The sequence below is a fragment of the Glandiceps talaboti genome, chromosome 21 (genome assembly GCF_964340395.1).
Source record: "Glandiceps talaboti chromosome 21, keGlaTala1.1, whole genome shotgun sequence".
In the NCBI taxonomy this organism is placed as follows: domain Eukaryota; kingdom Metazoa; phylum Hemichordata; class Enteropneusta; family Spengelidae; genus Glandiceps; species Glandiceps talaboti.
Genome location: NC_135569.1, coordinates 5,528,014 through 5,586,539, shown reverse-complemented (window position 1 = coordinate 5,586,539; position 58,526 = coordinate 5,528,014). Strand labels below are relative to the sequence as shown.

Here is a 58,526-nt window from a genome sequence, read left to right as displayed (position 1 = left end):
GTTGAGCTGGACGATTAAATGTAGCAGGTAAGATTTTCGTTGAGCCAGACGATAAAATGTAGCACTGTCGGCAAAACTTGTTTTGAGCCAGATTGTAAAATGTAACATTTTTTAGTAAGATTTAGTTCAACTAGAGGACGTTTTGTTTCAGGTTTCGTGTTTTTATTTGTAACACTACTACGCATGCGTTTTCTGTATTTGATCTTCAGTTTTTGCGCAGTTTCACACAACTTAGTGCTGTTTAATATGTAGTATTTCCGAATGACTAACAATGTCGTTGCTAAAATGTTGTGTTCCTACAAATTCATCTATAGGGAAACGAACTTTGATGAATTTTGATCGGACTGTTTTTTGGAGTGGGGGTTGGAATCCCGCCAAACTCCTACGCAGCATTGGCGACGAAGCGACACATATTTTTGTCCGAGTCGGCAAACCCTGGTTGATCAAAGAGACCGAATGCAAGACATCGCTATGTAGAAGATAAAGAATAAATATTATTGTAATTATTATACGTACGTCAACCTATAAATCAATACGACAACGTGACCTTCTTTACACTTTTGTGGTTAAGGTGGCGCAAACTGATTTTGTTAACTGTTTACTCAAGTGAAAATACTTGCAAAAAAACCCTCCATTAACTATCCTAGTATAGTGTTAGTATAGATGCATGCCTTCTATGACAGCACAATTGTCTTCTGGCATAATTAGAAGTTGATTGCATAGAATGGATTTTCTCGACAATTTTGTACGTAAAAATATATTAACGTTAAATTGATCACATGACTACAAACTGATCACAAATTGATCACATACCATGCAGTATCTGGATAACACCTGAACGATAATTACACCAAATCATAACAAGGTGGCGCTATTCAGCTTTCTACCGAGTGAACGAAAAGAAAAATTGACGACAGTAGTAATTTAAAGCAATCTACCCTATGGCCTTTACCCACAAAATGGCAAATTACGATACACTGGTAAATCGGTTATCTCGACTGAAAATCGCAAAATTCAGCGTTTCAGTATTTAAGTGAGTAGAATTAGTTTTTTTACGAATTGTTTTGTAATGTAGGTTGATACACATTGTATCGTCAACAGCTCATGATTTGACAAGTGTATATCACGCCCTCACAGTACGTATATGTGCGAATACGTTCTGATAAACTAAAAGCCGCGAAAAAAACACCATGTGCGTTTCCCTCAATGAAGGGAACCAAGAAAATCTTCAAGCAAAGACAAATAAAATTGGGTAAAAAAAATACAACTTATACAAAAACAACAGGGATGCCTAATTTGGTGTAGGTTCACACAGTGCTGTTTGCCATGTATGTGAAAGTTATACTGTAGTAATAGTCTAGTCAATGTTATATATGTAGTGTTCTATCACCAAACAGAGTCACGGGCTTCTGTGGTGTTATGCTTTGATAAGATACTTGCACCAATTGCATTTTATGTTTCAGAATAAATCTTGTCCCATTCTTACTCACAACAAGCAAACGCACCAGTGTTTTTCGCGGGTTGTAGTATCATCACGCACAGGCATACATCTTCAGTGAAAGGCTCGCCAATGAAACTTTCTCTGCTGTTCTTCGTAATTTGTCTTTCTCTTCAGACACCAGTGTTTACTTCATCATTGTCGCCTTCCTCACTCATATTTCCCCAGGAAATGCGCGTACAGTACGTTTGCGAGGGGAGGGCACCTACTTGAAAGTTTGTGAATCGGGAAGTAAACATATATATGAAAAATTGTCCCGTTGCTTTTTACGTTTTATGTGGCAAAATGGTATCTATTTTATTTGCTCGGCCTTTGAAAATTTTAACAGCAATTGAATTTAGAAATTGGTTAAACATCGTGAATGCCTGTGAATGCTCAGGTCGGCAGAAATTAGAATTTGCGCGTGCACACAACCCACCTTGTGGAAATGGAACTCCAAGGACGTACGCGCAACCGGAGTGCGGTGTAATTTTGCGCGTGTGAAACTGTTGCGTTCTAGAACAACTCGCGCTGCCTACTTTAAGTTTGGTCACAACGTTAACGGTATCGCCACAACTGTGTACACATACGCCTCGCCCTCCATCCTCCTACGCCTCAATGGTCTGAGTTCAGTATCGGCTACATTGTACAACGCAGTCACGACGCCATGTAACTGCACTGATGCCCTCCAGTAATGCAGGACTTCACCTTAGCTTTTTTTATCCTCCTAGTTACAGTTCTTCAAATTACTAACGGTGGAAGTAAGTCAATACCTTAACATTTAGATTAACGGTGTATTTTGCTCATACTCAAAGCTACCCAGTTTATGTCGTTATTTTCACAAAACCATTTATTTATATACCATACAATCCATTGATCAATAACATGACAGGAGGAGTGTTCAGTGTTAGTGCAGGAGGAAACCGGAATACCCAGGAAAAATTCCCTTTGTTCGGTAGAGTCAAACTGAACCCTAAATGTTTGTAGGAAGGTATGCTTTTCACAAGTTGAAAAATGAAGTCAGTTAACGTGACTGCCAAATATCCATCATGCCTAATAGATCTAGACCAACGTGCTAGACCTATATACTAGTACGTGGTACAAACTTACAACTTTAAAAGTGAATCTGAGATGATAAAAGTTTTCGTCGTTGATCGATCACCGTAACCTTAATTACATGCAATCGTTCTCAGTCAACAAACTTTCCCAGCTGAATTCTACCAAGATAACGTTAAATGTACCATGCCTTGAAAAAAATGCACGCACATGTATAAATTATTATACAAGTATGTATACATACATGCAATTCGATACATGACTCGATCGGTCGCGAGGGAGGTGTACTTATCACGAATTCACAGTGGAAAGCCGAAGTCACCGCAGTCCAACCAGATTGTGCAATAATATTTATTTATGTGTGTGTGTGTGTGTGTCTGTTTGTCTGTCTGTCTGTCTGTCTGTCTGTATGTCTGTCTGTCTGTCTGTCTGTCTGTCTGTCTGTGCTTTAAGTCGTGCGACGACGTTTCCAAATAAAAACACTAAAAATCGTTTTTCATTTTTGATGCGCTTTCATGTGTTTACACGATAGGCAAACACACCGTTGTACCTGTTTACACAAATCGATAAGTTGGTTGACAAATTGAAAACAAGGAAAACGACGATGTTGCACATGCGCACACATAGCACAGCGGGACGTTATTATTGGAGGTCATTACCAATACCGACATCAAATTTAAATAAGTACAGTTTTGACTTGTAATATAACAGACTCCGTGTTCGAAGAAAAACGGACCGTTTTGAAATCAGTCTACTTTCGGTTTTCAAATTGTTGTATTTTCATGTACGTTTTGAGGTAGGTAAGCGCAAACGTAACTAATAGATGCGTTGGCATTTGAATTGTGACATTGTGTAACCGAGACAAGTTCACAATAGCTGGCTTTAATTTATTTTGTTTCTACAGGAAATTGGGGTTCGTGGGGAGCTTGTTCGGCTACATGTGGAACCATTGCACAGGTAACTAAAGCGGTCCAAAAACGTGCTTGTATCGTGGATACATCATCTCGCCACGCCTGCCCTGCGAAAGGCAAAGTAGAGGTTAGAAAGTGTTTGGCAACGGCGGACAAAGTGTGCCCAGGCGGTGAGTATATTCACTGACATACCTATTGTTGATGGTGATGACATTCTTGTTGAGAGAGAGAGAGAGAGAGAGAGAGAGAGAGAGAGAGAGAGAGAGAGAGAGAGAGAGAGAGAGAGAGAGAGAGAGAGAGAGAGAGAGAGAGAGAGAGAGAGAGAGGGAGGGAGAGAGGGAGGGAGGGAGAGAGAGAAAGAGAGAGAAAGAGAGAGGGAGAGAGAGAGAGGTGGAAGTCGAGGGGAGGGGGAGGGAGAGAGAGAACCCTTTGTAGATGGAGTTTTTCTGACTACTGTACAATTTAACACACCTTATCATTTGTCGTTCACCTGTGTAGAGTGGCTTAACTGGTCCCCGTGTTCAGTTACTTGTAACACCGGAAAAAGAAATCGGCGTAGGGATTGTTCGACGGCAAAAGCAAAAGCGAAACCAGTATGCAAATCATCGAACCCTGACACGTTGAAACAAACCACGAATTGTAAAAATCAAGACTGCCCAGGTATGTATATTATAACTACCAACCCCAAATTGACAATAAGAACAATAATCAAATATATCACTGACAATATTGTGCAACTGAAATGACACCAACTATTTACAGCCCTTCCACGATGAGCATGCAGTTTCGATGAGATATCACGTTCAGTGAGACTGGCCACGAGGTTTCTTATATGGTAAAAGTGTTTCATTGTGCACAAGTGGTGAAAAATTGGCATGGACATTTGGAATGTTTACAAAAGTAAACATGTACTATCTACCACTGTCAGTCTCTTATCCGTTTATTGTAACTAGTTACTGTAGTATGAACTCTGCTACTGTTGACATTAACCAAACACGTTGCAGACACGGTGTAAGGGATGCTTGTGTGTTTACCTTTAGTATATTCATGAAATCTTATGGCCAGACTCACTTTATCGCGACTTCTCAAAACTACAATATATGCCCATTCTGTAAAGGCTGTGAAATATGATTCAGCGATATCTGTTCGTCCTATTTACAACTGGTTATTGACGACTGTACTTGTAAAATACCCATTTAGAATGAAATGTTCGTTCTTTTTTCTTCTTTTTTATTGGCGTTGACACACTGTTTCACTTTACTAACAAGCGTGGACGGATTGGCGTTTTGGTGATTGTTCCGTGACCTGTTCTAAAGGGATTAAGCAGGGAACCAGAGCATGTCTAGATCCCAAGACACAAAAAAATGTCACAAGTTGCACGGGGATTTTCTACCAAACTAAAGAGTGTCTGTTGCCATATTGCGAGGGTAAGTATTACAGTAACTGTTCTTACTCGCAATTCAAAAAACAGTTTTAGTGATGGTCACATTTTTCATGATTTGTCTAAAGTAGAACGAGTACGTCTATGTATATCTACTCATTGACAAACATTTATGTCTACGCTGACTTCGCGCATGACAAGAAACCGTCAGGTGTTCTCTCAAGTATCTTTCCTTAACATCACATTACATCTAACTTTGTAGCAGGTATCTTCGATTCTTGGACTTTGACATCACATATTCATATAATGGTGTTAAAGTTCATATTACAAGACATAAAAACACAATACCCTCTCATGGTGTGTTGTGAAAACGCTACATGGGGAATATATCATAAAATCATATATATAAGACATAAAGTACAGTAAACATTATGTTACTTCAAATAGCGAAAAAAATGTTGTCCCTGAAACTTGTGAAAGGGAATAAATATTAACCAAATAATACAACATGATGAAATTTATTAATAATTTACATTTCACACTGAGTCTCGTAAAATGCAATGAAAATACAACAACCCGTTGATCATCGTCTAAAGGGACATTGTTTTTCTTCAGATTTGTGAGAGTGAGTATAGGGATGGGTGAAGACACTCATTCCGACGTTTTTCTTTACATAAAAAAATGTCTGAAATTTTTTTATCGGGGTAGGTAAACAAGGACATACATCCAGTCAAGTATACACACTGATCATGAGACAGACAGACAGACAGACAGACAGACAGACAGACAGACAGACAGACTGACAGACAGACAGGTGGTTATCTCCATAGTTTCTCGTAGGCTGTTATGGTGTTTTAAAAAGTGTACAGAGACACAAAGAATGGAAAACAATAATTTCCTTTGACTTGCTGTTTTCAGATTGGACATCTTGGAGCAAATGGGATGCATGTACTTACCTTTGTGGTTCAGGCACCAGGAGTCGACAGAGGGCGTGTGTTTCAACCATCGGAGAGCCGGGAGACAGCTGTCCGGGAAGAACTTCACTATCAGAACCTTGCAATGAATTTCCCTGCCCAGGTAATTGAGAAAAAATCTCTGATTAACTTCCCCTTTTCAGGGAATTATGCGCTGACTACAAATTATATTCATTATTCGACTGGCTACAACTATTGTCTGTTTGAAATAACTACACTTTGAGAGAAATGTTCATGAACAGTAATTGGTAGTATGACCATATGGATGACAAATTGGTTTATATTTTGGATTTTTATTCTTAATTGGGGAATTTCATAAAACACTATATTTATTTACTTAATAAAACAATGAGAGACAACATATGCAATGTCTTTGTTTGTAACTCAATAAATTGCAAAAAGTTAAAATTTGTTAAATATATGTTATTGTAAGTACAATAACAAACGTTTCACATACTTTTTAGCCTTTTGTGATTTACTTGGCGCTGTTTACCATTGTTTTTTCTTCCAAACAGAGAAACATGATTGTAGCGTTGTCTTAGGAATTAAAAATACAAAAAAAATTACCAAATTCCCATCCATATGACCACTTTAAAATTCTTCTGAAGAGAGACAACTTACTACGACGGAATCAAGCTATAGATGGCTAAACTATTCTTGCAACATGTTCATTTAAGCAAGCTGTTGGTGGATGTCTTTGGAGTAAATAGAGAAAAACAAAGAAATAGCATTAGACTTTGTCAAATTAAGTGTAAAATTATAATTTGATACAAATGAAAGTCAACACATGAAATGTTTTGTTCATAAAATGTGTATATGACTTACATTGCTAGAATTTACAAAGACATTACAAACACCTTATAATACACACTTATACCTTCCTAAAATTCTACAAAGTTTGACGCCCTTTCAAATAATACATGGTACTACATGACTGTTTACATTCCGAATTTCTCGTCAGTCGGCCGGGGGACTTCATTTGGTAACTTGAAAGTTCAAGGACAGCTCGCGAGAAGAATTCAAATACGTGTACGTGTGGTCGCGTTGATTGCTATGCTGTCTGTCTGCCTGTCTCAGAATATATATTTGCCTAATTCAAGACAGAGATGTACGTTTGCAAGCGAGATCCTCATTTCAGACATTAAAGCATTCTAACTCCTGAGCAAGTAAGCCAAATTGTGAATGTGCACAAGCTTCATACCTTCATTCCAAGGAGTTTGTTTCAAAAGTTATTAGTAATAGCAGTATACTGTACACAGATGCATAGCCGTACATCCTCAAACTGTTCCAATTTTCGCGTAGACAACGTTTGATAGTACAAATTTTGCGGCCGTCAGTTTGAATTCACTCCAGAAACATTTGTGGTTGATTCTGCTCCAACTTTGAGCGAAATTTTCTCTTCAATCGAGACTTTCTATCCACACGCGCGCACGGACGTACATGGACGTGGGAGAGTCAAACATGGCGGCCGTACTAACTTTTTTTCTATGAAGCTAGGGAGTTACTCGCACTAAAGCGCATGCGCAGATACCATACATTCTTACATTCTCCAGTTCCGTTCTACATTCTTCAATTCTTCAAAATAAAGACGCACCCTCTCTCTCTCTAACGCCTATTGCTATAGCAACTGTTCTCGAAGGCATACTAAATCCTACAACCACTCTTTCAATTATAAATTGAATCATTTTCGATGTTTAAAAAAACCCTGAAAAGGTGAAGAAAAACGTGAACACATCTGTAATGAGTACTTTTTTTCTCAGTGACGTAAATCTCTGACCGTCACAGTATTTCTTTGTACATCTAACAAGGGATGTCAAACATTTTTAGACAAAGTAAACAATGTTAAGTTATTAATTGTCATTGTTGTTTTTAAAAAGTAAAATAGGCAGTCCACCATACAAGTGATGTAACAGGTTGATGTGTGCCGTTTGCATTGAGAAAACTATTTCCCACTCACAGAATAGAACTAAATCGATCAGTCTGCATATCTGAATAAAGTAGATTATGATTTTACTGTATTGTTTTGTCAAAGAACTCGACGTGTTTCAATACACACATTAAGTACAAACAATAATAATCAAATAGAAAACTTATGGTATCATTATGTTCTTGGGGCGCATTATCACTTTAGGAAACATTTTGGTTTCATCATTTTCAGCCGAGGATTTTAACATTCATTGTCATGCATTAGCCAGATTTCTTTTAACTGTGTGATTTTTATTATTATATAATATTGAACCCCTTCACTTGTAATAATAATAATAATTAGAGTAATAATAAAGAGATTTATATAGCACCTGGTATCCATCAGTGATGCTCACTTAGCCCTTCACAATAGATACAAATAAGCTCTCTCGAAAAGGTGTGTCTTTAGTCTTGATTTGAAAGTCTCAATACTCGGAAAGTGTTCAGCAGTTGGTTCCACAGAATTGCGGCGGTATAACTGTAACAGTAACAATTAAAACTAGTTTTTAATAGAAATCTTTGTAAAAACCCATAGGGAGTTTATTTTTTTATTTCTCACCCATGTACATGTAGATGGCACCTGGTCAAAGTGGTCATTTTGGTCACCATGTTCAACCGTGAGCATGTCCGAGTGTGTGGAAGGAAAACGTACAAAAATTCGAAGCTGTCTTGCTGACTTGGATGGTACTAAAGTGACTGTTCGGAACTGTCAGGGAATTACCAATGTTTCCAAAGACTGTTTCCCAAAGAATGAAGCTTGCGAAGGTATGAGTCATCCATTTATACCGTCTATTCATGCTATTAGTGAGACCAAACAATTTCTTAAGATGTGCCATGTAGTTGAGGCGTAATATATGTTGATTTTTTTTTAAAACAATTCTTTTTGTAGTTGTATGGACACCTTGGTCACAATGGTCCACGTGTTTCTGTGCGAGTTCTACCCGATTCCGTGAACGAAGTTGCAATAAAGCCGAAGATTTACGATGCAGTGAAGAGATGTTTCAAACCGAAGATTGTACAGCGTTTGGCTGCAGTGGTTCGGAGGATGTTGAGTTAGGTCCCCATGGTAAGAAACCTGTATGTGATATAACAACCCCACCACCACCACCACCACCACCACCACCACAACCACAACCACAACCACAACCACCACCACACCACCACCACCCAATCATCCAAATTGACAGTCACTGAAGACACATTCACGTAGTTACTGCCTCGGAGATAGAAAATCAAATCTTCTTTGTTTTAACCTGTTCATATTTTAAGCAAAAAACCCACAGGGAGCAGGGGTCACCGCGCAAATTATTTAGACGGAGTTAAACAATACCAAATATGTAAATTCCAATATGGCCTGCAAATACTATCCAACTCTATGCATGAAGATAGGAAGGACCGTGTTTCTACTTCCATGCTCGATGGAAAATTTAGGATTGTTGATTTCCTTGAAAAGCGGACAGTGAAACACTATATTTCTCTATGCAAAACCGGAAAAACCATAATCAAGATTTCATATAGCACATTTTGCGAGAAATGTTAAAAACTTCAATATTCAGGGAAATTGTAATCTGAATAATAGGAAGCACTTTGAGCCGAAAAATAAAGTTGACGGCAAACACACAATTCACTCTATTTTTGTTTGCTTTGCCCTTGTAGATCAAGCAGGCAATTGGCTGGAATGGTCGGCATGGAGTGATTGTTCCGTTACCTGTGGACAGGGAGTCAAGAACCGGGCTCGAATATGTGAAGGTGGGGTAAACTATCAGAGAGGTGCACATAACTGTCCTGGTGATCCGACTGAAGCTGACAATTGTTACAACGATTATTTATGTACCGGTAAGTTGCCATGGTAATTAAATATCGTCCTCACTATTTGTCTTCGTTCAGGCAAGCAAAAGACGAGTGACCCATTGATGTGATTTCCGACTGATTGAATAAAACTATTGAAGGAATAATATACCTGTGTGAGCACACTTGTGAAATAATGTGAAGAGGGCGCGACGGCGAATTCGAATGTTTTCAATATATTTTTGGAACGTGTGGAAAAAACTGGAAAGAAACATCGTGTTGAATACTTCATGTCACCTTTCCAGTAGTTGACCTATAACCTTTCGACATTTTTTTTATCAGATGGTACACTACTTCACGAAATTCACGTCGCACACCGTGCACGTGTTCGGATGCACTGTCTGGTTGATTGGTTTTTAGAACGCAATCCTGCAGCCGCTGCCGTGCATTGGTTGAAGAATGATGAAATCCTGACCGTGGAAGGTAAAACTGTGGTTCTCTTTAATGAAATGAATGTTATTATTTGTACTTTGTTCCTACCTTCTGATTAAGGCCTATCCTCCTATCTGCATTGCGTACCCGACTGCGCATAAGGGACGATGCTTCCAAAGGTCTATTTGCAAAATGGTTTACATAAGTAGTGATAGATGGTCACGCTCGCTGATTCACATAATGAAAATCTTTGCATGCAAGTGACAAGAGCAGTGAAGTAACTCGTAAATTTGATATATGACCAAAATCAAACATGGTTTCCCGTTTCATTGCACGGATGAGGTGTTCTTACCCTGCTTTTTTTTCCATACTGGGAATTCAATTCAATTCTAATACCACGGAAAATTATTCAATTTCTCTGGAAAGACTAGCCATATCATTTCCATGTATTCCAATGGACATTGTATCAAAAAGCTAGATCTTTGACCTTCAGTTATTTGCAATCATCGTTGCTGATATTCATAAAGGTATTCTCTCTCTCTTTTTTTTTCATCAATATGCCAGGGTTATATAGATTGGTTGACTATGGTGATTTAGAAATTACGTCAGCAACAGCTACAGATTCTGGTATTTATGCATGTGGAATAACAATTGATGAAGAAACGGTTATTACCAATGTCATACTCTTAAAAGGTGAGCAAATTGATGAAAGCCCCATCCCTCTACACACACAACGAGGTGGCCGTTCTCAGGTGAAATGCCCACCTGTCATCCAATCCAAGTGTGTCATGTAGAATTATTGAATATACATGGCTTCTCAAAAGATCTTTATTTTTTTTGTATTACCCTATGTTTATGGTATATGGAGGCATTGTCACATAAAATGAAAATTAAATTGCCAACTTATTCATGAACTCTTGTAAGCTGTACAAAGGAAACGTGTTCTCTTAGGAAGAAAGATTTAAGTTTAGTTAAATTTAAGTCAGGTGTATTTTATAGATCTCACATATAATTGTGACACCCCCCCCCCCCCCATTCTTGTATGATTGCATATTCTCGAAATTATAATAACATTCCCCCATATGTATACTATGATAACATAGTTTCCATACAACCTTTAGTGATTGGCTTAGATCATGTCATGTGGTATGGACTAGTGACCCATGGTGGCCTTAATTTGCATATGACGTCTACTACCAGCGCCCTTATAAGGCCAGGCAATAAGTGTGTAATATTGGATCTTGACTATCAATGTAAAATGAATTTCATTATTCTTTCTTTTTACTTGTCACAGTAAACATCACGTCATTTGATCCATCCAAAGTGTTCAAGAAAGGTAAGCTGTTTATTATACCCATGAGTGAAAATACATAAATAAATTATTAGTTTCATCATTATCAATATATCTAAATTATAATCTTGTGATTTTTATGTTTCGCCCACCACCCATTTCAAAGACATTATGCAAATAATGTCTTCTCTTTCAATGTATGATACAGAAACATCTTTGTGAAATGCACAGTCTCATTTTCTCATTTGTTTTTTATGGAATGTTTTAAAAATATTTTGGATACACTTGAATTTGTTACACAAACTGATATCAGAAAAAGTGTTTCTTCTTGAAAACCAAATGCCAGCATCTACGCCATCTTGCTTGCTTTCAAATGGGTGTGACATGCATGTTTTTTTCTCATTTTGGCCCTCAGTTTTGATCACAGTCTTTTTGTATTGCTTTTACAGAGCCAGTGACGTTCATGTCCATCGCTCTCCCTATTTCAGTACCAATGTTGGTGATTACAATAGTGGTGTTGCTGACCCTAGTAGAATTGCGCCAGTAAGTGAGAGAGGTGAGGGAGGAAGGATGAGAGAGAGAGAGAGAGAGAGAGAGAGAGAGAGAGAGAGAGAGAGAGAGAACATGTGCACGACACTGCGAGGATACTAGTTGGTATAGCATCAGCATTTTACGATGATAAATGATGATACTCAAAAAGGATCAGTTCAATATACGAAAGACATCATTACAGTTATTTGTAGGGAATACTATATTTTGTTGCCAAGTGATACATCCTGTATTATAATTCGGATGTATCCTGTCACACTCATGGAAGATACATACTTCAGTCATTTCCCGTTATTCTACAAGACATATGATATATTGATATTTAATCACTGTCTAGATAATCTAGATATACACGTCTTCTGCCTTTTAATTTGTGGGTTTTTTTTATTTTAGAAAATCTAGTCCAAAGTGTATGGATGAGGAGTATCACCAATCTGCCAAAACTAAAAAGAAGAAATCAAAAAGAGACAAGCCGAAGGAAGATAAAAAGAAGAAAGAAAAGAAAAAGGGCGAAAAGAATAAAGAAAAGTCGGAGAAAAAGAAAGCTAAACCAAAGAAGAAAAAAGAAAAATCAAAGAAAGACGGGGAAAAGCCCAAGAAAGAGAAAGCAAAATCAAAGAAAGATAAAGAAAAACCAAAGAAAGATAAAGAAAAACCAAAGAAAGATAAAGAAAAACCAAAGAAAGATAAGGAAAAACCAAAGAAAGATAAAGAAAAACCAAAGAAAGATAAAGATAAGAAAAAGAAAGCGAAGAAAAAGACAGAAACAGCTGAGCCTGCAACCCCCGCTGCAGCAGCCGAACCACCACCTGCTGCAGCAGATGCACCTCCTCCTCCTGCAGCGCCAGATGCACCACCTGCTCCTGCAGCACCAGATGCTCCACCACCTCCTGCAGCACCAGATGCACCGCCTCCTCCTCCAGCGCCAGACGCACCACCTGCTCCACCACCTCCTGCAGCGCCAGATGCACCTCCCCCTCCTGCAGCCCCTGATGCTCCACCCCCACCTGCAGCTCCAGATGCAGCACCACCTCCTGCAGGAGATGTGCCACCTCCTCCTCCTCCACCACCTCCACCATAAAGTTTCCTTATCATAATTAATATCACACATCCAAATTTACAATCAATTTTTTGATACTCTTCATGGTTATATATATTAGAACACTCATAGCGGTAATGGTGTTTGTATTTGTACCGTTTTCGACTGTCAATTTCACAGATAGTACTTCAATTATTCTTTTTATAATTAAAATTAACATTCAACAAGATTCCCTTCTCGTTCTGTGTCTGTCTGTGTGTGTGTGTGTGTGTGTGTGTGTGTGTGTGTGTGTGTATGTATGTGTTTGTGTGTGTCTGTGTGTGTGTGTGATCTTTTACCAAGAACTATTAACGCGTACAAACGATCAACACACTACATATGGGAGATAGTCAAATGCATATCTTTTGTCCTAAAAAGAGAAAGAAAAGAAAACACGATGCACGAATTAGACGGCACGTAATTCAGTTTGATTCTAATGAAGCTTTTTTTAGTTAGAGGGGGCAATCTCGAAATTCTTAGCTTGGCAATAGAGATACAGTATTCATGTGGGTTGTAGGCTAGCGGTCACAAAATAATATGTGATTATTTACCGCATTGACATGCTACCCTCCAATATACGGAAAGCTGAAGAACAAATCCAACATACTTTTATATGGGCTCATTCATATTCCGACGAATTACTGAGTTTGTGAATTTCAGTGTATACACAGACACTGCAGTCTGTATTCCCTCTTGGTATTAGGTGTATGTAAAATGTTAACTCCAGAGAAGATTTTTCAACAGGGAAAGTCATGTGTTGAGAATAATCACTATGTTATTTCCTTCTTTCAGTTGAATTCAGATTAAAGGAATAATCACAAGCCATCTCAAAATTGTTACTTTCTCCAGAACTTCTCATGTATAAAATGAAAATAAAATAGATGGAAGTAAAATCCAAGTTTTACAGAAAAGTAAAGTCCCAACTCTCAATACCAGCAATAGTATTTTATCACTTATCCACGTCACAAATTAACCATCTTCAATTATTTCTTACTTATGCATCACAGAAAATAGTTGATTTTTTTCCGGTTCCAAGATGCATTGCGTGAGAGGACGTCGCTTATGTTGCTACGTTTAGTCTTGATTTGTCTTGATTACGTTTGAAATAACATTTTCATTAGGAAATTATGGAAAGACATGTTGTGATTTTATAGACAAAGAACAAAGACTAAACGCCATCAATGACAGTGAGGGATTTTAAAAGTGAACCCAGGGTACCATCAGGTGACAACCATCCCCGAGTAGCGCGTGCAAATCCCTCAGCGCGTACACAATATATGGCATTGTATGGAGAGACGCGCAATGCATCTTGGAACCGGTAACAGGTCTATGGGTGCGCTACTATGGGTGCGCGTCAGAATAAGTCGACCTCAAGTTCGATTCTAGACTATCTAGCGTCGATGTTGTCATTATTGTTTGGTGGTTCTCGCTCGATGTTTCAATTTCAATCCTGGAGTTTTATATTGTAAGGTGGATTCTGGTTAACTACTACTCATAAGTACCAGATTTGTATGTGAAATCCAATAGTATTGTGTCAGATGTACGTAAAAGGTGCTTGAACAAAAAAAGAAAAACGACCATACATGGAGGTAAATAAAGAAATCACATCAAGTTCACTCCATCAGATTGAGAAATGTACAAAACCAAGATTTAGTTATGCAGACAGTAAGAAAACTAGTGTACTGTGACAGACAGAGAAACTTTCACTATTAATGTGTTTTATAATTTGTACGGACTGATCATATTGTTTTATTACCAGATGAATGCCTATGATTTAGATATTAAGTTCGAGTTCAAGTTATAAAATGAAAGATTTGATTATAACATCAGTAAGCTTTGATATTTCTGTGATGGTAGCTTTCTAGCAAAGAGTTGGTTGTGTCGAAATTGGTAGAAAATATCTTCACACGCTCTGGTTCAAAGGTCAAATATTGTATGAGCTTTTCTGATGACGGTGGTTGAAGACATAGGATGAGAAAGGACAGGCACGGATTGTGATTGATCCTAAAAAGGTGGTAATGGAGGTGCATACTGTGGAGGTGATGACTGTTGGAATTCATCATGCTCTGGCGAAGAAGACTGGATATCTCCTCGATGATACACAATCTCATCTTCATAACTTGGTTCTTCATATTCAGATTGATAAAGGATCTCATCATAAGATAACTCATGGTAATATAGCTCTTCTATATGAATGGGTGGGGATGAAGGATGTTCGTTATATTGTTTTGAATCAGGTGAAGGATAAAAAGAAGGCGACTCTCTAGTTTGACAGTTGTTATCATCATCTAAGAATAAGTTATCTTCAAGTTGATATACTCCATCACCAAAGGATTGTTCCTCATCATATTCAAAACCATCCACACTTCTAAAGTTATCATTGATATAAGGAGTTTGGTTTCCGTCAAATTCCTCCTGATTTCCGAAGTCATCTTTGATGTAGGGAGTTTGGTTACCTTCATAGTAGCCCTCATAGTCATCCATATAATAAGGAGAATGTTGACCATCAAAATCCTGCTGGATTCCATAGTCATCCTTGATATCAATAGTGTTTTGCAATTGGGCATAGGAATCCTTCTGTCTTCCACTTTTGTCTTTGCGATTACTTGTACGCTGACCAGGGATATCCCTTGGTCCTCCACTTTCATCTTTGCGATTTGCATTATACTGCCTAGATGAAACCTGCTGCCTCTCACGTTTCGCCTTCTGATTAATTGTACGCTGGTCAGGGGACTCCTTCTGTCTCCCAATTACATCCCTGGGATTAGTAGTCTGCTGACCGTAGGAATCTTTTCGTCTCCCAGTTTCATCCTTGTGATTGGTAGTACGCTGATTTTTCCTATTGGTTGGACGATCATGGGGACCCTTCTGTTTCCCACTTCCCACTACTTCCCATTCCTGCCCACTTTCATCTGGGTGAGTAGGCTGACCAGAGGAATCCTTCTGTCTCCCACTGTCATCCTTGCGTGTAGTAGTTTGGCGACCATGGGAATCCTTCCGCCTCCTACTTTTATCCTTGCGTTTATTAGTACGATGACCAGGAGAATCCTTCTGCCTATCCCCTTCATCCATGTAATTAGCAGTGTGTTGGTCAGGGAAAGCGCCCTGCCTTCCATATTCATCCATGGGTTTGCTTGTGTTGCGTTCATCATATTCATCCTGGCTTCCATACTTGTCCTTGGGATAAGGAGAGAGAGGACCATCGTATTTTCCCCGACTTCCATGTTCATCCTTGATTTTAACAGTCTCGATACCGTTGTATTCTTCTTGACTGTCGAAGTCATCCCTGATAGCGGTAGTTGGGCGACCTTGATCACCACCAGGAGCAAAAGTAACTTCTTCCTCTTGATAGTACACAGTAGGTGACACGAATGACTCTGCAGAGAAACTTGATTTCAAACTACTACGTTCAGGTGGCTCATCTTCAGAACCATCTTTAACCTTCTTTTCAGTTTCATTTTCTGGCTTCTTTCTCCTTCGTCTTCTCCTCTTAGGTCTTTCTCCATCTTGAATCTCTGTTTTTAGATTATCTTCAGGACTGTAATCAAGTTTTGATGTTGGAATTTCCTTTGGTTTTGATTTAAAGGGTTTCCCATCTTCTTTGCCACTACCGCGTTGATGTCGAGTTCTGGAACTGCAAAGATATTAGAACACAAATGAGATATGACATACATATCCGCAAGGGATGAATCGTTTCGATTGCAATTGCACCCTTGATACGAATGAGAGACATTCAATAAGGTTGTGCAAAAGACAGTGTAGATATATATAACAATACCCATACATTGACAGCACTCCATTTTCCCATGTTGATCAGAATGAGGCCCAGTTATAAAATTTTCATGCTTAACCCTTAGCACAAAGTAAGGTGCCATGGCAGGTAGCAGTGACAATCATGTGGTTAACGTCATATACACTTTCTAGTTCAATGCAAAAAAGGTTACAAATGCTTATTTAGGGTAGCATGCTCCTCATGGGGCAAATCTTCCTGTAAATCACAGTTCTCGAAATTTATCCAAACTTTACCATATGAAAGCTTGTGATGGGTCACTTTCAAATAAATTATGCAATGTTATTGGCTTACCCTAGGCACTGCCCAATGGATGCCCCAATCACAAACGTCAATGCCAAAACTGGTAAGGACAGTGGTGCAGCAAATGAAAAGAACGTTAAAGGTTCTGAAGGGAAAAAATAAGAAAGGGACTCTAAATTAATGTCACTAGAGCTAAACTCTTTCCTTACCAATAACTGGTGTTACTGACGCAGACGTTGATTCCAACCTGATTAAAATCTGATTTAGTGAATAGGGCGTGATTTCTTTATTTACCTTGAACAGCATAGACGTAACTAAAAAGTTGTATTCACTACATCAGATTTTAATCAGACTGACTAGACATGGATGTTAGAGAAAAGGATGGCGTCTCCTTGTGAGTTTAAATTAGAAAAGAGTAAACAGAAGAAAAAAAAATTCTTCAAGTAAGTAGTATTGTCATTGTTTTTCTTCGTCCAGCTAGAAATAGATAAGTGGCATAAGGGGCCTTGTTACTATGAGTCGAGGAGTAGTGACAACATAGTATTTCAGGTTGAATTAAGAAATATTTTCAATTCGAAAAATATTCAATCCGAAGGATAGTACAATTGTACAAGCACAAGGTTGTGGGTGTGGTTCTTCTAAATAAGTTGGACACAAAGCATTTCTAAGGAAAATAAAGGTGACATAGTGTAATGACTCATGTAGCCATTACAGTCTGTGCACATCTTTGGTTAACACTCAAACAAGCAGGAAACATGGGGTAGTTTGTTACAAAATTACATCTAAACTTACCACTTTCGTGCATTGTGTCAGGATCTAATGGTGGGATATCAACTGAAAGGGAAACAGGCAAGTTAAAATTTGAATTTGATCTCTCATAATCAAAGATTTGTAATACAGTGGATGTGATTAGTGAATTCTTGCAAGGTAGAATTACTGCAGTGTGCGCCTTGGAAATAAGCTTTTGCTGTTACTCTGTTCTTATAAAAAGATACATTGCCAGAGTCAACATCAAATCGAAAAAAATAAAGTTTTAAAGAAGGGTTCAAAAATTGAACTTTGCTAATTTTAGAACCCAAAAATGGCCACAATACTGAATCAATTCCTGAGGAAAGTACAAGAGTGTTTGCTTGAAGAACAGATGGTAAATCCAAATTTCAAACGGACAAGTAACAAGCTCTCGTATAATAAAGATAGGAGATATATTTGGTTTTAAAGAGGTTGAGCAATGTGGTGGACTACTTTAAGCAATGTGATCTGTCTAAACTGTTGGATTATGGTACAAGTCACATTCTAGTCCAAAACAAATAACAGTTTACACAGTAATTTGTGTTCTATAAAATAACGCCAGATCACAGTTGACTTGTGCAAATAGGAATAAATGAGAGTTGAGCAACAAGTTCTAGCATATCACAGAATTAAAAATGTGTGAACTCATACCTTTCAAAAGAACTACATTCGTGATAACAGTCTTTCCAGCCTTTGAGACACTGCACGCATATATACCGCTATCATCTTTAGTGGAACTTTCTAACTGTAGATCTCCGTTCTCCAGCAATTTCATACCAGCTATGGGATTTTAAAAAAGATAATGTGGTTTAGTCTCAGACAACAAAACCAAATCTGATAGCTAAGATAATGGTACATATTCCAAAAATACTTACTTGTGATTGGAAATGGCAATGTATCTTTGAGCCAACTAACAGTAGCAGAGGGATTTCTCTCGATAAACCAGTCAATCATGCAAGGAAGTCTGGAGCGAATTCCACTACGAATATGAACTTCATGAATCAATGTCATCTCTGTGGAGTATATAAAACACGTACAATTATACAATGGTTACCATAACAACATGTAAATTAAAAATTGGACGACACATCACAATTTAATACTATTAATACCTGGACATAATTCTTTAGCGACGCAAGGTTCAGTTTCCATTGATTCACCAACACATTTCTGCTTCTCTGAGCCCATGCACTGCTTCTCACGTTTACGAATTCCTTTCCCACATGTCACAGAGCACGCTTCCCACAATGACCATGGCGCCCATCCGCTTCCTACTGTAAATGAGTTTAACATGAAAATACTGCAGTTAGAAACCATACTTTGCTTACACAGGCAAACTCAGGTATCAAACTCAGAATGTGTTTGTATCAGCCGTTGAGATGGGGTGGGGTGGGGAGAGAAATGTTTCATGAGTTCTTCCCCATGTATCATTTTTTATCATTATTACTTTATTTTTTGTTTAAATCTTTCATCATCTTTCTTGATCTCAACATATATTGTGTTCCCATTCAATATACCTGGCAATATGTTCACATCGATGATTATTCTGCTCTTTAAAAACGTCATATGCTTATAATCCTGCGCATATAGCTGTTCTAGAGAGACTGCACGGGCGAAAATTTACACACCTGTACACGATTGTTCACATATTTCATATTCTGTGGCATCTCCTGGGCAGTGGGCTTCAGTTATATCCTTGCATTTCCTGTCTCGTCGTTTTACTCCCGTTCCACAGCTGACAGTACATTCTCCCCATTCAGACCAATCTTTCCAGTCATTCGATTCTGGTGTACAGACGAAAAATGAGGAAAAACCAAAGTGATTCACTACTGCAATGTAAATATTCATCTTGAATGTTACTGGTACTACAAAAGTATATGACGTCTACCAGCTTCATAATTTAGTAGAAATCTATTATGTTCTGTTCAGTTTTGCTGAATGGAAAAAAGTAAATGCATTGAGAATGAATGAATCCCTTGCATCTTCGAGACCTCCTCCTACTGGTCTTCCCAAGACAGTACAATAACTGGTTCAATCCTTAGTTCAGTGTATATTGCAGATAACCTTCTTGTACAGACATACATTTCTCAATATACACTAACGAATGACATGTGACATTACCTGTGCCAGGACAAGGATCTCCACAGAATATAGTATCCTCTTCGTCTCCCTCACAATCCGATGCATCTTTTCCACTCTCTGTCTTGCAGACTCGTCGATGTGACTTGGTCCCCGTACCACAGGTCGTAGAACATGACGACCATGGACTCCACTCGGTCCACTGTATTGGATCTAGATATTCACATAATGAGAGAAACTGGGGTTACGGTGTAATGAAAGATAGCCAGGAGACCTCAAAAAGACAGCTTTGGTTTACCAACTGCAGCGCCTATGTCAGATTTGGGTTAACATTTGGATGTACAAATAGTTGTATGGCAGAGCACAGTATAGAAAATGTGTCGGCCCTATCTAACCCCAATGTCTCCTTCGTACTTATAAATTAACACTAATGCAAGAAGATTGAACTGAAGTATTGGCCTAAATAACAATGCTTTCATATATATATATATATATATATATATATATATATATATATATATATATATATATATATATATATATATATATATATATATATATATATATATATATATATATATATATATATATATATATATATATATAATGTTCAAACTTCAACAGTTAAACAGTGTTACAAGAGGATATCAATACCACACCGAGACTTGGAGACACTATAAGAGTTTGCAAGTATTGTATAACTCAATCCTATCAACTTGCGTACATGAAAGTGCACGTCAGTGATATGCATATATTCAAGCAAACGGACGATATCTACCTTGTCACCAAATTTGTAAATTCCTTACATGAAATTGAAACTCACTATCTTAGATCGCCCTCAAACGGTTACACCCGTCATTATCCAGCGGCAAATTGACCAATCACTGAGTTCCTTTCATACATTCAATGTTGATTGCTTTTCCGACATGGCCGCCTCCGTACGTCACTGAATATTTTTTCAAAGTTGTTGAAAAGTGATTTGACGTAAAGATGTTAACATATATTCAAAAGTAAGGCATTCAAAATACTACCACTGGAAAGGACGTGTTGTGATAAGCCCTCCTGGTAGCGGAAAGTCAATTTGATACAATAGACACAACGACGCACCCCATTGGGCATTGAGTTGTTGATGGCAGCCAATCAGGTTAACCGTTTGAGGGAAATATAAGTTACACGCGATTCAATGACCTTTCTTTGATGGAGAGAGATATATCGTGGTATAGAAGGCCGTGATTTAGGCCACAATACACGTATGCATGTAGTATGTCATGCATTTCCAAATCTGTATGTGTTTCATGTGCTTTTGAAGTACATCTTGTTTTGGTCTTCATTTCTTAATTATCGCTACGTCTGTAAGTCGATGGAACACCACAGTATTTCATCAAATACATTTTAACACAAGGAAACTGCCATATGTTCGAATGTTCATTGTATACATTACCCATCAGATCACCAAAGTGGTCTGAGAGTACCACACTCTCGTCAGCTCCTAATTGAGATTACGAGAACAGTCGAAAAGCGAAAGTAAATCCGGAAATTTTCACTGAAGATAAGTTTTCTCGTGGTGGAAAAACGAGAAAATATCTATTCGCCAAAATTTCTTCCCTACATAAACACAGGCTAACATAGTCAAATAATGTGGAGAAAAATAATCTCTTGGGGCACCAGTAGAACACTTTTTGATCGCAAAATTTAACGGTTTGAAAACATGACAGCGATTGAAGTAACCTCTCAAACATTGGGTACTCCTTTCAAAAGAAAGTGTGCCTTAAATATCTTTATTGTTCAAAACCAAGAAAATACACCACATCAACATGAAACTCAACAACACTGAAATACTTCCATGAAAGTCTAACAAATACTCGAAATGAAAATCTACCATCTGTTTGTTTGTTGGTAATTACTAAGTCTACCTGTACAGTCTCCAGCGCTGCAACCTTTGACCTCTTTGCGATCGCCTTTGCAACCCGATATTTTGGTTCTGTCATCTTCCCTTACACATTGCCGTGAACGTTTCACTGTTGAACGACCACAAGTTGCAGAGCAAGTCGACCAATTGGTCCATTCGGTCCATGTCTTCTTAACTGTGAGGGCGCACAAGTAAAACAATTAGTCAAATTATGGCAACTTGCCATATGTTGCAATAATACAATAAACAAACTTTCGTCCATAACATTGTGTTTGTATTGATGAAGTACATATTTGTTTGTTTTCTTAGTTAATTTATACATTTATATTGTTATAATCGATGTTTGCATAGAGAAAACCGATTTATGTATTCCTAAAGTCTCCCCACATTACATTGACCAACCTGTTTCCAAATAATTCATAAAATTTGAAGATATGGCAGTGAACAAGACGAAAAGAAATGTGTTCATCAGCTTGCCCCAGTCATTTAATGTGTAGTTGTGTTGGATGGGCAGTGAGCTGGCGGGCAAGTTGAAACCAGTGGGAGGGGGAGGGCACATATCCTTCACTACCAGTGGAAGTCGTGATTTAACCACTCCCCAACACTGAAACGTTTGTGCTACCAACCATACCAAAAATTCATTTTGACGTACACAATGTACGCCCCTCCCCTACAATTCTATGTTTTCCCCTCCCACTGTATCAAAATCAGGACTTCCCTGTCGCAATTCTTCCTTGTTTGCCCCCCCCCCCCCCACCACCACCACCACCACCGATCGAAAAACAATTGCTCGTCCACTCAAAAATTGCATAAAGAACATATTTTTGCAAACACAGCTCTGAATCTGCATTTACCTGGACATTTTGGTTGTGTACATTGCCTGAATTCGAGACTTTGACCTGCACATCCAAACGCTTCTCTACCTTTTTCTGACCTACATGTTCTTTCTCTCTGAGCAGACGACACTCCACACGTCACAGGGCACGGTGACCAGGGGCCCCACTCTGTCCATTCATCTGGCACCTTTAAGACCACTGTTCAAAAAAAAATAAGCAGAACGGAAAAATACTTTAGGAATCAACACCATCTTCACGAAAAGGTATGGTTTCAAGCGAGGTGAATATGGTTATGTAAAATGATTTGAAATCTGCATAGGCTTGTTCCTAATTTGCATATTCATTGCCTTTTTTGTTGATTTGCATTCTCTTTGCAAATGAACTATTGTTCTCATACGGTGTAGCATAGCTGTGTTGTCAATAAAATGACAATAGTTCTGTTTGTGTCGGTCTTAGACCTACCTTTACACTTTTTTGGCGCTGTACAGTATTCGTCAATATCCTTACTAATACCAGAACATTCAGATTCAGGAGAATTAGGGGGTTTCACACACTGTCTGTCACGGGTACGTGACCATGTCTGACAGTCACACCCACTCCACGCACCCCATTCAGACCACGTCCCTGTAAAATCAAAACTCCAATTTATGCAAATTAGTTGATTCACAAGTCATAAAGAACACTGTCACGTTAGTAAGCTCCTTGTGGCCTTCTTTGCACTGTTACTGATAAAAGGTTCAATGAAATTTATAACAACTGAAAAAATATCGAGGGCTTCTGCTTGAAATGATTTACTCCTTGAAAACAACCTTGTGCTTGCAACACTGTTACAGCGATCATCAAGGAAGAATAACACGAATATTTTGTGAATATTTTGCTATGAACTACTCCAGCTACTCTTAATTACAATAAAGATGAAGAAATTTTGACTATTATAGAAGTAAAATTCAACTTTCTTGTATTCAAATTTCTCAGGAATGCCTAAAGTAATATATGCAAAGAACCTTATTTTGTCCCAAATCTCCCTTCTTTTGTTTTACTATATGTTATATCCTGTTTCTATGACTTCATGTCTTTGCTGTGTATGCTATCATGTATTTTTATGTATTTCATAACAATACATGAATAAGTTTACATTGGTTTATTATGAATAAATATTTCCTTTATCTCCAAATCATCAAATTTGATTTCAGTTATGTTCTCCAGAGAACTGTTCATGACCAATTTTGAAACACTTTCCTCTTGTTGTAAGTGCATACTACTACTATATATACGTACCGGGACAGGTCCCTCCATTACATGGTTTAGACTCTTCGTGATTACCCGGGCAATTAGCAACATTGGTCCTGTGTCCATTCCCTATACCACATATCCTTGTTCGAGTCACTAATCCTTCTGCACAGGAAGCTGAACAACGTGACCATTCTCCCCATGGTACCCAACCTGTTCCAAACCAAAACAATCCATGACGCTTGGTGTGTTTAAAGGAAATTAACAGAAATAGTGCTCAACTTGCTCAAAGTCATTTTAGCCAATTTAGCTACTTTTGCATTTGTTTATTGATTTCTTTAAGGGTTACTTTATAGACTCTACAAAAATCGAACTATGTTGTGTTGAGTTGTGTTGTGTTGTGTTGTGTTGTGTTGTGTTGTGCAATGCTCATGATGCATCGTGTCATGTTGTACTGTGCTGTTTTGCATTGTGTTGCGTGTTGTTTCGTTCTGTGTTGTGTTGTGTTGTGTTGTGTTGTGTTGTGTTGTGTTGTGTTGTGTTGTGTTCTGCTGTGTTCTGCTGTGTAATGATTTGTTGTGTTGTTTGTATATCGTAATGATCATTTCTTATTGACATTTTGATTGAGAAACTAATTATGCAAAACCAAACTAGTTACATGTACATATTGAATTGATTTTCAAATGTCTACATCCTGCCAGCACCAACTCTCCTCAAGGACCGTCACAAATCAACAAGCGTCAGTAGTGGTTATGTCATACAGACAAAAGCATTATGTTTGGAATCAACCTAGTACCTTTGTCATCCATTATTAAAATATATCTCTCTATATATATACATTTAAGTTCTTGATGTGAATAGCATATATGTACATGTTACAATATGATATAAACCGTATATCCCTACCAGGACACACTTTTTCGTTACACGTGCCCATCTCTTCCCCATCTCCGGTACAACCAGTTGTAAGTTCTCCTGTTTTTGCATGACACACTCTTTTACGTCTATGCTCTCCGCCACCACAGGTCACGGGACACTTTGTCCATTGGCCCCATCTGAGCCAAGCTTGCCCTGTAAAAATACGTACACGTTAATAATGTTTTAGTATCGCTTTTTAATGTTCAGGAGTTTAATGTTTGCAATTTCATCTACCTCCTCTTCCCTACCTCTTTCTCCTCCTCCTCACTGCCACCACCACCACCACCACCACGATCCTTACCACCATCGTGACGTCACCATGATCATCATCTCAATCATCATCACCATCATCATCATCATCACCACCACCATCACCACCACCACCGTCACCATCATCATCATCATCATCATCATCATCATCATCATCATCATCATCATCATCATCATCATCATCATCATCGTAGCCGTGCAGTTCTCATTACAGCTATCTAATAGTACATACACACATTCGTACATCTAGCCCAAACACATAACTGACCTTCACACCCTGTGGGTGTACACTTATCAAGACCAACATGAGTACCCCTACAACCTAAAGATGGAACTCCGTTCAGTTCACACGTTCGAGTCCTGATACGGTTATTCGTGATACACGAGCATTTTACCCAAGGATTCCACATAGCCCAACCAGGTTCTAGTCATTAAAAGGAATAAAAAGAAAAAAATTAATTCCCGGCGGTGCGTCTTGGATGGTGCCGTTAAAGAGGCCGTGGTTTACGTTTTAAATGAGCACATGTTGGCATTCAGATGACAAAAACGGCAAAGAAAACCAAAAGTTATTGATTCTCTCTTTTTAAGAATACGTATTCCTTATTTGAGTTTATCAACACTAATGTCATGTCAAACCTTCCTCTGTCTCTCCTGTATCTCTAGCTGTCTTTGTCCGTCCGTCCGTTCGCCGAGAGGTGTCTGTCTGTCTGTCTGTCGGTGCTGTATGTCTGTCTCTCTCTGTATCTCTCTATATGTCTGTCTGTCTGTCTGTCTGTCTGTCTCTCTCTCTCTCTCTCTGTGTATCTCTGTCTGTCTGTCTGTCTGTCTGTCTGTCTGTCGGTCTGTCTGTCTCTGTCTCTGTCTCTCTCTGTCTGTCTGTCTGTCTCTCGCCTCTCCTCTCCTCTCTTATTTCAATTATTCAAAATGATTGTAATGCTCATTGTATCCTTAATTCAAACACTAAGTACATGTATGTCAGTCAATGGCATTTTACTAAATACTATACATTGTTTTATACCTAGACATAGAGGCATGGTACATGTATCCTGTTCTTCCTCGTCTCCGGTACACTCATTTCCTGTAGTACACTGCTTGTTTCTTGTCTTTGTGCCTTCCCCACACGTCACGTGACAGGTCCAGGTGCTCCAATTTGACCAACCACTTTTACCACCACTTTCAACAATTCCTAAGGAATCACAGTTCAAAAAATAAAAAGCAATAGTTGTTATGATATTTGCCTGTCATTGCTTTGGATAGTTACTAGTCAAAGTAAGTAATCAATTCAATTTTTTTAGATACTTAGGCAAGTAGTTGTTCAAGAAAATGCATGTATGGCAGTGAGACAAGCATTTTCTGGTGTTTCGCTTTGTAATGCTACAAGAACCAAAAAGACAAATTTTAAAGATCTGGTCTATGTTACTCAACTTCATAAATACATTAAGTAAACATGTCACTACATGTCACTTCTATGTTCACGCATGCGCATCGGATGACTAGCCTTTTTTTAAAATAGAAAACAGCTGACATTACGACTTCTTTTCATATCTAGGAAATGCAACCATTGACGTTGAAGAGTCTTTCTCCAACATCTATTATACAACTTGCATAAAACTAAGAAAATTACCTTCAGGACACGGCTCAGAATTACACGACTTCAGTTCAGAATTTGTACCCTTACAGCCTGTCGTTTCTTCAGCGTCCTCAGTGAGACAATCCCTAGTGCGAGTTTTATTACCTCTGCCACATGTAACAGGACATTTTCTCCATTTGCTCCACTCAGACCAGTGTTTTTCAGCAATTACTGGAGAAAAATACAGGTGTTATTGTCAGCGGTGAAAAGAAACCTAGATGTGTTTTTATTAAAATCATGGAATTGTTTACAGCTAATACTAATACTAATACTAATACTAATACTAATACTAATACGATACGATACGATACGATACGATACGATACGATACGATACGATACGCTACGATACGATACGATACGGTATTTACGTACAGTACAATACAGTACAGTACAGTACAGTACAGTACAGTACAGTACAGTACAGTACAGTACAATACAATACAATACAATACATTACATTACATTTTATTACTCTCAGAGGGAATGATAAAATGCCTGCCTTGAAACATACGAAAACTACAAATATTGTGTAAATAGCAAACAAACAAACAAACAAACAAACAAATAACCTTAAGTAATACTTAAAATATTGCACAAAGTATGATTTTTTTTAAAAAATCACCAAATTACTGACACTGCTAAAATATACAAACCATCAGAACATGGTCCAGAACTACATGACTTTAGATCAGAACTCTCCCCACTACAGCCAGTCGCTTCTTCACCGTTCTCGGTGAGACATTTTCGAGTGCGAGCTTTACTGGCTCTGCCACACGTAACAGGACATTTTTCAAATTTGCTCCACTCAGACCAGTACGTATTCACTGCAGAGGAAGTGATATATCTTTCATCAAAGTGCGAATGAAGTTAGTTATTATGTATATGATGTAAATGAGGTGAAAGGGGCGAGCTGTATTTCTTCAAAACAATAATTAAAGACTTCTCCCTGTCTGTATATCTGTCTGTCTGTCTGTCTGTCTGTCTGTCTGTCTGTCTGTCTGTCTGTCTGTTTGTATGTCTGTCTGTCTGTCTGTCTCCCTCTCTGTCTCTCTATCTCTCTGTCTGTCTCTCTCTCTCCTCTCCTCTCTCTCCCTCTCCCTCTCCCTCTCTCTCTTTCTGTCTGTCTCTCTGTTTGTTTCCATCTCTCCCTACACATCTGTCAATGGTCGCACCGTCACTAACGTCTGAAAATTTATGGAGTCCCCCCCCCGCCTTACCCATTGCTCTTATAAAACATGGGGTTTTAGTTTCTAAATTACTTTTGACAATTTCATAAAGCAAAGTTTATCATTTTAGACATTGTATTTATGGTAGTTTGAAAAACGTATATTGTGCAAAGTTTCTATATACTCTACTCTTCGAATGTAAGCTGTAAGTTGCGAATACATATAGAATTAGTACTTACCTGCGTCGCAAAGTTCGAAGACGTAGCTTGCTAGCAGTATAGTGAACAGTGTATATACAAAGCATGACGCATACTTCATACCAGAAATATGATATTCCTCTCGTATCATCTTTCAAAGGATGTCTCCATAGTGAGGAAATGGGATGCAACGAATGTGGATTGTCGTAACACGGCGTATCCCGACTACCGTAGTATACTGGAACTTTTCGTTCGTTAGAGACGAATGTACGCATACGACGATGCAAGCGCGCGTGATCATACAAATACACATTCGACGTTCGATTCTGTAATATGGAACGGATATGTGGATATTCGAATTCCCAGCGCATAGGATTTCGCGAATAAAAATGAACATTTATTCATGATATGTGTTACAATTATATGAGAATAAGTGTAACTTCCTTGTCCATGTGCCAGGTTGGAGTCGTAACGGCTTACGACAGTTCCAACACGAACTTGTCCTGAAACCGTCGCTGTCCTGACGAATGCCAGGTCAGTCTGGTCTCCTGATGCAGCGTGCACACTGTGTGCGCATTATTGGCAATGTGATCATAATGAGCTTACCTGGGCACACGCCTTCTTCGCACCCTTTAGCTTCACTGTACGAGCCAGGAGGACATTTGCCTACAAATACACTTTTATTCTCAGATACGCATGTTCTCTGCCGTCCACGCTGGCCGTCGCCACACGTTACAGAACACTCAGACCACTCTGACCACGTGGCCCATCCAACTTCTCCGGTAACTCCTCGCCCTCCAAATGGGCCAATTTCTGAGATATACGTACATACATTGTAAATATCAGAATATGTTCTGGATTTGATGAAGTGATTAAGATGTAAATATCTGGTTGTTTTGGTGGTGGTGGTGGTGTTGGTGGTGGTGGTGGTGGTGGTGGTGGTGGTGGTGGTGTTGGTGGTGAAAGTGAAAATGAAAATAAGATGTGGCAAAGAATGTTTATGATAAATTCACGGACTACTAGTATTATTGAATAATCTATATTTTCTATGTTCAAGTTAAACATCTTATCTATGCTGGTCCCAACCACAGGTGCTTGTAAGTAAAGTTGCCCTGATACAAAGTTCATACCGATAGCCATACGGGGTACAGATATCACAGCAACTTCACGTCCCGTGGATCATACTTTCTCGACGATGTGAATTGTATATTACCGTAAAAGCGAATAATGTTTTACGAAGGTGAGAAGTGACCTACCTCCTGGACATGGAGTGCTGTCTTCGCTGTAACATTCTTTAGTCTGATATTTCTGTTGGCCGGGACTGCATAGTTTCACTTTGCGTCTCACTGTTTTACACATGCGTGACACTGTTCCGGGAAGAATTCCACAAGATACGGGACAGTCAGTCCACTCGGACCAGATAGCTTGTATTTGCAGATAAAAGACAAATAAATTTAGTAGACTATACGCTTAATGTAACCACTGGGGGAAAAAACTAAATCCAAACTTGAAGTTAATTTATTTTCTAAAGCGCATTTCCTATCTTAAAATATTCAAAAAGGCGCTGCACATACAGTAATACAGTATGAAATGTTTAATGATGTGTTTTAAGTTCGCGTTTAATTAAAGACTTGTGTCATCCATCATTGTCAGTTTCTTCGGGAGAGAGTTCCATAATCTTGGTCCGGAGATGGCAAGGTGAGATCTGTCATCAACTGTGTTGTCTGATCTTGTTGTGATACAAGATTTTGACTACGGTTAGATACTGTGACGTTTAACGTTAAATATATTAGTTACTACAATGCAATGCTTGTAGCAACAACAAATTAAAAATATTTCTTTTTGTCCTGAAAGCCATCCGTCTACATTTGGTAGTATTTGTTGTTGCTGCTGTTTTTTCTGTTTGTTGACGTCATTGTTCGTGTTTTAAAGGTCAAATTTAGACCAACTGACATATAAGTTAGGTTCTTGTTACGTCAACACAAACCATGTCATCCAAATGATTCGATTTACATATAAACTTTACATACCATGTATACTAACAGTAAGGAATGCGGCAACAACAAAAATAACAACACGAAAGAAAAATCTCGATACCTCCTTCCCCCGGGCTTTCAAAGTGTTGTTGTCGGAGTCGCACTTCGTATAAAAGTCTATTTTCATTTTTTTAGAGAAAAATCAACGTCTAGCTAGTTATGAAAACGAATTGATGTTTTCCTCATGCGGGAACAAAGAATTTCCTCATATGACTGTGTTCAGTTTTCGGATATACTTACTTCCTCCGTAGCTTTCCGATGCTAATGTGAGGATGACCAACGTAGCAGTGATGACAATCTTCATCAGAGGAGTTGACTTATTTCATTCACATTGTCTAAATGAAAGTAGTAGCACAGTGAATATAAAATTAACCCATCCGGGCATCCCGGCGACGAACTATACCATGATATTATGTAGTCGATTTAGAATTTCTATAAACGACGGAACGTAAGTTTATATTCGAAAGAACGCCACTGCACGTGGACACGGACGTGAATGGTGAGTTCTCTCCGCGTTTCATGCAAATTCTGCGAACGTTTTTCTCTCTTCCTGCATGCTTGCTATTCGATTACATCTTACAAGTTCAATGCCTCAGAAAGTAGAATTATCCAAGACAGTAAAGGTGTTATAGTTACGTCTCCCATACAAGTTGTCGTGTATCAGGCAGACGACACTTCGAAGAGAACATATGGTTTGTGCGCAAATTTTGTTTTCCCATGAGCCTTTGCGTTTGATGTCAAGTTGGTAGAACTCCGTATCTCAGCAACTGCGTCGTTTATTTGACATGAATTCGTCTGTTGATTTCTATCAAACATGGTAAGATTTCAACTTACTTTTTTTCTATTTGCAGACCATGCTAGGCATCTCTTAAGTAGCTATATCTGGCCAATAAAATACTTCACGAAACTCAGTGTAACTACCAGGACAATAATTCGCAAAAAAAACACCGAAAATATGGGGAAGCTTAGCGAGATGTGAAGTGTTGATTGTGTTTGCAGTTTGTTTATAAATTACTTCCTATTTACAATATGCAAACCTTTACACATTCTTTAGGTCTTCTGCTTGTTTGTTTTCGTTTTGTTTTTTTGTTTTTTTTTGCTTTGTGTTTTTGTTGGGGGAGGGGGGTTATTGGGTTACAAACTAACTTGGTTTGGTTGAAATTCAGCCATAGGTGTCAGAGATATGGCTGCTTACGAATAGTTGGATGGACTTCCAAGGGTCATTCGTTTAGCCCTTTCAGACTGTGACCATTGAGGGCTTAAAAAACAACAGTTGATTGACTATCTGGTAAAATATGGCAATCACTACCAAATCTTTATTTGAAGTAAAACAAAATACTCAAATAAAACAAAATAAGACATTGGTTAACGACGTCACAGCCGCCATGTATACTGTGTTAAATTTACTGGATGTAAAGTTTATACAGATTTAATCTGCAATGTGTGTAAGAAAACCCTACGACTGGCTGATGGGCTGGCAGTGTGTTTAGGATTTACATAATCAATGATACATGCCCCTACAGTACAGTCTCAATCTCATTCTTTCTTATACCATTTTCAGGGTGTCTGAAATTTCAAATCCATATTTCTAGAATGTCTTAAGAAACAAGTTTTGAAACATATGCTGGAACTTAATGTGTTAGAAATCACTCCTTATACCATTTTGCCAGTGTGTAATATTTCAAGGTCATATATATATGCAAAACGTCTTACATCAGACATTTTCCTCTGTATACCATTTTCACAGTGTGTAATATACCAAGTTCATATTGACATACAGAAACTTCATACATAAGAAGTATTCCTACTAGGCATACAATTTTCATGGTGTGTGATATTTCCCAATTCACAATACTGGAATGCCTTTGGAGAGAGACATCAACAAAAGTTTGATCTGTGAGTAGAAATGTTCACAGCGATTATCTTTTTACAAGAACTTGACCTGTAGAAGGTTGATGAATACACAAAAATATCTTTCTAAATAAAACAACAGTTTTGAAACATATGCATGTGTGTTCGAGGTCACTTCTTTATATACCATTTTCTGGGTGTGTAATATTTCAAATCCATATTACTGGAATGTCTTGTTACAGTTTAACCTTTTAGATCATAATGACATTTCTTCTCTGTCTTGTTCCTGGTCTTCTAGTTTCTTTATCTCTTCTCTGAATTGTTGGATAGCTTCTTTACTCTGTTTAAGTCTTTCATTAAGTTCTGTTATTTCAAATCGGATTTTTTTCTTGGCTGACTGAACGGAATTGACTGTTTTTCTCTCGACCTCTTCAACTGTATAGGGAAACGGAAGGTAAGCTGGTTAAGTTAGATATTCTGGATATCAATGTTTTAAAATAAGATGAGCATAAGAAACATAGATATTTTCAATTTATATGCACACATACACATACACATACTCATGTACCAAAACACAAGCTTGCATATTTATATGTATAAATTGGATCACATGTATGTTAATGTATACTTGTATCCATGTACACACTCATACATATAGACATTCACACATGCATGTACATACGTACGTACGTACATACATACATACATACATACATACATACATACATACACATACAGACGTGTGTGTGTGTGTGCGTGTGCATGCATGTGCTCTCAGACATGCGTGCAAAAGAAATTAACACCAATGTTTTCAGCATATGACTACCACAAGCGTACATGTAAATTAACAAGTTCACTGTATTTCTAGACATACAATGTAAATGTACACTAATGATGTTACAAAAAATTATATTTAAAAAAAAAAAGGAACAGTTTTGTATTTTAAGACATAAACTTACAATCTGTTTCATGTTTATGAGGTCCTAATGTCAGTTGTCTAGTTGTAGTAAGTAGCTGTTGCATCATCTGTGTTGGATCTTGAAAAATCTACAATATCAAAACACAATACATTGTACACAACTGATTACAATCTATAATGTGGACCAAAAATGCCTGCATCTCTTCCGGAATCTTACCTCATCTTTCCTCTATATGGTCAATGCCACGTAGTACATAATTGTAAATAGCTGTAGTGAAATCAGTTCAAAAGTTGTAAAGATAATTATTACCCACGTACGTACTATTCTATTTATTAAAGTGGCCATATGGATGAGAATTGGCTATTCATTTTGGATTTTTAATTTATAAAACAACTAAATGTGTAAAATATTTGTTATTGTACACACATATAAATTTGACAATTTCGATCCTTTACTATGAGGTGACTCACAAGACTACCCAATTCAATCATTCTAACCACCAACAACAAAGAATGTCTTCATTGATTAGAGGGCATACTGTAGTGGTATATGTACTTACTAATTCACCATACTGTAGTGGTATATATAATTATGTACTTACTAATTCATCGTACTGTTCTGACACCACATTCTTCTTTCCTAACATCAGATTTGTTTCAGATTGGAAAAGTTTGAGTAAGTGATATACTGTCACCTGTGGTAGATATTCAAATGTACATGTCACAGAATATTACTTTTGTTACCTTACCATTCATTTCATATTAGTGTTTACAAGCTCTGTTTGATACAACCATGCAGAAACCAATAAGTAACTGCATATTCTACACTTTACGATATTGCAATTTCTTGCTACATTTTGTCTAAATGAAAAACCATTTAAGGGTACTACAATACACACACACACACACACACACACACACACACACACACACACACACACACACACACAAACACAGACACACACATACACAAGCATTAATGTTTTGATGTCTGTATTTGATGTCTGCATGGTGGCACATTAGTTCATATCATTTAGACAAAATGTTGCAAAAAATTGTATTCATTCAGTCTTGCTATGTTAAAGTGTAGAATGTACAGTTTCGTACAGGTTTCTGTGTGGTTGCATCAAACAGCCAGTGAACACTAATACGAAATGGGCTGTATATCATACATTGGAAATAAAATATCAAGTTCACCCATAACGTCACATAATGACATTAACCCTACCGGGATACTACAATACCTTAGGCATGATCGCACATCACACAAGCTCAATACACAATGCTCACAAGTGCAATGTATATCATTATTAGCAGTAAATTTCAATCAACTTATCAACATCTCAGCAGTATATACAAGTTTTCAAAATTTGATTAGAAGTGTGTAAATGAAGTTCAGCAATTGCATGGATGCCAGACCCTCTCCCTTCTCAATGAATGAAGTTTGTTAATTGAACTTGTGTAACATTGTGTGATCATCCCTTACAAAAGCGTAAAAGAGTTCATTACACTTACCGGTCTTTCATTTGGATCATTGAAAAATATTTTAATGACAACTTCAAATTCTCCCCAGCCAGTTTCTGTTACCTCATATGGAGGCTTGGTTAGTACTGTCAATGAATAGATAAATAAAATATTAAAATAAAATCTACATTCACAAAACTAGATGTAGTCATGTAAAGAGAAAGGATTCTATCTATGATGAAATCTGCACTACAAAAACTGCCTACCAGACATGTAATACATTGCAGAAGTAAATCGCAAAAGTACTGAAGGTCATTAATGATAGTGTGTTCATTGGATCTATTTGATACAACCATTCTGAAAGATAGCAAGATCGAATGAATAGCTTTTTGCGATATTTTGTCTAAATGAAATGACTGTGTCTGCTTCCAGATCAGGATTTTAATGATGGCATTCAGCTAAAATTCTTGAGGGTGCCCTTACCATCAACATCCATTTTATATGCAGTGGAGGGATATTGGAAAATTATGAAACACTTACCTCTTAGTGGACTTGTGTAACTTTCATGAAGTTTAAATTGTATCTTTTTGACATACACAGACATATCCTGCAAATAAATATATGCATGTTTGTATGTTATTAATACAGCTTTAAAGGGCAACGCCACTCCAGGGTATATGTATCTATAAACGTATTTTCATGAACCTTGGGTTCTGGAGTGATTTCACGATTTCAATTTACATAAATTGTGCATGATTGCCAAGAAACACTAAATTGAAACTCTATTTCTCCTCTATTGTTCTTGCAGTGGTCCACTTGGTTCAACGGACTTAGCACTGTTAGCAGACATACATAGTCTGTATTTATACTGATATAAACACTTATCTCCTAAAAAGTTCAGTGAGGGCCATCCCTCATGGGTTCAGTGTTAATGCAAGAGGAAACCGAAGTACTCGGATGATTTGACATCATGTGTAGTATCAAGACTACTGGGTACACTCAGTGCCACTGAAACTGAACAGTACTCTGGACTTTGGAACTTTATAAACGAATCTCTCCTCAACAATGACCACATGAGAAGTGAAATGTTTTTATATTATTTCCTATGATTGCACATTACCTCATTTCTGAATGGTTTAACATAAACAGTCCATTGATGAGTATGTCCATCTTCTTCTCTCTTCTTACCAAAATATCTCGCTATATTACCAAAAACGATTGGTTTGATGATAGAAATTCCCTTTTAAAATTGAAAGTCAAGACATGTACATGAAATATCAGTTAAACTTAACTTAAACCATGGATGTATTAATAATACATCCACGCGGTAAACCATTCATTCAATGTTTATATTGTGGCTCGATTTACAAAATGTACAAATGTACACACATGTACAAGCAGGAGTCCTATTTTGAATCATGAATTGTCTGAAAGTGCATCATCTACTTATCTTATTATGATATTGCATCTTGTTCTTGACAGAAATATAATCATGTGAAATAATCACAAGAACTATCAATGTAAAATGCGCAAGCTATTTACAAAATAATCGCATAATAGTAACACCAGGGTTCGTACACTTAAAGCAAAACAAAATTCCAGGACTTTCCAGGGGTTTTTCGTCAGTTTTCCAGGGGTATCTATATTGAATTTTGGCCATTTTCCAGGGGTGTTGACACTAAAGTATATTTTTTGAATGACATCTATTTGTCTGATGTGGACGAGAAAAAATTATCAACAGTTCCCATATGTCACAAAACATTTTAAAGACAATCGACACTCTGCAAGACGTTGGTTTCAAAACCCCGTTTGTACGCTAAGATTAACGGAGAAACCGCTGTCCTAAGTAGCCGTTTCGTCAAGCTGTTGCATTGATCGTGTAAGATTGAGTCGCAGCATTCGTCAGTCTAATTCAGACATATCCAGAAAAATAAACTAAAAACTCAAGTTTGTCCTTGTTATTGTATGGTTTGATGTTACTAGATTTATAAGTCACCTAAAATAATTTTTTTCTTCAAAATTTTGAATGAAAACGTCATTTACGTAACGAAATTTTGAGCTATGAATAACTGAATACATTCATCGCTTGCGTCTCGATGTTTATATACGGATGCCACGAGTTGCGGAACATCGCAATTTCTCAACTTGACCATTGACGAATGCTACTGTACCGACTACATAAAACAGTAGTTTATTCTTTTAGAACATGTAACACAAATCCCCATTTATCGACGACATAAAAGTCACAACCGTACTTCCACAACCCGGAAATTCAACTGCACTTCCCTAGTTAAACACACACAAACAAGTTGTGGTTTGAATGCATTTACATTACCGCTGGCAATGACTGATGCAGTTTAGAAGATTTCACGAACGTCTAATGTTATTATAGAAGCCCCGGTTACTATTTTGCATTATACTAACTCCTTACTTTCGCAATTACAGTCAAAATAAAACGCACCTTCACTCTGCCGCCAGAATCAGGACCAAACTCCGCCATTTTGGATTTCTGCAAAAGGGCAGCCATGTTGACCTCACCGCGGTGAATGAACTTACACAAGTATCAGCGACCCTATTGGTCAAAAAGTTATACGAAAAATACAAAGTTGAACAAAAATATTATGTGGTAACCGTTAATGATCGGTTAGTGTTGACGCAAAGACGATGGATATCGAACTAAAATCAACGAAACTAAAAGTATTATTTGCGTCAGAATAGCTTTATTCCATCACCATAGTTCTTGACCAATCAAAGATGTCGTTTTAAATGGAGACACAAATTACTACTTTCTCGACCTCTTATCACGAGCGTACGAAAGTAAACAAATTTTTAAGCCCTAATTTTATATACTATGACATTTTTTATTTGAACTATAATAACTATATTATTTATAGAATTAATTTTTAAAATCATTTCTAAAAGTGGAAAATGTATACCACAATATATTTATATGCAAATATATACTTTAGTACGAGGTCAACGCCGCGCTGACTTTGAATGCATAAGGTGCCGGTAGGTTGGGGGTCATGCATGCATGGCGCGTTGAAGCCTCCGCTTATGCAAAGGGTGAGATATATTCTTTGACCACCAAACAATCCAGTATTTTGGAGCCCAAACCTCGCGGAAACTACATTACATGACAACTAGTGAAGAATTCCGTCTGTTGTAAGTCGAAATATCCATGCTTTCGTTCACATTTTGTTTGTTATGATTTTCAACGATGGCGTATTTTGTTGGCAGCGTGCCATCTGTCATGCCATGTGTCTTTTTACCGCAAACCCATGTTATTGAGACGTGGGTGGGGCACAACGTTGTTTTTTTTCTGTATCATCGTGTTTTGATAACGATACATATTTTTTACTGTACAATGTTAGGGTCGTTGTGGGTCAACATTTTTCAGCGTCACGCATGTATTACAAATTGAAAATAATATTAGTACGAGGATCGAGGTTCTGACTTGACATGCTTGAGTACGGATCGGAGTAAACACCGTGTGATATATTTGGTTGGCATGACTCCCGTTCTCAGTCAGAGATCCAACTACTCCCAAATCTGCAGACTATGCATTCGAATAGATAAAACAATATTACAATGTGAACATAGTGGACGATCGTTTACTGACAAGTCCACACTGCACTGACCCGTACGATAACTTGATGCAAGGTGATGTACAATCGAAAAGGACATCTACGTACTAGATTAGTGAACAAGGATGAAACACATAATTATCATTCACAACCCAAAGTCTTTATTTATTTATTTGTTTGTTTGTTTGTTTGTTTGTTTGTCTGTCTGTCTGTCTGTCTGTCTGTCTGTCTGTCTGTCTGTCTGTCTGTCTGTCTGTCTGTCTGTCTGTCAGTTTGTTTGTTTGTGTGTTTACCGTAAAAGATGACACAGGTGTACACCAAATAACAGTCATTTCACACACAGACACATTATCAAAACATAGATATACCGAATACATAACTAGACAAATAAATTTTACAAAATGTGCACATTTGATATATCCAAAACAATTTTTTTTTTAAATGAAGTGAATTAAAAAAATTTGAGACAAAAATCATCTCTACTAAGCTGTGCAGTTCAAGGATTTATTCGAAATCATTTGATAAGTTGCCATTGGAGGTTGGGAGAAAAGTAAACTGGTGTGTTGACAATCATGGAAGTCATTGCATGTTTTACATGGAGAATATCAGTGCCAAGATGAAAGCTTGGGTCACAGGGTGATATGAAATCATGAAATGACTCCAGAATTCAAAGTTAATGAAATACCTTTATATCCTGAAGTGGAGTTCCCATTTAAGAGAATCTGGAGTTTCAGGGATGATCTAATAAAAGGTGTAAATTTTCTTCAATATGTAGATATAAATAATAATGACAGCCAAAGAGGAAAGGGGAGGCAGTGCATCATACAGTCGTTGGGATGCTGACAATGATGGAGATGGTGTGGGAATGGAATATCCGGGCCGATCCAGCCCATCCACACCAGAATGTTGTGTCGGAAGAAGAGGAGTAGCACTCAAAATATTTTTAGCTATTCTTGTATTTTTACTTGGACTTGTACTGGGGTACTTGGCAAGGAGGCACTTGGTTACTAGTATTTGTAGTACACTGATGGCAACTGATTATGAGGTTAAATATAATACTGCATTTCTGAAGGAAGTCAAACCTCAAAGTTTGGAAAGTTTTCTCCAGTATGTATACCATTGTTTCTTATGCAATCTAGTACATTCATATATGTACGTACATAACACATGCATACATGTACATACATACATTACACACATTTGTACATACATACATATGTACGTACGTACGTACGTACGTACGTACGTACGTACGTACGTACGTACATACGTACATACATACATACATACATACATACATACATACATACATACATACATACGTATGTACGTACGTACGTACATACATACATACATACATACATACATATGTACGTATGTACGTACGTACGTACATACATACATACATACATATGTACGTACGTACGTACGTACATACATACATACACACACACACACATACATACATACATACATACACACATACATACATACATGCATGCATGCATGCATGCATGCATGCATACATACATACATACATACATACATACATACATACATACATACATACATACATACATACATACATACATACATACATACATACATACATACATACATACATACATACATACATACATACATACATGTATATATGTTACAAATCATATTGCTTGTTTTTTATCTGTGCCAGATGTTCACACATAAGTGACATTGATTCTGGGCTCATCATTCTTCTAGAAGGTCTTACTGAAAGCTGCACTGGCTGCAACTGGAATGTTGTTTGAATCTATTTTGTTAGATAATGACTTAAGTTAATAATAATATTGTGCACCCTGAACCTGTTTAAATTATATGGTCAAATAAATTCAACGAAATTCAATGCCCTGATGCAATCTTGATTTCAACATGTTGCTGTACTACATCTGGATACAATCAACCCCTCCTTAAAGTGGATATATAAATGAGAATTGGGTATTTATTTTGGATTTTTAATTGATAAATAATTTAAGTATGTTTTTCTACTTGAAAAAAGATTATCGAATGTGAAATAACATATACCAAGTCCTTGTTTGTAACTCAATAAATTGAAGAGAGAAAAAAAGGTGTGAAAAAGTGTGAAAAGTTTGTAATTGCACATACAATATCAAACATTCTACACTTTTAAAAAAAAAAAAAAGTTTTGCAATTAAATTATTGAGTTAAAAACGAGGACTTGGTATATGTTATTTCAGTAGAAATCATTATCATATTAAAGTTTTATAAATTAAAATTCTGAAATAAATAGCCAGTTCTCATCTCTCATCCATATGGCCACTTTAATATGTCATAATGTCTAGTATTAATTATTAATGCGGCATTTTAACAATTTTCAATGAATATATTGATTGTCTGATTGAAAAAAATAATACTCTAGTTACAGCTAGTGCAGTTTGAAATATGGTAAAATGTTGTTTTGTAGGTATTTTTCCAATTCATCTCATCCAACTGGAAGTGTTGGGGATGCAGATAGAATTAAGTACATTTCACATGCCTGGGAAAACAATGGATTTATAGTGAAGAAAAGGACATACCAAGTCCTACTGTCCAACCCAAACAGGTATTTATTTATTTATTTATTTATTTATTTATTTATTTATTTATTTATTTATTTATTTATTTATTTATTGCACCCCTTTTGTATCAGGGGCTCACTAAGATTGTTAGGAGCAGCACTAAGAAAAAATGAAAATACATACACTACTAAAAGACGAGTATTGATAACAACTTTATAAATACAACTGTACAATGCAGGGCTCGGAATTAACAGTAGTCCCATGCCTACAATTCTTGTAATGGGGCTACCATAGTCCCATGCCCACAGACTACCAATTCTTGTCATGGGGCTACCATAGTCCCATGCCCACAGACTACCAATTCTTGTCATGGGACTACCATAGTCCCATGCCCACAGACTACCAATTCTTGTCATGGGGCTACCATAGTCCCATGCCCACAGACTACCAATTCTTGTCATGGGCTACCATAGTCCCATGTCCACAGACTACCAATTCTTGTCATGTGGCTACCATAGTCCATGTCCACAGACTACCAATTCTTGTCATGGGGCTACCATAGTCCCATGCCCACAGACTACCAATTCTTGTCATGGGCTACCATAGTCCCATGCCCACAGACTACCAATTCTTGTCATGGGCCTACCATAGTCCCATGCCCACAGACTACCAATTCTTGTCATGGGGCTACCATAGTCCCATGCCCACAGACTACCAATTCTTGTCATGGGGCTACCATAGTCCCATGCCCACAGACTACCAATTCTTGTCATGGGGCTACCATAATTCTTGTCATGGGACTACCATAGTCCCATGCCCACAGACTACCAATTCTTGTCATGGGGCTACCATAGTCCCATGCCTACAGACTACCAATTCTTGTCATGGGGCTACCATAGTCCCATGCCTACAGACTACCAATTCTTGTCATGGGGCTACCATAGTCCCATGCCTACAGACTACCAATTCTTGTCATGGAGCCACCATAATTTGCAGCTGGTAGCCCACTCGGGCTACCACTGATTATGTGAAGATGGAAAATTTATGGACATGAAAGTATTTTAATAACACATATTTTTCCATTAGAGGAAATCTGTTTTCAGTTGAGGAATATTTGACTACAGGTTACAATCCTTAGGCTACCAATTTCTGAAATTAGTAGCCCATTTGGGCTACCAAAGAAAAAAGTTAATTTCAAGCTCTGGAATGAATAGTGTTGACTTCCTTGTAAATAGGGTGAGTCCATCTTTTTTTGTTTGTCATTACTTTTTGATAGCAATTACATGTATGGATCGGTCAGTCAAGTTATGTTAAAAAAATCATCTTCTTCATGTTTCTCTGCCTTTCCTTTTCTTCCTCTCCATCTTTTTATTGGATAGTCTATTAATTTAAAAAAAAACACAAGGCCATAATTGCTTCTCTGAAACCCTGCTTTAATAATTTCCATAATGAAAGAAATGTTCTGTTCATGAACAACTGGCACGCCACCGTCATGACTGTAGATGACACCTACAGTCCATACACTTGTTTATTCTTGCCAGAGAGGGCGTTGTTCCGTAAAATATAGTAATGGCGAAAATTCAACAACAAAAAATTGATGTCGGAGCTTGGAAATTTTGGTTGGCAATGTATTGAGAAACAGGAAAAAATAGGATCACCCTAATGGAAAATGCTTAGGATCAAAGCATTCACTTTGCAACATCTATCCTCCCAGGTACCCAACTATATGGCTTAGTTTACTTGGTCACAATTGTAACAACACAATCTATTCTTGTTTACTTTCTACAGTGAAGCAGAAAACAAAATATCAGTGTTTGATGAAAACAGAGCAGAAGTAATATCTATAACACCACGAGATACAAAGGATCCACACATTCTGCAACCATTCATTGCATACAGTAGTTGCAGACAAGATAGCGAAGAATGTATTGTAGAGGTAAATAATTATAACACCAAACTTTAATATCAAAGTATCTGTGAATGACCAAAAATGTTCATTAGCCTAAAGTGGCCATATGACTGACAATAAGATATTATTCCCAGATGTTTTTCTTCGTTCAACCAAGGAAAATACGAGTGACCCAAGGGGCCCTTGTCACTACGAGTCACTGGATTAGTAGTTACAACCCCTTAGGTCACTCATAAGTATTTTCCATCTGAATGAAGACTATTTAGTGAATAATATAATAAATGTAGCTCCTCAAGCATATATTCCATATTTTCTGTTCAAAGACAATAACTTGGCTTTGAGTGTGGTATAAATAAATTACCCAAGCCTTTTCCAAGATTTACTTTAGAATGGTGTTTTTATCATTCATGTAGGGCAAACCAGTATTTGTAAATTATGGAACAAAGAAAGACTTTAGTGACTTATTACAACGAATACCAGATGCTCCAAAGGATAACATTGTGATTATGAGATATGGACAGATACACAAAGCAAACATGGTAAGCTGAGTCATGAATTTCTTTCCACTCAGAATGTAGACAGGTTTATGTAACAGTGAATTTCTCAGTCAATGTTTGTAGAATAGATGTATTGGGGGCAACCACACAATGTCACACAACTGCATACTTCTAATATCACTGTACTGTACTAATCATTTGGTGATGTCTTATTGCGACGTCAGAAACGTCTCAATAACACAGTGGGTCACAATAACACGTCGCTCGAATTGTTAGTCCTATGTAGTGGATGAGGGCAAACAGTACTACAAAATTAGAAGTATGCATAGATATCAGTACATACAAAAACAGCCCCGTTCTCAGTGTTAGTGATGTTCTGAAGACTGTGAGAGAGAGTCTAGTATTTGATAGTCTAGATACTATCCATGGCTTTGAATCTCTACTCACAGCTAGCTCAGTGAGGAGCTGAGATAAAATTTCAAATTCAAACAAAGCCAGCCAGCCACACAGTCATTAATAATGTTGTTGTCCACCCCCACTCCACCTAAGAAAATAAACTAATGTTACAAAAGTTTCAATCATCAGGTGTTTCTTATTTCTAGGTGAAAAATGCAGAAGAAGCTGGTGCAAAAGCTGTTATACTCTTTCCTGAGAGTAGAGACTATGCCAAGGAAGGCACATTGCCTGTAAATGTGTTTCCGAATACCTGGTGGTTACCTCCCAATGGAACAGAAAGAGGAACAGTGTACCTTGATAATGGTGATCCACTTACACCAGGACTTCCGTCTATAGGTATGGAAATATTTGAAGTTGTAACCTATGTTTGCTAGCAGGCCCCAGATAACTTCAGAGATCGAGAGGGGGTGAGGGATCTTAAGAAATGCCAACAACAGTTTGTGAGGGTTTGAAACCCGGTGACTTTTAGGGAAGGAGGAAGAGTTCATTAAATTGAAATAACAGTCACAGATTGTGGTGCAGAATTTGATTGGGTTTGGGACCCCAATAACTTTGCAAAGGGTTTTGAAGTTGTAAACTATGTTTGCTACACCCCCGAATAACTTTACTATACCCCAGATAACTCAGATTCATGGAAATAACAAAAGTTTGTCAGGCTAGTAACTGTGAGGGAAAGGGAGAGGTTCTTCCAAATGAAATAACAACCACAGTTTGTGGTGCTCATTTTGCTAAGGTTTTAGACCCTAATAACTTTGTTAAAGGACATTACGTCGTATTGGATTTTTGTGCTATGCAAATTCTTTTGATTAATTGATTGATTGAAAGGAAGGAGGAGGACCTAGAAGCAGGCCTTGTTCTGTAGATACAATGGATATAAAGAATTTTGAAGTGGTGATATTTGTTTGATAGACCTTGAGTAACTGTGCAATAACCCAGATAATTTGGATGGAGTGAGGGGAGGGGGTTAAAGGAGATAACAATTTGATAGGGTTTCAGACCCAGTAACTTTGAGGGAAGGGGAAGGATTCTTTCAATTGAAATAACAATCATAGTTTGTGATGCACAATTTACTAAAGTTTTGGACCCCAGTAACTTTGCTTGGCGAACGGAAGGATCTGGGAGCTTAAGTTTGATGTGGCAACTACATATTAGAAGTTGTTGTCCTTCACCAAGACATAATAATCATTCTTTTATTTGTTCTGTTGTAGATGGTAGTTATTATTTGAGAGATAAAGGTGACGCCCATTTACCTACAATTCCTGTACAGGTTATTAGTTATGAAGATGCACATAAACTCTTATGTGGAAAGTAGTAAGTATTACAATTATTGAATAAATTGTGTGTAGGATGTTTTGATGTTTGTGTACAATATTAGAGCCAAACAAGGTCACAAGGGCACTCGAATAACACAGGTAAAATGCTATGAAATCACAGGTGATATGCAAGACATAAACTACCATTCTCACAGGAAGCCAAACAAGGTCGCAAGAACACTTGAATAACACAGGTAAAATGCTATGAAATCACAGGTGACTTGCAAACCATATACATGTACTACCATACTCGCATGTAATTGAGGTTAACACACACGTTACGTTTTTTTCAATCTTAGGTGACGTTCTCATGAGTTTATGAATTTCAGAATTACATTGTATGTGGATATCATGTTTACATACAAGTTGTCTGACATGTGGACAAGCCCATATTTTCATGCAATAGTATATACTGTACACAGGGTAATTATTCGCTCATTTTTAATTTCGCGCAATTTCGCACTTGATAGTGAGCGCGAAATTAAAACTGCGCGGTTCAGTTTACACATTGTTTGCATGTTTATTGGTTATTCATGCCATTTTATTCATAAACGTTGACTCCTGCTTTGGGGCTGTGAGATTCCCGACTTTCATATTGTGTGATCTGGTAACTTGTCTACATAATTGAACAAATTAACACCTACATTTGTCACAAATCAACGTGTTACAGTATGTTAAATTTGCAGTTACAAACAATAGAGGACTGCAACTGATGGATGCCGACAGCAATACTGCCCATCAATCCAGTGTCAAATTTCATTGTTCTCAGCTCAACGTATTGTTTATGTTCACACACAAAAAAAAAAACACTGACAGCCTTGTGCAAAAATTAAACTGTGCGTAATCACCGTGATCTCCCAAAGCGCAAAAATAACACTGCGCGATAATTTCCCAGTATACAGTATGCGTTTTGTAAAGTTGGTGACACTTTTGGTGCGTTATTAGATGTCTGGTGTTTGGTAAACGTAATGCCAATACCAGAAGTCATAGTTAGTTATTCAACACAAACCAGCTATGGAAGCTGTTTTAAGGTTGCCATACAAGATAGAATGAAAGAGTGAAGAGAAATAAATAGACAATAAAATATATTAAAAATCATATATATGATCATAGATGATCTTACCGAAATTGCATTATACTTGTGTTTATGTATGTCGTCATTCTCACTACTTTCATAACTAGTCTATACTGAGACCTTTTCCAATGTACAGTATTTGCAATTGGTAAAATTATTCATTTTATTTTGAAGACAAGCTTGTCCACATCCAATGTATTAACATATTAATATTAATAACCAGGAAACATTCTGAGTTCTGTTTGGATATGATTTAGGTGTTTATATTTCAAGGGGAATATGAAGCCAAGTTGTACTTTTTTTTTTCTTTTTTTTCTTTTTTTTTTTTTTTTTTTTTTTTTGGGGGGGGGGGGGGGGGGTGATTTTTCTACATATTAGTTACTTATTTGTTTTGATTCCTTACTGGAGCATTCTTAACCATCACTTGTTAATGCCAGAGATCAAATCTAAGAGTGGGAAGACATATGATTCAAAGACATACATTTTTTTTAAATCAATTTTCTTCCTAACCCCATGGATGGAAAGTAGCCTCTGTCCATGGCACTTTCTTTCCTCGGTTTATGCCATGTTTTGTCTCGTGTCTTCTTCCTAGCCCCATGAATGGACCTGAACCTGATTGGTCAAGTGGTTACCCAGGCTGCACCTATCATACTGGACCAGGTTATGAGTCCCAAGAACTGAAATTACGGGTAATGGTAAATAACATCAATGAAAGGAGACCAATCACAAATATACTTGCTACCATTCAGGGTTCTGTTGAACCAGGTAAATGATACCATACTTTTGCTAATTTTTGTGCTAGGAATTGCTCCCAAAGATTTTCTTTTACCAAAAATTAAGTGCAACAATTTCTTTGGATAAAATACTTTTCAACTTCAAGTAATCATCAACTTTGATTAGTCAGTCTGTATTCGAGAGTTTCAACATGTAATATTTTTTGTTATACCTGTTCAGAAAAATATTTCCATCGTGGAATCATAAAGGGTACAAGTATTTTCCTCATTCCCTTTCAAACATCCTGCATACCTTTCACGAAAGGCTGTTGAAAAATTTATAAAAATTTCAATCACCTACAAAAAATGAATATCTAATACAATTAAAATGGGTATTCAGAAACTCGTCAGTGACAAAAGTGCAATTTAAAAAACACAAAAGTGTTTTCACAAAACCCTGTACACTGGAAATTTATCTGAATTGAAAAGCTTATATGTGTCAGAACAAATCAGAGGGAGTTATGGGTAAAATATTGTACATTGGAACATAATGATCTTAAAGGTAACACTTTTGATAAATAATCCAAAATAACTGCTGCGAAATACAATTGCCGATGTCAGACGTTTGACGAACGGAAACTCTTACAAACAAGGAAAGTAAACAAATGAATTGGATTAATAACACAATTAGCACAGCATGTTGGAAGTACAAAGACTTGTACAGCACACCATGGTTTGATAAGAACAGTTTTATGGCATTTTATGTGTATACTTGAAATGCCAGGGGAACTGGAATTTGCCTGTTAACTTGAACTATTATGTAAAGAGGCCATTAAAACTGTTCTTATCAAATGATGGAATGTAATACAAGTCTCTGTACTTCCAGCATGCTGTGCCTAGTGTTATTAATCTAATTCAGTTGTTTACTTTGCCTGTTTGAAACTGGTTCTATTGTCAATTGTCTGATGTCGGCAGTTGTACCTTGAATGGAATATGTACTGGTATAGTTTTAATCTTTTGGAAAAGGATGAGAGTGTTGATTTCCTTGCAAACATGATGGTTAACACCCAACCCCCACCCCCACTCCCACGTTATTTCAAAAGGACCAAGAACAATCTTTCACATGACAAAGTTTTTTTCTGAATTTGAATACTTTTTACTTCCAGGCAAAAAAGAAATTTGTAGCATCAAAATCAAATTCCAGGCAAATTCTCCGATCTGTTTAGCAACTTTCTACCTGAATTCCCCTTTACATATACTGGTAACTTTTGTGTTTCCATACAGATCGTTATGTGATAGTTGGCAATCATAGAGATTCTTGGACATATGGAGCTATTGATGCTGGAAGTGGGACAGCTATTCTGATGGAAATATCCAAAGCACTTGGAATATTAATGAAACAAGGTGAGATGATGTGTACACTTGCCAGGGAGGCCACTTACTGGTATTACTGTAGGGATGTCAAATTGCTTAGTAATGTTATTGAATGATGTTGCAATAGATTATCTCTATTTATCAAAATAATTTCTTCAGAGCTGATAGGACAGACAGACAGACAGACAGACACACACACACACACACACACACACACACACACACACACACACACACACACACAGAGAGACAGACAGGACACACACACACACATACATACATACATACATACATACATATATACATACATACATACATACATACATACATACATACATACATACATACATACATACATTGTACATACATACACACACACTGAATTTATGGAGCCATTCTTAATATGACACACTGTGATAACAGTACACACGTTTCACCAGTAAATGTTGTAAAAGTGCTATCTAAAATGAAGAACTTGACACTTACAGGTTGGAAACCACGACGTACTATCATTCTTGCGAGTTGGGATGCTAAAGAGTATGGGATGATTGGATCTACAGAGTGGGTGGAGGTAAGCTGGCTTTTTGCTTTCATCTTGATTGATCCGTGGTTTCTATGGATTGACTTGACTGTGCGTTTCTATTGATTGACCGGTGGGTTTCTATAAATTGACCTGCAGATTTCTAGTTATTGACCTATGGGTTTCTGTAGATTCTATAGATGGTATAGTTTTCATGTTTGCTCTTGATTTTCAGGAAAATGAGAAAATCCTTGGTGAAAGAACTGTAGCCTACATCAATTTAGATGCGGTTGTCATGGGAAACTACTCTTTTGTTGCCAGTGGCAGTCCACTTCTGAAACAGGTCATCTTTGAGGCAACAAAACAGGTAAATTAATAGTAAATGATGGAAAGGTAGAACTCAAGAATTTACAAACAATGTTGAAAGGGGTTGGTGATACTAGGAATGTAGAGCTTACAGTTTGAACTTTAATGCTATCAAGTTTTGGTGAAGGAATGATGTGCTAAAGGAAGTATAGATTATGAGTTACTGTGTGTCTTCAAGTCAAAAAGTATGTAACTGGTAGGGTGTGTGTGTATTTGTGTATCATCAAACACTTATTATGTCCAAGTAGAATACTGTATAACCATCTCAGATGACTAATCTACATTCTCGCATGGTGCGGTTTGGACGGTGCCGTAAAAGAGGCCGTGGTTTGCGATGATGACTAATCTAGTGGATGTAAATATATCATTTTTGCTACATGTATGATTCAGCCACTGTGTTCAGTATCATAGCATTAAAATGTTGAGTGTCATAATATTTATTTAGTGTCATATTATATTTTTATAATGCATACTGTTAGGTAAATGAAACTTGACTTGTCAGTTAGCTTGTTTTGTTTTGATGAAAGCTGAAAGATTTGCATGTTTTGAACTATTAGAACTAACTATGTCAGTCTGCTTGGTATAGAGTCACTTGATTAAGATTATAATGAGACAGTCATGGCATTATCCTAGTCAGCCACCAAGTTCAACCCATGAAGACACAATTGCCTTTGTATTACTTGCATCCAATTTATCTTTCTGACATGATCAAATTATATGTTCCACGTCGTAATTTAAGGTCAGCTGATCAGTTCAAACTCTGCCCCATTCGATCACGTACTAAGACATATGGTGATCGTGCTTTTAGTGTTGCTGCTCCCACTCTCTGGAATAATCTCCCACTCAACATCCGTCAGTCACCTAACTTATCTGCTTTTAAATCCAATGTTAAAACTTTACTTTTTAAAACTGCTTTTAATTGATATTTGTATTGTATGATTTGCTTTCAGCGTCTTTGATCACATTTATTGTGGATACTGACGCTTTATAAATAAATTATTATTATTATTATTATTATTATTATTATTATCCAAGTTCATCCTTGAGGGTGCCATATTGCTTTGGCATTGCTTACTTCAGCCATTGAGCTCCACCATTGAGGGCGCCCTTCCAATGGCATTTTCACTTTAGCACCATCGAGCTCCAACTGTTGAGGGTGCCATCCTTTGGTTTCCGTTAGATTTACTCAGTATGGGAAGAGATAATACTGCTCAGTGCCCTCTAGTTACAGTTGTGAAATTATTATTATATTAGGTTGATTGTCCACATCATACAGAAATGACAGTATACCAAAACTGGAATGAGAAATTCAATATGACATATGATGGGAAACTAATGCCAAAGTAAGTGCTTATTGAGTGTCACTCTTGCTTGTATGCAGTATATTTAAGATAATCTTGTGTGTTGTGTGATGAAAAATGTGTGTCTGTATTGTTTAACCAATAGTTACTATTGTTACATTTAAATCATGATGAAAAATGTGTGGCTTTGCTGGTTAACCAATAGTTACTGTTGTTACATTTAACTTGTGATGAAAAATGTGCCACTGTATTGTTAAACCAATAGCCACTGTTGTTACATTTAAATCATGATGAAAAATGTGTGGCTGTACTGTTTAACCAATAGCCACTGTTGTTACATCATGATGACAAATGTATAGCTGTACTGTTAACCAATAGCTAGCCACTGTTGTTACATTTGAACTGTCATGACAAATTGATAATATAAGCTCATGAGCTTCATTGATGTTCCTTCAAGGCAGTTGAGAGATAGATACATGTATTGTAGTCATAATGCCTTGATTATGAACATGAGTCCAGGCTTTTCATCCACATTCACATATTCACAGTTTCATCTGTGTAACTTATAACATTATGAACACATGGTATCATTTAATGTTAAAGTCATGTGCTTTCTGTCAAACTAATATTGTTACAGGGTTGATATACTGGGTAGTGGTACAGATGCATTACCATTCATGTATACAGTCGGCATTCCATCCATGGAGTTACAGTATATCCATCACTATGTAAGTTTACTCACCCTGCTACATGTATAGCTTCTAGTTAGATCAATCATACAGCAGAAATACCGAAGGGTCACCAAAAGACTGCGTATCATACACATTCCCCAAGAACAATTTAGATAGATAAGAAACAGGCTTCTCACAGACCACTCATTACAAATATAAACAACACCACTTTCCTGCTGACAAGCAGGCACTGTATGTGTACACACATGTCACCACGGGGAACCATGCAAGCAGACTCAAATTCATGCTAGTTTTAATTTGTATATGTCAAAATCTGAGCATGCAATGTGATGACATTAAATAGCTTGTTTGTTTGTTTCAAGGAGGTTGTGTGTGTCTCTGTGCATCAGTTGGGGTGAGATGGTATTGTTTATATTTGTATTGAGTGGTCTGTGGGAAGCCTGTTTCTTTATCTTTCTAAATTGCTCTTGGGGAACATAAAATGTGTATGATACGCACAGTCTTTCAGCAACCCTTTGATATTTCTGTTGTAAAAGGGCATGGGCTCTGTTGAGAAATAGTATGGCAATTTAGGTTATCGGTTTACAAAGATAGACACAAACTAAAACTATTATTGTTTGATGTCCCTTGGTGGTACATTACACAAGTGGGCGACAATGTTGTCTCTGTTATACAAATCTAATCTCACTGTAGTCAAGATAGTGTAAACATTGGAAGTCCCCTAAAATGTACATTCAAGATCATGGAAATCATGATTATCATCAGAAATGCCACCCTGCTGTGAGTACAATTAAACCAACATACTAGTATGTTCAAAAGGTTGTATCAACATGTCTCAACAATAGTTTTAGTTTGTGTCTAGCTTAGAAAGCCAATACCTTGATTGCCAGAACACGACAATAGTTTTAGTTTGTGTCTAGCTTAGTAAGCCAATACCTTGATTGCCAGAACACAACAATAGTTTTAGTTTGTGTCTAGCTTAGAAAGCCAATACCTTGATTGCCAGAACACGACAATGGGTTTAGTTTGTGTCTAGCTTAGTAAGCCAATACCTTGATTGCCAGAATAGTAAATACTTACATAAAACTCATCTACATTTGTACTGTCATATTCATGTCTATTGCTCCTTACAATGAACAGTCAGAAATGTCAAGTCCATGTGTAATTTTTTAAGCAGAAGTCCGTTTCCACTGCTCTGTTAAAGAACAGCGATGTTTTATCACTTTGCAGTGTGATTGGGTAAAGGATCCAACTGTGTGTTTTGTCACTGTTCTTGTTAGTCTAGAGTTGAATTGTGTCTATATATGTTTGTATTAAAAACATGTCCAATGAGTGAAACACCAAGCTAACTTCATATCTATAATTTTCATTTCCAGGAGAACTGGTTCCATATGTATCCTCTGTATGGATCAGCCTATGACAATTTCTACAGTGTAAAGAAATTTATAGACCCAGATTTTGAAATTCACCGTGCCATGGCACAAGTGGTTGGTACTGTTTTACTTGAACTAAGTGATTCGCTGATATTACCATTGAACATCACACACTATGCTATTGCAATACAGCGGTACAGAGATACCTTATTGGACGATAACCCAGTTCTATTGGAAAGTGAGGGCATTACTGAATACATTGGTGAGTGTAATGTTATTATAACAGAAAAGAAACTATCTGCAAACGATTACAACCAAAATTGTTGTTTCCTTACTCTGGGATCATATTTTATATCAGTTCTGACCTCAGATCGTAAACATTTTACGTAGTGTATATTTCAGCTAAATCATTCAGCCTTCATAAGCTGTTATTGTATACAATTCCATGGTGTAGACTTGTCATATGATCATAGGAGGTATGAGTACATCATGGTGATACTTTGAATTCATAATTGTACTTTAACAGTCTGAATGACATAGAAATAACAATAGGGAACTTGCAAACCCGCCATGTTGAATGTTGCATCATGGGAAATGTGGTAATAGATACTAATCAATTAGCATTGTAAACAATGTTGATACATTGTTTGTAACCACAAATGATCAATTTATATTTACCCTGACCATTGTGGGAAGTTAATTTTATCAGTAGCTCCAGATTAGGTATTACGATAACCACAGATAATCCCATAGTCCTTTGCGTCTGATCATGCTCAGTCTCAATTGTAAGTTCCCTATTGAAGTCAGGAGGAAACTTTGAACCATGTGTTTCATTGAATTTCATGAACGTCAGCAATTAACAATAATTTTCATTCAGATATGCGCTCATGGGTGTGCCATCTGACAATCAGTGATGTGATTATTTTCTCGTCATGCTGTAGAGGGCATCAATTTATTTTTCATTTATTTTGCCAGAATTAAGAAAAATAGGGTCAGTCATGTTATGAGAAACATAGAATTAGGTAAGGCCGCCCTAATCTGTTCATTTTTCCTCCCAACAGATTATCTCAATATTGCCATTCATAATTTGACAACTGCCGCTAAAAGATTCCACCTCAATGTAAATGAGGATATGCTGTCTAAGTAAGTAGAGAAATCATTAGTTTATATTGCTCTGACAAGACTTCAACCTGTGCAAGCATAATGTGACTTAACCCCATGATGCACAAGTGCAAGTATTGCAGTTATGGTATTTGCATGAGTGCTTGCAGTGTTCTTTGCAGCCATACTTTCATTAACATAGCAAATGAAAGTGTACCAGAAAACACTGCAAGCGCCAGTGCAAAGACCCCCGAGTGTGACTTGTGATGTAGAATGACCATGGTATATAATCCGTATTTTCTGTTCAAAGAGAATAACTTTGATTGTGCATGGTATGATTAGATGGTATTCCCCAATATTTTTTTTGTTGTTCAGCAAAGGAAAATAGAAGTAGGGTCTTTGTCACTACAGGTCACTAGACTAATAGTGACAACCGTTAGGTCATGAGTATTTTCTGGCTGAATGAAGAAAAATTTTGGAGAATAACATAATTATACCAGCGCCAATAATATCAAAGAAAAATCAGGGAAAGTAATGGCAATTTTGAACATTTGACTCATATTTTGAATACAGCAGAATCAGTGACATAGACATGCATTGTCATGACATAGAACGAACAGGGTATAAATTCCATATTTTTTGTTCAACTTGGCTTGTGCATGGTATAATAATCTATATTCAGCAGTCATTTCTTTCATCGCAACAAAGCAATGTAAAACCATGTTTCTTGTATTCTTTACAGTCCATTGGCCGTCAGAGCCATCAATGATCAAATGATGCAGTTAGAGAGGATGTTTATAAGAAATGATATTGCATTGGCAAACAGAAATCCACAGTACAAGTAAGTGAATTTTCTTGATAATATAATGTTATGTAATAGTGTATTTTTATAAAGCACCTCTCCCTATGGATGTAGTTATCATAATGACAGTACTGCCAGGTTTGGTTGAAATTGAGTCATGGGTGTCAAAGATATGTGTGATGGACGTGGGTCATTCCTATAGCCCCGCTGGGCTGTGTGTAGTGCGCATAGTCCCTTTTATTGCCATTGATGGGACATTGGGTTTTTGGAGTCTGGCACGTCAAACTTAAAAATGCCACTAAACCCTAAAGTTAACATATCAGGACACCAAATAATTCACACTTTGGATGAAGTAATTGATTATTTTTCATGATGTAAATGCTTTTTTCGTTGATTGATTGATTGATTGATTGATTGATTGATTGATGTATTGATTGATTGATTGATGGGCTGATGTATTGATTGATTGTTGCTTGTTTGATTGACTGATTGATTGATTGATTTTCTTGCAGACATGTGTTATTTGCCCCAAAATCAGAGAACATATATGAGGGTGCGAGTCTTTCTGGTATTACTAGCAGCATACTGCAGGCTGACTCAAGTGACACTCAGAGTATGGAGATGGTAAAGAAACAAATCTCTCTAGTGACTCTATCTATTCAGGCTGCAGCAGCAAGTCTTCAAGACAATCTGGGACAAGAGTAAAGAGACTGAGCAAAAGATATTTGTTCGACCGAGACTTGGTGGAAATCTGTGAAACTTACACAGGAAGATATTAGAGGGATTCAATGTCCATTTTTTTTAATAGCCAAAATGTGGTTGAGGATAATATTAGAAATTAGACTTAAATGTTCATTTTTGGTCAACATGTTGTATGTAACATGCTGTAATTAACACAGGGGGAGGAGGGTGAAGAAAATGTAGAAGTGTTTTTTAATGTGTGCTATACTATGATATACGGTAATGTAATTAACTGTTGTGGGATGTCAAAATGGCGTGCCTTACTGTTCCGTTTCTATTTTATTGTTATGTTAACTTAGCCTTTTTACATCTTGATCTGTGATTTTGCTTTGCTCTCTCACCACTCACTTGTAATGCTAGCAGTGACAGCCAAGTCATTTATCCACACCGTGCAATGACATGTATCAGCATGCCTGTTTGCAGATATTTACATAATATTCGCTATATATATATATTGTTTTGCTGTTGTGCTCATTTCAACAAGGGCACATTTACATATTGACTTCATTTGAATATAGTCCAATAGGCTGATGTTCGTTGTCACTCACTCCATCCCCGTTGCGACCAATCCGTTTGAGTGAGTTTTTTCAAACCACTCAGTTTGAGAGTATGATTTTCAAGCCACATTAATCGGTTGCCATAGTTGATTTTCCAGTTCCAAGATGCATTGTGCGCGAGGACGGCATTTATGTTGTTACAGTTAGTCTTGTTTTGTCTTATTACGTTTGAAATAACATTTTTATCAGGAAATGATGGTAAGACATGTTGACCTCTTTGATTACGAGTGATTTTATAGAACTAAACGCCATCAATGATATAGAGGGATTTTATGGATGAACCCAGGGTACGGTCAGGTGACAAACTTGCCCCCTGAGTAGCGTGTGCAAAATCCTCAGCACGTACAATACATGGCATTGTATGGAGAGACACGCAATGCATCTCGGAACCAGCAACAGGTCTATTGATCATATTACGAATGGTAAATGAGACAGTGAAGCAAGATCACAGATCGGATGTGAAGTCTATTGTTATGTATATGTCTACTACCTTAGCATCCACAGAAGTGTGTTTTTCATTTCATAGATACAGCTAAAATGATGTTGGCTTAGTGTTTCACTCAGGCAAATGACATTTATTACACACCCTCGGACAACTTCTAATGCAAAAGAAACAATTACATAGGTGCCTTACACAGTGGGGATGTAGAAGTAGTCAAGTTAAAAAGTTTAAATCAGTTACAAAATAAACAATTACAGCCATTAAAATCATCAAGGCCATGTGTAATGTTTTCATTAGAAGCCAGTTTTTACTGCACTGTGAAAGAATAGTAATGCTTATCAGTGTTCAATGTGATTGGGCAAAGGATCCTGCTGTGTTTGTTGTGTCTCTGTTATTGTTAGTCTAGAGTCGAGATATGTCCATCTTTGTGTCAAAAGTGTAATGTCCCATGAGTGAAACACCAAGCCTACATCATTGTAGTTACAACATAAGTCATTTGCATAAGTCCACGTCAGACAAGGGTTGTAGAAATCCACCCAACATAAGTAATTTGTCAACATTTAAGGAAACAAATTGACTTCGTCAATCCTCTAAAGTATACTCCCATCATTTATAAGTCCGTCAAATCCAAAAATAAAGAAAAGTCATTTGGATTGATGGAGAACTATCGATAAGTTCAGAAAACAAGTTTTCTCTGAAATTTATTAGACTGTAAGGAGTTTTTATTCTGTAAACACATATTGTATTGGAATTCTTTATATTTTAATCAATCAATATTTATTTCCATTCAGAGTTATATTTAAAAATTCGCTGCATTTTGGTCAAAAGACCTCAACTCAAAAAATGGTGATCTAGATTAATCACAGGGGCACATAATTTTGCTGTATGGATGGAAAAATATTATATTACAAATATGAAAAATCGTTGCTACTTTTACTTCGTCTTGCTTGTTTGGAGGAATAAATAATATACCATTACCAATTCTGCTATGAATCTAAAGAAAAAAAATCTTTATGCGTAAGGAGGAGAGAACATAGTACATTCATTTGCAGCAAAGTTATTCAGAATCATACTGGTAGACAGTATTTGTACATATACATTCTCTTATCAAAGCAATGTTACGTGTCCCTGTGAGATTAAGGATGATAAACGTACACACACAGGTGTCAAAGTTTTTCAAGGTCATATACAAAATTATTAGGTAAAATATCAACATAGATTTTTAAAACTTTTCAGGCAATTAATAGTTAGTGCAAGCAGAACTAAAGCTTTGGTCGACACCTGTAGACTTGTGCAGGTAAAAAGTCAATGTGCTTGAGTTCAGATGTACTATATATATAATAATATTCCAGCGCAAGGAAAAAATGGTGGGTTTTTTTACGTACTCAAGGCAAGTTAGTGTGATCTGTTGTACATGAGTTGTTGCGTATCTTTGATATTTTGTTTTATTGCATTGAAGTGCAAAATGAATAAGATAAGTTTTTTTATATATATTAAATTAATAGAGGAAATGTTTGCCTTCGTTCCTTGTATATAGTTGGTCTGTAGGTTTATGTACCTAAAATGATAAGTGGATGATATGATATTTGACTATGTGTGTGTGTGTCTATCTCTCTAACTCTATCTCTCTCTCTCTCTCGCTCTCTCTCTCTCTCTCTCTCTCTCTCTCTCTCTATCTATCTATCTCTCTATCTCTTCTCCCCCCTGCTGTCGGAGCGTTGAGATAAACATGACATCATTGTGTTCTTATATAACTGGAGGTTGAGTTTAGTAAACTGAACGAGGTAACCAATTACAACTGCAATTACAACCGCCTGTCAGTGTGTGATGGATTACTGCTGACAAGCATTGTTCACCCTTTGCCCAGCAGGAGATATTGCTAGAATTTCGGTAGTATTCGACTACTAGGAGAGAGCCTGTAGAAAACTACCACAGGTAAAGTTACTAGATGCTGAAGCAACCAATTCTGGTGTGTGTGTGTGTGTGTGTGGTTAATGGAAAAAGGAGGGCACGCAGTTCTTAGTCGCGCTGGGTGGATTCACAGATGCTGCTGTAATCAAATTACTGGTACTATATTACGCCATAGTCTGGTTATCAGGAAAACAAAAGATTTCATACTTTGGACACTAGGAGCGCTGTTCTCATGACCAACATCCTGAGCTTACAAATATTCTGTTTGAACATTACATAAAATTAACTGCCCCCAATAAAGACTAACTTATTATTGGATAAAATTCTGTGGTAGAGTTGTGAAGACAGGATACCGTTGTGAAGGTGGGACATTTTCATATACTACTTCTTTGAGACATTGACAATATTTTTGAATAGTCATAGGCACATGTGTGTGTGTTTGGTATTGCATCACTGATGTGTTTGTACTTTTGTTGAGATTTTAACTTCGTATTTCAGTATTTTTTATTGTAAAGTAGTTACTCTTGACATTTCAACTTCTCTTCTTGTTGTAGTAGTGTTGTCATCAGATGGGGACGAAGAAATTAAACCGTCAAAGTGTCGCTGCAATTCATGCGACGATCGTAGTCGATCACAATTCATAGTGATCAAGCCACGATCGTGTACAATTCAAGAGACGACCGCAATGTCTCAATAGTTGTAGAATTCACGTCCTTACCGTTCGATGTTGATCCGAATTTTGATCAAAGTCATCATACATGCATACTGGCGGATTTTCAAACAAAATACGCATGCGCGAGATTATCCTCGCGCGCTGAACTATGGGATTCATTGTGGTTTGCGCATTGCAGACGACGCAGGCAGACGATAATTTGCCCGGCAGTAGTTTTACAATGTTGACTTGTAATAGCTTGTGTATGAGATGGATTCTGATGAAAATTAGTATATCCAGCGCTGTTATTGATGGTCCGTTTTCGGAGTGTACTGTTCCTCAACTGAAGAGGTGGTTG

At 37.2% G+C, this 58,526-nt stretch overlaps 2 protein-coding genes and 1 long non-coding RNA gene across 3 annotated transcripts in view; 1 reads left to right on the top strand and 2 right to left on the bottom strand.

Annotated features, from left to right (window-relative positions):
• The window catches only part of LOC144451166 (uncharacterized), a 22,387-nt gene extending 15,337 nt beyond the window's left edge, over positions 1–7,050 (bottom strand). Inside the window, exons 1-3 of the long non-coding RNA XR_013482288.1 lie at positions 7,001–7,050; positions 6,367–6,494; positions 5,782–5,894 (exon numbers count right to left, since the gene is read on the bottom strand). This is a non-coding gene — a long non-coding RNA (uncharacterized LOC144451166). The remainder of the gene's footprint in view (positions 1–5,781; positions 5,895–6,366; positions 6,495–7,000) is intronic.
• Positions 7,051–31,398: 24,348 nt separating this feature from the next.
• Positions 31,399–36,758, bottom strand: LOC144451503 (YEATS domain-containing protein 4-like). Its single transcript, XM_078142369.1, has 7 exons — positions 36,693–36,758; positions 35,352–35,471; positions 34,772–34,838; positions 34,283–34,377; positions 33,370–33,462; positions 32,808–32,895; positions 31,399–32,283 (listed from the first exon to the last, which is right to left on the bottom strand). Exons 1-7 carry the CDS (start codon positions 36,756–36,758, stop codon positions 32,105–32,107), a joined length of 708 nt encoding a protein of 235 aa, XP_077998495.1. The 3' UTR covers positions 31,399–32,104.
• Positions 36,759–38,605: 1,847 nt separating this feature from the next.
• LOC144451455 (putative N-acetylated-alpha-linked acidic dipeptidase) lies at positions 38,606–57,025 on the top strand. Its single transcript, XM_078142293.1, has 16 exons — positions 38,606–38,925; positions 40,280–40,417; positions 42,162–42,309; positions 42,696–42,821; positions 43,382–43,571; positions 44,444–44,546; positions 46,216–46,388; positions 47,621–47,740; positions 48,199–48,281; positions 48,466–48,597; positions 49,851–49,939; positions 50,535–50,625; positions 51,966–52,224; positions 53,024–53,105; positions 53,806–53,904; positions 54,378–57,025. Exons 1-16 carry the CDS (start codon positions 38,606–38,608, stop codon positions 54,568–54,570), a joined length of 2,346 nt encoding a protein of 781 aa, XP_077998419.1. The 3' UTR covers positions 54,571–57,025.
• The last annotated feature ends 1,501 nt before the right edge of the window (positions 57,026–58,526 follow it).

Excerpts from the sequence above, each read along its gene's own strand:
- LOC144451503 (XM_078142369.1), bottom strand. The coding sequence starts at position 36,758 with ATGGCTGCCCTTTTGCAGAAATCCAAAATGGCGGAGTTTGGTCCTGAT. Across the intron at positions 35,472-36,692 it reads ATTCTGGCGGCAGAGTGAAG|GGAATTTCTATCATCAAACC; the intron begins GTGCGTTTTATT and ends CAATTTTAAAAG. Across the intron at positions 33,463-34,282 it reads ATGATCCAAATGAAAGACCG|GTGACAGTATATCACTTACT; the intron begins GTAAGTGTAATG and ends TATCTACCACAG.
- LOC144451455 (XM_078142293.1), top strand. The coding sequence starts at position 38,606 with ATGACAGCCAAAGAGGAAAGGGGAGGCAGTGCATCATACAGTCGTTGG. Across the intron at positions 42,310-42,695 it reads GCGAAGAATGTATTGTAGAG|GGCAAACCAGTATTTGTAAA; the intron begins GTAAATAATTAT and ends TCATTCATGTAG. Across the intron at positions 50,626-51,965 it reads TACAGTATATCCATCACTAT|GAGAACTGGTTCCATATGTA; the intron begins GTAAGTTTACTC and ends TTTCATTTCCAG.